Source organism: Melospiza melodia, chromosome 2 (genome assembly GCF_035770615.1).
Source record: "Melospiza melodia melodia isolate bMelMel2 chromosome 2, bMelMel2.pri, whole genome shotgun sequence".
NCBI classification, from domain to species: Eukaryota; Metazoa; Chordata; class Aves; order Passeriformes; family Passerellidae; genus Melospiza; species Melospiza melodia.
In genome coordinates, this window is record NC_086195.1 from 111,823,582 (window position 1) to 111,895,670 (window position 72,089).

The 72,089-nt window shown below is 42.6% G+C and overlaps 1 protein-coding gene across 1 annotated transcript; it reads left to right on the forward strand.

The window, feature by feature from the left end:
- Positions 1-306: 306 nt before the first annotated feature.
- On the forward strand, positions 307-31,145 carry RAP2A (RAP2A, member of RAS oncogene family). Its single transcript, XM_063149566.1, has 2 exons — positions 307-640; positions 27,134-31,145. The coding sequence occupies exons 1-2, from the start codon at positions 327-329 to the stop codon at positions 27,369-27,371; spliced, it is 552 nt and encodes a 183-aa protein (XP_063005636.1). The 5' UTR covers positions 307-326; the 3' UTR covers positions 27,372-31,145.
- Positions 31,146-72,089: the final 40,944 nt, after the last annotated feature.

Genomic DNA, 72,089 nt, shown 5'->3' on the forward strand with positions numbered 1-72,089 from the left:
CCCTCCTCCTCCTCTTCTTCTTCTTCCTCCTCCTCCTCCCCGCTCTTTCTTCCCCCGTCCCGCCCCGTTGGCTGTTGCCGTGGCGACACGGGAAGGAGGAGGCGGGGCCGCCGCCCCACCCCGGCCGCGCCGCAGCCCGTGAGCGCGGCCCCGCCGCCGGCAGCGCCGCCCAGGAGCCGCCGCGGCGGCCCGGAGCATCCGCCGGGCGGGGAGCGGAGCGGAGGCGGCTGCGGCGGCGGGCACAGGGCGGGGCGGCCGATGGCGGGGGGGTGAGGAGGGGCCGTCGGCAGGTGCGGGTCGGGCGGGCGGTCCGCGCTGGCGGGAGGATGCGCGAGTACAAGGTGGTGGTGCTGGGCTCGGGCGGGGTGGGGAAGTCGGCGCTCACGGTGCAGTTCGTGACCGGCACCTTCATCGAGAAGTACGACCCCACCATCGAGGACTTCTACCGCAAGGAGATCGAGGTGGACGCCTCCCCCTCCGTCCTGGAGATCCTGGACACGGCGGGCACTGAGCAGTTCGCCTCCATGCGGGACCTCTACATCAAGAACGGGCAGGGCTTCATCCTCGTCTACAGCCTGGTCAACCAGCAGAGCTTCCAGGACATCCGACCCATGCGCGACCAGATCATCCGCGTCAAGAGGTGACTTGCCCGGCGGCCGCTCCTCCGGCGGCCGCGCCCGACGCCCACCTGCGGCCCGGCCCGCCCCGCCGGGGCCTGCGGGCCTCCCGCCCCCCCCCTCCGTGCCCTCCTCCCCCGCCCCGATGCCCGGATCTCCGGCCCGGGGGCTGCCCACGCCCGCTCAGGTGCCTGCCCCGCGGCTCCCTTCCCTCGCCCGCCTCCCTCCGCCCTCCCCCGGGCTGCGGGGCATTGCCCCCGGCCCGCCGCCCCCTCCGCAGCCGCGCCCGCAGCCCCGGGCTCCCCGTGGGCGGGCGCCGGCCGGGGGTGGTGGAGCGGGGGCAGGGGCCGGGGGCTCCCGTGGTTTCCGCCGCTCGCCCTCCTCCCAGCTGCGTGTGCGGGGAGTTTGGGGTGCTCCCGTATGGAATACGGTGGAGAATCTGGCCAGAGGCTGGCAGCGTGGGGGCGGAAAAGCAGTTCCCCAGCGGTGTGTCGGGTCAGCCAGCCCTCGAGTGCACTTTCTTGGTGGACGTGCTGTGGCCGATGTGCAGGGGAAGCACCTGGATGCTTTCGTGCGGCAGGCGAGAGGTCTGCCTGCTGAGATACCTGCATAGGTATTTCCATGAACTTCCCACTCTTAAAAGTGCAGGGCGCCAGCCTCCTTCCCGGTGGCAGTGGCAGTGTGAGTGTTAGGCCTCATGCTGGTGTTGCTCTTAAATTTCCCACGGTCTCGTTGCCAGCCGCTCTGTTAGGAGCGAGCCCACGGTGGAGAAACACCGGTGCCTACTGCCAGTTTGTTTCTATAATCGCTGCGTTGTTTAGATGTGCATCAATCAGTCAGATGTCGGCAGCTGAAATGCAGCCAGTCGCGCTAAAATAAGGGTAGATGCACCATTTGAAATCATAGCAACCGTTTGAACCGGAGCGGAGATGAGAAAATGCCGCTGGCCACATCGCCGCAGACAGAGGTCTGTTAGTGCCCGTGGAGAGAGGCTGTAATTATATCGCAGAACTGGTTGTAGCTTTGGCTTGGACATCTGAAAGGGAAACCCTTGTAAATAACTTAGTTGGACCACATCTGTTGGATTTGCATCTTAGTGTAGAGTATAAAAGGTGAGAGTAATAATGGCTAATCGTATGGTCGGGTATGGTCTGTTCACAGAAACTGCCATTCCAGACCAAGGCCTGGGGAAGATGTATTTTGAAATTGGGGAGGAGGGTGAGTAGGGGAAAGGGGAGGGAGGAGGCAAGCGCTGCTATTTTTAAAGACTTGCAACTTCTTCATAGTGGGTGTTTCTTAATGTGTGTCCTGACTCTTTCGGTGGAGATTTCTAAAGACCTATGTAATGGGGTTATTTTGAATTTATTATGGAAAGTGCATTTTCAGTATCCTTCCGTTCTTATCATTCACACATACCTTAGAGAGGAAGGTTTTGTCTTTAAGTAGTTCAGGTAGACTTTATTCATTAATAAATGCTTTTGGTTTTCTTGTATTTAATCATCACTATAAATTCATTTAGCTTCTGAATTTATATTTGTGGCTTTTGCAGCTTGCTTTGTACCTTGTGCTGGAGCATCTGCATTCAGACCCCAGCTGACCAGCTGTAGATAGGTGAAGCAGAATAGAAAGCAACTTGTACTTCCATAGTTACATTGACTCAGCACTGCTGAGAGTGGGTCTGAATGCTGCTCTCATTTTTCATCTGCCAGCTCTTTTACTGCAAGACTCCAGCGTTTGGTTAGATATTTTGTGAGACATATGAGCAACATTGTAATCCTAAATTTCATTTATGCAAAGTAATCTAAATGCAGCTGAAATCCTGAAAATTTTAGCAAGCCCAGATAATTTTAATTGAGTTGTAGTTGAAAGGAATATGATGCATTAAAAGGATGTAGCTTCAGCAAGGGTACCAGATTTTTACTTGTTAACTTGCCTGATTTGCATATGTGGGTTGTGGTGGGGGTGTTATGTTTTGGAACTTAGGTTCGCAGGCAGTGTAAGACCTAATGTGCTGCAGACTTAAGCTTGCATCCTTCTTACCAGTTGAACCTGAAAAATGCATATTTACAGATCCAATATGCATCTGTACAAGGACTTCTAAATTATAATTTAGTCACAGAAAGGCATTTAATCCATGCTGAGGAACAAGTAATCGTACGATTTTCTTGGGGGTTTTGGATGACAACTTTGTGCTTATATTGATACAAAACCTGGGTGTTCTGAAAAGTCTCTGAGCTTTAGTTGTACTGAAAACCAATTGGCCAGGTCCCTAAGTGGTGCATTTTACATATTGTCCTTGCTATTTTGTTTTATTTTCGGATTAAAGAATCCCTGTGTTATAACATAATTAGAGAGTAATTTTAATTACACTCTCTAAAGTAGAAAAGCCAGTTGACATTCCCTCTTTGGGTTAAGAGATGTACACTTGAGTCTTCTGCTTCCCTGGTCTAACCAGCCCATACCAGGCCAGCCAAGCTCAGCGAGTCCTTTGCCCCACCTGATGAATCTGAGTGATCCTAGAGGAATGAATGACGTGTTCATGAATGAAAGAGAGGAAACAAGTGGACCTTCACTGAACTCTGAAGCTCAGTGGTTAGAAGAGATTGAGATCATTCTTCCCACTCTAGTTTCTGTTCTCTTTAAATGGCTATTTAATATTAGCACATAAATAGGCTTAGTCTGAAATCCAGCTCTGCCAGCTTGCAGAGAACTCCCCTAATGGCAAAACTGTGAAGTTGAGCTTCCTTGTGTAGTGTCTGTAGGCCTTGCATCCCTTTCAGTCATGGTGCACAGCTTTATCCAGAGTGGAGGATGTCTCCATGCCTTTTGAACAGGTATTTAAAAGTCTTTTTCAGAAAATGTTTTAAATGTAAACAGTATTCCTCTTCTCAAATTAAAAAAATGAGTTTTGTTTAGACCTTTCTAAGAGAGAGTCCAGGTGCTTTACCTTGAGAAGGGAGCCCTGCCAGTTCTGGGTGGACAGGGCACCCCCAGCAGCTCTGCCTAGACAGAGGATGAGGAGGAGGAGGATGTTTCTAAGGTGCTCACTGTACTCTGGGCCAGAGTTTCCTGCAGCACAGAGCGCTGCCAGCGCTGGATGAAGGATCATGGTGGTACAAAATCACAGCTGCCATTCTTCCTCCAGATGCTTCATCTAAAACACCCTGATCCAATCCCAGTTTGGGCACCTGGAACTGGTTTCTGAACCCTGCTTTTGCCAAATAGGTCCTTTAAGCTTCGTTTCTCGATTCTTGCATAGGCTGAAGGTTTGTACTGCTAGGAGGGTGGAGTGTGCATAAGGTAGCTTTGAACACTACTTATTTTCTGTGTTCAAGAAGGATAAAGAGAATCAGCTGCTGCTTTACTGCCTCCTGGTGAGGTAATACACAAGGTATGCCACCTGTGCATTGGTGGGTGCTGCAGCTCTGGGACCTTTTTCCTTAGATTTAGGCTTGGCAGCAAAGAGTTGTTTATGCTGCAGACTGAACTCACTGTAGTTTCAGAATGAGCTGTTTTCTGGAGGAACCTTCTATTTGTGAGAGCAGGGCAAAATTGGATGAGTGGGCCCATGCCAACAAAGGTCTGCAGTGAAGGAAGAACAGAAGCTGTCAGAAGAACAGATTGGAAGTGATACACCCCAGTTAGATGTCGAGATTTAGAAGTAATTAGTGAGTCTGAAGATTAGGTAGTGCAAATTTTAATTTTATTTTTGTGGGAAAAGGAGTTGGGTATCTTCTAACACTTTTGTGTTTGTTGTGTGATTAGGAAACTCTCTAAAGAGAATCTGCTGGTATTTGCCAAATACTGAATTTTTATTTTTAATATGACAGCCAATGTTTTTCCATTATGGAGGTATGTTTAAAACTCACTGGGTATCAATTCTAGGTGCTTGCTTAGCCTTCAATAGTGCAGTTTCTCAATCTGTCCTACAGGCATTTTTATAGTGTTTTTTTCAGTTGAACCCCAAGAAAGAGGAAAGTATTATTTCTATTCAAGCAGAAACCTAGTGCCTAGAAGTAAAAGCAAACTCATAGTTCTGAGTTCTTCACTTGTAGTAATTTCTCTAGCTGTCTGACCTGTGCTTTAGGTACAGGACTGTTGCATTCACATTTTAGAGACTAACAGAGCCTACTTAAGTATTAATACTTAAGTATTTCTCAAAAGGACTATTTTACTCCAAGTAGTGAAAAGAACCCTCCTTTTCATTAATCTAATGCTTCTTCTCTGGTAGAAAAAGACCAGAAAATTTATTTTATTTAGATTGGATGGAAACGTAGACTAAATTATTTAAGTATATTGCTATGAAATATCACAGAAATGTGTCTTTGCGTTGACAATGTTCTTTGTAGCTGTGGTTTATGATCAGGATGAAAATCTGCCTCTCAGTCTAGGGATTCTGTGTAATATTAAAACATACAAGAGATGTAATTATTAAAATTTATTAATTGTGAAATCAGCATCTTCAGTCAATGATAGTTGATGTATTTAGCGACTTAATGGTGATTAAGTCTGGAGAACTATATTTGAAATTACAAATTGCTCAAAAGTTTAGTTGAAAATATTGCTTTCCAAATACTTTGAAATTGAAGTTTGGTTTTTATTCAGAGAACATAAGACCTCTTTAAACAAGGTCAAATTTTTCAGTTTTTGAAGTTCTGTGTGTGTTGCAGCCTTATTTTCAGAAAGCATTTTTTCTACTTTTAAGAAGTAGTTAGAGGATTCTTTGTAAACACTGGTATAACACCTTCAATCCCAAACATGGCTTCAACCTTTCAGGAAGAAACGCTGAAGTGTTTGGTAGAAGTGAAATATGGAAAATCCTGTTTCTTCTGAAGTGTACTTGACAAATGTCTGGGGATTTTCATGCATTCTAGCTGTGTAGAGATGGCAGAAATAAGCACACACTGAAATCCTTAAGTCTTTTTTAGGAAGAGTTCTTTTTCTTGCAGTCATCTTAATGTGATGGATTGTTTTGAGTACTCATCTTCGGGTAAAAATGGCAATTTTGGTAAAAAGTGTGGCCCCCATTCTGCCCTTGGCCAAGCTGCCAGCCACTCTTGTGCACCCAGGAGATGAAATTTAGGAGTTCATTGGAAGAACAGATTAATAGATTCTAAATCTCAGCAAACATTTGCACATATTCAAGTACAATAGAAGAACTCTACTGGTCTCCCTTTTCCTTCTTTCTTAGTTAAGGGACACCTATGGATAGCTGCTTCTCAGGTGGGAACCTCACTGTTTTATAAGAACAAAATATAAACTCTTCAGGCATCTGTAGAGATATAGAGGAGGGGTAGGCAGAAGTAGTCAGTCGTACCTAATTGACTCTGTGTATAATATCAGAACTTTCAGCTGTCTGGCCATCCCTTGTGTTTTATTGGGGAACTGATACACAGACTGTCCTCTAGAAAGTGTCTGTGATAGAAAAAGCATAACTCAGATTTGTACTCTCAGGGTTTTTAAACTTCAGAGATAAAAGAAGCATTGTATAAAGCTTAGATTAATTTTGTGTGTATGTGAATCTACCTTTTTTAATTTGAAATTAATGAACTAATTCTGTCAGATAAAATTATAGGTTCCTACAAGTCTTATACAGACAATCCTCTAAAAATGTCTGGCAATGTGCAATTTTAAGCTATAGAAGACTATTTTAAAGTTGTTTGGCTTAGTCTTAAAATCAGATATTTCAAGGTGCTCGTGCATCTTCAGAACATGTAACCTTTAATATTTTCCTGTAGTAACTTTTGAATTTAATTACATATTTGCAGAGTTCTCTTGACTCTTCCCCCTCACACTTTCCCACTCTCACGGTCTTGATAATCTGAAATATACGTATTACTTTGAATTTCTTTCAGTGGAAAATGTGAAAATTGAAGACAATGCTTGTAACCAAAGTGTTCTAATGTGTTGGGGTTTTTTTTGGCTGTTTCCGTGCTCCCTACCATGCCCACAGCCTAGTCCGGATAACTTTATAGGTATTCCTTCCCAAGTTTTATTTCTTTTTCTCTGTAAGGTAAAATGACATGATAGTTTTCGTATCCGAACACTGAATATGAATATTTTTTATCCCCTCCTGCTTTTTAGGTGTTCTTTGGACTTTTATTGAAAAAGCCAGGTAGGCAAGCTCCTTTTGTATGCGTGTTTAGTTTAGATTGTGCTAGTTTAGAGTATAGTGCTTTTTTTTTTTTTTCAAATGATGCCTGTGTTCCTTAGCATCATCTTCTGGGTTTGGGTCTTAATTGCTGCTGTAGCTTATGTTGTTGTAGACATGTGTGGATAATTTTTGGATAGCTACAGTTATCAAATAGTAGAACAGTATGTGGCAAGACTTTTTAAATTTGTTTTTGGTTGTGCAATATTGCTTGATTGTGTCTGTGTTGTAAAAATGTCATTTAATGTGTTAAAGACCAAATATTTTCATGACTTTAATTTCTTTCCTAACTTAGTTCAGTAATATAGCATTAATGCTTGGGGTTGTATGTTTTCCATCTTGCTCTTCATTAGGCTGTTTTGACAAAGATTTTTGAATATTTGGAGAATTTTCTTGTAAAAAAATTATTGCTCATTAGAATTTCTAGTTTTGTCTTTGAATTTCTTATTTTGCTGGGAGGACAGTAATTCTTTAAATACTGTTTTTTTATAGCCAACATAGTTGTCAGTAAGTTTAATATTTTCTCTCAAAATATTTCTTCAGTTAGGTAGTGTGTGGATAGAAATAAGTTTCATTCTTTGGTCAAACGTGAAGCAATATGGGTGACATTATGTTTAGTTCAAGCTCCTATGTTATCAGGCATACTTTGTAGACCAGAATTTCAAAAATAGACATTCTTTGGTTGTTGGAAGTTTTTTAATTAAAATGTGAAATGTCTGAGTGGGTGGATCTCCCAAAAAAAGTCATCAAATCCTTCCATTAAATTTTATTTCTAGTTTTCTTTTTAATAATTGAATATCAGATTTATATTTCTTGTACCTAAAAAAACCCTGAGGTTACTGGTTATTTAATTTCTGGAGCATTACAAGTGTTGCTCAAACAATTTTTTTTCCTCCATGTAAATGGTGTAGGTGGTGTGTGATGATAACGTTTTGAGAGAGAATAGGGAAGCAATCAGAACTGCAGTGCTAAATTATCCTGGCACGTAGTGACTTGTATAAAGATTTCCCTTGAAAAATTTTTAAGGTAACAAGAACTGTAGCTATCTGCTTCTATGGGCTCTCTTATTCATTAGCTTGCTTCTGCTCTTTTTGGGGGGTTTGGGTTTGTTTTGTTCTGTTCTGGGTTTGTTTTCCAGAAGTTTCCAATCCAGGACTGGTATTCAGTTTTTGCTGCACTAAGGCAAACACTACAGTCTAGGTGCAGTTTACAATGATGAGTGCAACTTGAGCACTTTCTGTATCAAGGGGTTGGGTGCATTTTGGCAGCTGTGTTGTCTTAAATCCTAGTCTAGACAAGAGAATTAAAGGTGTGTTGTGGGCATGTTATCCTTTATCAACATTAATGTCATAGGGCTCGCTCAGTACATTTGGGTGCTGTACTCTTTAAAAATGCAATGGTGACAATATTTTAGTTATTGTCTTGGTTAGCCCTAGACTGGGTGAAAGATCAGGTGAAGGACAAACAGAAGGAATGTTTTTAGGTTTGATTGGTTTGTTTTGAAATATCACTTGTGTCTTGTAGATGGAGCTGTAACAATTTTTAAAATATTGTCTTCTGCAAAAGTCATGGTAATGAGGAAGACATTAAAGCATTTTTAAACTATTAGGATCTAATAGGGTAGTGGTCCGTGGTAAAATAAAATACAGTTCTCACTTTAAAGAATGGTTTGGGGACTTCCATTATTGTTCTTGTTAACAGGTAGCCACCTTAACTAAAAGATTAATAGTGTTTGAGATTCCCATGCGAGTTTCAACTCAACTACAATTTAATTTGAACTGGAAATGAATTGGATAAGGCACTGAACTTAAGTGCTCTGAATGTTGTGAAGAAGAGCTTTGATCCTGGATTTCTGATTAATTGCAAGAAAGGATGCTTTCAAGAAACAGCCAAATAGGTCACCACAAGCCTATAAGCATGTCTGCTGAATTATGAGCAAGTTTTCAGAGGAGAATGTTTGAATTGTTTGCCCTCTTACCCCTAATATATTTTACAGTAAAGAGTGTAAGCCAGGACTGATCAACCTACTTTACCTCGTTAGATCTGGTTGCAGTTTCCAGGACTGCTGTAGCATCTTTCAAACTGCTGTACAAAATCTTACTTGAAACATTTTATAAAATAATTGGAATGCTTCTGTCTTTTCAAAAAGCTATGAACTTTATAAGACCAATATATAAATGCATAAATTCTCTCCTCAAGAATTTTTTCTTTTGAAATGTCCTTACTATGTTTTTAATTTAATGTATAAATTTTAGAAACTCCTTGGTTTTGTTAGAACTAAACAATGAATATAAAATGTTGGGGACTTATACCATTTTCCCCCAGAATTCATAAATGAGTGGGAAAAAAAATCTGGTGTTGTTTTTTTTTTCACCCACCTCTGTATTTAATGATGCAAAATGCTGAACAAGTGTATTTTTTTGAACTATGACATCAGTCCTAATTTGTATACTGCTGTTTGTAAATGCATGTTTTTAGGAAGGTATGTTTTCAGTCTGTGGATTACTTTCCAGTGCCAAAAGAACTTGATGTATTAATAGGTTTTCCTAGTATCACCAGGTTCAGAATTTGTCCCTCTTCTGCTGAAATAATTCTGCTGAAGGCCTGTCACACAGTGGTATTTTGTGGTTTATTTGTGGGATTTTTTTTAGCTTCAGGAATTCAGGTTGGGGTTTTTTTAATAATTTGGAGGGCAGAAGATGGTCATGTTGAACTATTTCTTCTGGAGGACTTTATCAGATGCTTTCTATACCCCTCTAACCCCACAAAGCAAAAAAAACTAAACTGGTCTGAGTGTTTTTTAGTCTCCAGTTAAATCCAGGCTCTCCATCTCAGTGCTTAAAGAAGGCATCTGCTCTGTTATAACAGTCTCAAATGCAGTTAGATTCTTGGTAGCTGACATGCATGTCACTCCCTACAATGCCTGGAAGAGAGAAGAATGAGTCACCTTCTGCTGGGTTGAGGCTGCTGCAGTCCACTGTCAAAGTCCAAGTGAAAATGTGGAGTGAGTTCTCCCATTGCTTTCCTTTGGGTGTGGTTTTAGGTTTGGAGGGAGGGGAGTGGTGGTTGTCAGTGTGGTACCACTTAAATCTGTTCAATCTGCTTGGATTCTTTAGCAGATGAGCTCCTCAGGATGCATGGAAGCTTTGAAAGTAGGAGAGGTTGGTTTTGTTATTGCACCAAATGTGCAGGATGCAAGCAGGCACTCCTGGCATCAGTCTTGTGAACATGCAGTGCTCTGGAACAGATGCCTTTTTAAAAATATTTTTCCCTGATGCCAACCTTCTCTTTTTATGCCTTTCATTTAGAAATAAATGAGACCTGGCCCTTACAGGAAAAAAACACTAAGCTATTTTGGGTCATTTCCTTAGGAATCTGCTTTGTTCTAAGGTGTATAATACTGTTGCAGCAAACCACTCAAACTACCAAGTCATATATGCAGAATCTTTTCTCTTGAGAAACAGGCTTGGCCACGGGTCAAAACACTTAAAAAGAATGGGAGAGAAATGGAAGTCAGTATGTCATTATGAAGCAGCAGCTGACCTTTCCTGAAATATTATGGTCACCCTGACTAGGGGAGTCTTCTGATGATCATTAACTATATGGGATATCAATTTTGCATTTTTGCAGTGACTTCCCTGAAGAGAATAAGCAGTCCTGAGAAATCACTGGGTACCAGTCCTGCTACCTTTCTTTATCTTGTATATCCGATCTTTTTCTGTTGTTCCCTTGGGATTTGTGAATTTGCCTTCTTTTGTTTGTACTTACCTTCATAGTGGTATGTCTTCAACAAAAACATTGAAGAATATTTTCTGGACCTCTTGCAATTGAGTGGTTAGAACAGTCTTCTGGGAAAAGCAGATGTGAAACTCCTGTGTCTAAAGGAGGTGTGTAGTGCAGGTCTGTCACCTCATTGATCAGGGTTGTAATCGCTGTACTATGTTAAATGTGAGAAACACCATTGACACCACTTGCTTTTATTCCCAAGGTTTTCTGTGGAAGTGATAGCTGTTGTGGATTTGTTGCATATCTTACTTCTGTTGTGTTAGTAGCCTTAGTAAGCAATGTTTAGTGAATTAGGCCTCTTGAGGGACTTGGCTGCTTGCATGAATCTGCAGAGACCTTAGGTGTGTGACCCCGTTTTGGTTCCAGTATGTGGCTCAGCTGAGCTCAGCTCTAGGCCTTCAGACAGATACCTTGTTTTGACAGAAACTTTGGATGGGTGCAGCTTTTCAAGAAATTTATTGGGGAGCAGTCTCCTGGTCATGGGCCTCTAAACTCTTCTGGAGTCCCAGTATATTTATCTACATCAGTTTTGCTTTCAGACCCAGAAATATTTGCCATCAGAATGAGTAAATCTCTCTACCTCCTTTTCCACATCAGTTTCATTCTGTATGCATTGAGCAGTGAGTTTCTGAATGCCTTTGTATGACTTTAGTATAGAATATGGAGTAGGCCAGAGGCTCAATGATCAAATCATCCACAGCATAGGATAAACAAGTCTTGTGCTTCAGATGCTTCCCTTCTCTAGAAGGAGTTCTATGCACAGCTTATATTATATTGCTGATTATAAAATTTTATTTTGAGTAGAATCTTCTTAGGTGTCTATCCTTATACAAATTATTGTCTGAGGGGTGATAGACTCTTTTCTAGAAAGAAACTGGAGAAGATGATGATATCAGGATAGCCTGTCAAGAGTCCATAGAGTTTTAATGTTAAGTATCAAACAGGAAGAAACTTGATTATTTTGCCTTCACTAGGTATCTCTTCTGTCTGTCTCTTAGTTTGGGTGTCTGCAGCCTCACTTAACATCAGAAGCTGCAGATGCTCAGCAGTCTCCTTTCATGCCATCTGTTTCTCCAGTAGTTGGTTAGTTAGCCATGTGAGGGAATCAATAGCCTTGTGTTCCTTGGTCCTTGATGTTCTAGAAAATTTAAGCATGATGATGCATTCTAGAGTTTCACTCAATCCAAATTTCCCAGAATTCATTAAAACTGGGGAGAAGCCAGGCTGCCTGCTTTGTGTGGCTATGTTTTGATGGGAGTGGGATTCAAGAGTCCTCTGCTGCCTTTAAAGATAACAAAATGGATCAACTGATAATTTTGCCTGGACTGAATGAATGGGTATTTATCTAATGGTCTCACCTTTAGTCTGGTACCGTACACGATGTATTTGTCCCATCTGGGATTTTGTAAGCTCTGTTACTTAACAAAGTATCACTGTCTTCTTATATTGTTGTTGCAGATTTCTGAGTCTGTTTTACTATCTAGCAGTTTGTAGACAAACTTCTTGTAACTCTTTTATTTCTCATGCTCTCTTCTAACCAGATCTCTTAGCAACCAAAATCAGATACTTGCTACCTGTCAGATGAGTCTGTTAACAACGGTTGGCAAGGAATGCTGTTCCTATTACCACTCTGTAAAGTTCCAGTTCTTACATTGTGGAATGGTCCTGCTGCCACCAGGCCTTTTGCCCCAGATTCTGCACTGACCATGTAATCAGAAGGCTTGCTCCTCACCTGCGTGAAGGTGGTTTTCAGGAGCCACAATGAGCAAATGCAGTCCTTGGACTGTCTCCTGATGGACTGGAGCTACTGTTCGTTTCATCTTTTTGATTTGTAACACTGTTTGTTACACTTGTAATTGCCAATAGCTCAACTACTGGGCTGCAGTGATGGTTTGTAGACATCACATGTGAACATTTAATGGGAAGCAGGGCCCTTTCTCAAGGGAAGGACGTGACAGACACTTGCAGATGATGTGAACCTTCCATCACAAGACTAAACTGTAGGAGGTGTGCTCAAAGGGCCTGTATCTCTAAAAATTAAATCACAAGAAGCTGAAGATAAACATAATGGTAACTTGATGGTGGAAAGGTGGTTTATCCAGACTGCTTCATCTTAGGTACTTTAGTAACTCTTTGAACAAATCCATGCAATTCAGGTTTTACCTACCTTTCCCTTGTGGAAAGGAAAACAACATATACTGAAAGCTACCATTGGAGTACTTGAACTTAAAATGACCAAATTGCTCTGGAACTTAAGGAAGAGAGAAGGCAGGTGCTATGAATTGCAAGACTTGCTAATATGACAGGGACACATTGGAGAAAAAAAAACAACCCTGTGTTTACAAAGTTTTCACCTCTGGAAAGATTTGCTGCATTGTAGGCTCTGCAGAGGGAAGAAGTATGATTTTTGAAAAAAGAAAATATTTTATTTCCATGGCTTCTCAAGAATTTAGTCACTCAATATAACTGCTACAATTTATTGCAGGATATTGCCTTTTCTATTTTTTTTTCTCACAAACTATATTTGGTAAAAAAATAAAGAGAAAAGCATCATTTTTTAAATTAGTCTATTCAAAAAAGAAAACAAATAACCTAAAGGTGTGAAATCACATAACTGGGGGAATGTTGAATTCTCCTCCAGATGGTTTTTTAGTCAGAAATAGTGACTGCCATCATGGTAGCTTCATCTGCCAGAGAGGGACAATGGTGAGCTCAGCCTTGGATGAAAGCTGAGAAGGCACACCTTGAAAGTCCATCATTACTCTAAAATTAAGCAATTGTATTCCCTTCCTAGCTGGGATAATTGGTCTGGTAATTGAAGTTTACATTCTCCTCCAAGAAATGATCAAAACACTTGCTTTGAAAGACTTTGTCTGTCAGCAAGAAATGTGGTTAGATTAAAAGGACTGGGAACAGTCTAGGCTTCACACCTCTGCACACACCTTCAGATTAATTGGAATGGCCTTTCTGAATAGGACAACTTAATGTGGAAAAAATAATTAATGAACTATTTTCAGGAAATTCTAGTTACCAATTAGTGATTCAGTGAAGAAGGGGTAATGGACACGGGGGTGTGTGTACAGTACCTTTAAACATAATCTCTTTCTTAAAAGAAAACTTTCTTTTTCAAATATTTCAATGTTTTTCTAATATTTTCTTACTGTTACTTTAGAGGGTTAAGTATACAAATTACCATCCTTTCTGTACCTAAAATATGTCAAATAGACATGTAAATATTGGAGTAATATTTTGTTTCTTGGAGTAAAATGAAGTACATGGGCTTTTTTAAAATTACGTTTGCTCAGAAAGAGACAGTTAAAATGTATGTAAAACATACACACAAATATATGCATATATGTACACAAGAGGTTTTCAGTCTTTTAGCCATCTGGGGTCAGGACTCAGGATAAAAGGAAAAAACTAATGAATGGATTCTATCAGGTTCTGCAGTCATCTTCTGTTTAAAAAAATTAAAATAGGCTTTGTCTACATGTGAAAATTATTTCACCAAATTGCTTCTGAACAAATTTGTTTAAACCAGTGTAAAGCCACGCTGTTTGTCTCATACCTAATTTGAGCAATATGAAAATTGGTATCCATGCGGGAATTCGCAGCATTTTAAAGAAATTTCTTGGGTTTGCCTGGCTTGTTTGTGTTTCCCTCTGAAAAAAAAAAATTGTGTCAGTAAGAAACATATGCACTGATTTTGTTCTGTTTCCCTGTGTCACACACTTGTGCATGGGTTACCCTTTGTGCCCTCCCCGTCTCTGGGTGACAGCGGATGGCCGGCACACGGCCACGGCAGAGTGCCAGCGCGGAGCTGCTGCCCAAGGGATGCTGGCAGCCAGAGCCCTGGGCTGTGACCCCAGCACTGCTGACACAGCCTGGGCACGGCCGGGGTGCCCACGTCCCCAGAGGTGCCAGCGTGGTGGTGGTGCAGCCCCAGGGGCCAGCCTTGCTGGTAGGGTTAACAGGTACGAGATAAAACAGTCTGCAGGCCTGACTGGCTGCCACAGAGTGTCTTCATGGACAATGAAATGGCTGTCAGACAGGTTAGTAAAACTCTTCTGGGAAAGAGGAGCTTTTTATAACCTAGAGTAGACCCAAGGAAATTAACGTTTATACAGTAGTTAAAATATAAATAGCTTGACATCTGAGATGATGACTATATCTGAGTTCCTCATTCTAGATGGCTTCATTTTGATAGTTAATCAAATATTAGATTTGAGATATTCATGCACACATCTGTGTATGTGAGAAAAAGTAAAATGTTTAGATTTCACTGTTTTACCAGGTACCCTATATTTCATGTCATCTTACAAACAAGTTCTTACTAAGAAGTGTCTGGATATTCAAATGGATTATATTCACAACACTGATTCAGAATGAAGTAGTCTGTTGTTTTTCTTTAATTGGTACCCATCCTATTGTAGAAAGAATGAAAAAATCTCCTAAGAAAATTATTTCTGAAGCTTATGCTCAAGCCAATAGGGAAGTTATCAAGAAATTGTTCTCTATATTTATCTTTATTCCATTTAAAGGTAGTATGTTGGGAGGCAGTATCTTGTATTTGAAGATGAACCAGGATTTTATTTTAATAAGAACAAACAAGTAACAATCAAAAAATCCTGGCATTTCTGAAGCTCTTATTTTGGTCTGTTCATCTTTAGATATGGAAACAGTTTCATTTAACAAGATTGTATACATTTTTTGGATACAATTTCTGGAGATAGAAAGTTGAGGTGTTGAAGATGGAGCTACCTTCTTAAACCTGTGGAGAATAAAACCTTCTTGGTGCTCTGTTTAGTCTAACATTCCAATTATTTATAGTAGGCATATGGTAATTAGATAAGTTGTTCTGTAAGGTAAGGGCCACCAACTTTCTGAAGTCATGGCAGAATGGTTTTGCTTACCAAGTAGAAAATAAAATGTTCTAGTAGAAACTTGGCAGTAGTGAAGAGGCTTTCAGAGCATCTGCCCATCATACTCATCAAGGCCTTGGATTTTTACTTGGTAGAGGAGGGTTTGACTTTGGTCAAAAAGAACTGAAATAAGAATAGTATTTCTGCAGTAAAAGAAAAAATGCATTTTATACTGTTTTGTCCTGAATTTTTTTCACTCTATCAGTGTGGTCACTTGCTTAGAGTTTCTGTAAAGTAGTCCATCTTCTGAAAAGTATCCAGAGTTCCACCCTAATTGTACCATTGTGAGGAAGATCTGTCTCAACAGAGCATTTTTTGCTAAGTTTTTTTTATGTGCATTGTAGGATATTTTTATTAGCCTGAAGGACATTAAGCTGTATTCATCTTTAGTTTCTAGGGCAACAAAAGTCTCTGCTTTGAACTAGACACACAAATTCTTTTCAGGCTATGCAGTATCATAAAAACTCTAGTATCTACCTGCCTTAGCTTCTACTTAGGGACTGATGAAAGAGCAGAAGTTCAGGCCAGGTTGTTTGCCAATTAGCCCTGTTATTTTTGTTTTGCTTTCTGAGTTTTAGTGACCTGCAGCTAGGTTCATTGCAAACAGTCAAATTCTTTAAAAAGCAAATAAATAAAAGCCTCTGTGGAACTGCAGTTTGTATCAGTATGTAATGCTTGGTTCTGCAGACTAGACTGTGGCAGTCAAATTATCAGAGGTCAGTTTTGTGCGCAAGGTTTGCATTTCAGGGGCCAGATCTGGGTAATGCCAAAAGTCAGGAGCACAGTAAAAGTTTTTTTCGGAGTAAAAGGTTCTTACCTTTTTTGGAGTAAAAGGTTCTTAACTCGAAATGGAAGAGAAACTGTTTCTTTGCCTGTGGTTCTGACTGGACAGGACAACATGATTGTTGCTAAACTCTAATCCTTTGGAAGTGGGTGATGCTACTAAGAAGGTTTTGAATTAATTGTTACGTCTGTTCTTGAAGACTGTAAAAGTGTAATTTTAATGAGCTAGAGAAAATCTCATTAGAATAGTTTAAACAAGTTTTGCAGTGAAATTTTTATCAGTGATTATAAATTGGTTTAAGTAATATAAGAGTATGTTGGCTTTGAAGAGTGAACTAATACTTTAGAGCACTATAGTCTTCTGGCCCTTTTAAAATGCATATGAATTTCACTACTTTTTGCTATTTTTACTTTATGTGTCCACTAAAAAGTTTCAATTTTATAGTTTAAATAAACAAGGGTAAAGAGTTTGAAGATGTCATTAACTTATGCTTGAGCTTTAGTTAATTCTGCAAAATCTGGTTAGTTCATTTAGCTTTCAAAATTCTAAGATGTACGTCTATCTCGAGGCCTGTAAGTATGATTATCACTTCCTCTACATAAATGAATAGCTATAAATATTTATGTAACTTTGGCATTTGTTTCTGAGCCCATTTTCTATGTAAACAAGCATTATGCAACTCAGTTGTCCGCTTGTCTCATCTTCCTCCATTACCTGCCAGTAAGTTTTGAATTCTGCGGCACAGTTAAACTAAATTAAACATTAGGACAAATTCCCAGAGAGATCATGGAAAGCCTGTCCTTGGAAGTTTTCAGGACTGAGCTGTGCATGGCCCTGAAGAAGCTGGTTGAGATTTCCTGGCTGACCTTGCTCTGAGCAGGGGGTTGGACTGGAACCTTCCCAAGGTCCCTTCCTGCCCAGATCAACATCTGGAATAAATTAGAAATCTAAATAATGGTTAAGTTCTGTCAGAATTGTTGGTGGGAAAGACACACTGTCGCTGTTATATGGAAGAAACTGGCACATGCTTAATGCTATTTATGGACTGGAGAATGGTGAGGGGAAAAGTTGTAGGCAGAAGGAGAAACTAGAGCTTTAGATAGCAACATTGATAGACTCTGTAAGAAACTAGACCTACCATTGTGTTCATAAATTGCTTTACCCACTCTGCACTTTATACAAAGCCTGGATGCTGTTTCAGCTTTTTCAGGAGGATTGTTAACAGTATTTTGTTGCAAAGATTTCATGTTTTTTTTAGCTGAGCTCCTGGTATAAACTTTGATATATCTGAATTGGTACAAATCTCTTTGGTGCTTTTCTTTCTCCTCCCTCACCTTTGTCAGTGTTTGCTTGTACAGGAAGTTTACAGTATATTTTAAAATATTACAGTAGTTTATCTAAACATTTGCACATCAAGATATGCTTCTGAGAGAAATTTCTTGTGACAAAGTATGTATTGATAGATAAATAGTAATGCATTTTAGGATCACTGTTGTTTGAACACAGCAGTGTAATAACTAAACTGTAGAGCAATTGGAATCCATAGATTTGTATGATGTGCAAAAGGCTCACATTGCTTTTAAGAAATATCTGCATTTTTCACTGCCTTTGTAAAGGCCCCTATTCAGTCCCACATCACCAGAACAGGCAGGTTTTGTGACCTGGTAGAGTTTTGTACAGAGGAGCAAGGAGGAGGAGAAATCCCTCAATGTCAGCGTATGTTTAAAGGTATTGTGAGCCTTTGCAGTTTCTGCTCAAGTTGGTGGTGTTGAAGTGGGATAATAACCTTGACTTTGACCCCAAAGCTGGTGTTCCTGCTTCAAGGCACACCTAATCCACCAGCTTTATCCTTGCTGCTGACAGGTTTGATGTTGGCACAGTCTGTCCTAACGTTCCTAATACTTGTAAAGAAATCTTGAAATTTTGTGGTGTTCCATAGCTCACTGCTGAGAATAGCTGGGATGCAGGGTGCTTTTTCAGTTGAAGAGCAAGCAAAATTGCTGCTGCATGCTTCAAGATGTTCAGATTGCCTCCATCACTAAGGATGGAAGACCTCAGAAGTGTTTATGTGCCATAGGCAACAGAGGTTAAAGCTGACAACTCTTTTCTTCAGATGGAGAGCAGAGGTACAGAGTTCAAGGGTCTTGCTAGAAATTGCACAGGTGGTCTGTAACAGGGTGTGAAACTGAACCCACATCTCTTAAATCACATGTCAGCATTCCTCTTGCTTGATACTTAATGCTTTTGCTCTACGACATTGAGGATAAAGTTTAATTATAAGTGGTTATGTCTGAAAAAAGTTGTCATTTAAAAGAAATGTAATTTTGAGACTTCAGTGTACAAATAAAAGATAGATGGTAGTTTCTTTAATTTTAGAATCTTCTATATGTTGCACATTTGGTAAATACTTGACTTATCCAGTCATGCTCATTGTGTTGGAATAAACATTAGTATATTAGCATGGATATGGCTTAAAATATTCACAGTAAGAAAACTAATATTATTATTAGAATAATTTTCAATTATGGATGCAAAGCTTAAATATTGAAATGTGAGGCCTAATTTTCAGGATGTTGGGCTATTCCTACAGCTAATAGCAGTAATTTTAAAAAAAATTAGGTGCTCAGCTTTAATGTCTGGAAATTTTTTGAGCAATAACTTTTTTGTATTTAAGCAACTATAACATGACTCATAATATGTTAATAGTTTTCTTGACGATTAGACTTCTTTCAGTATGAACTGAGTAGGGAAACAGGAGCTACATGAAATTGGTGCAGCTGTGAGAATCTCAGATTTGTAGGACATTCTGATTTTCTTGTTGCTTTTAGAAACAAGGGCATTAGTCACATTGGAAACAGCCAGGTACAACATTTGATTTGTATTTACTTGTGGTTATTGCTTCTTAAGCTAAACCAAGGAACAGAAAATTCCCATTTGAAAATTCCAGTGTTTCTGAGTTGCTAAATATGCCATGCATTTCAGGATTTCAGCAAGATGATGTTGATGCTCAGTTGTGAAGATGAGGATTTTGATTGGCATAGAGAGGGAACTCGAGGATTAAAATCTTGTTTGGATATGCTCCCAGCAAACCTGCTGCTAAGAAGGTAGATTTTATATATCCCTTAGAGTCTTTTCAGTCTTGATAATAGACTTCAGTGTTAGCTATGAATTTTAATGATAGATACTAGGGAGAAGTGTCCTTTTTAAGGTGAAAATAACCTCTTGTTTGTGAAGACTTTAGAGCATCTGAAATGGCAGTAGATGAGAACTGAAGCTACTTGTGTCATTGGCTCCTTGTCATCCCCAGCACTCAGAAAGCTGATTTTCTTCACCTGTGCCACAGCCTTACTTTGAGGGGAGCAAACAGTGTCGTGGGACATAGTTTAAACATTCATGGAGTACTGCAAACTTAATGAGAAAATGTCTCCCTAACATCTTAATGATCACGGATATTTTTTGGGACTTACTTTAGTGACTAGTGAAGCCTTAGACATGTTGATAGACCTTTGAAATTTCAGATGCTCTTGACATTTTATCTTAAAAAACAGGAGGGACAGCTAAAAGTAGGCTCTATCTATAGTGACTTGTAGAAGCAGGGTGAAAACATGGAAGGAGTTTATTGTTATTCTAGTTTTCCTACGGGATCTTAGTTGCAGAAAATCCTCTGTAGATAGGAATTTTTCTCTGAAGTGAATGGAAATGACCTGTAAAGATCTTTGGTGTCCTTCATACAGAGGTGATGTGCATCATCCTGTTACATCTGTTGCAGCAGGGAATGCAGGTTTATTGCATGGCCTTTGAGTGTGTGTGTTGGGTTGTGCAATCCATGGTTCCAGTCCCTTGGAAGGTCTCAGCTGTAAGCTGCCTAGCAATAATGTGTGCAAGTGCTTTCGTTGAAAAGTGCTTATTGTGAGAGTTGGGAAGCAGATATTTATAGTGCTTCTGCATGCTGTGGTTGGTTGTTGTTTCTTGGGCTTTTGCTTGGAACTATTTCCTCTTAATTTCTTACAAGCACAGCACCAATGGTGAGCCAAATTGGCAAGTGAAGCCAGCTCTAACACCCACAGAACTGAATTGGCTTTAAAGTATTTTATTTAAACTGAGGGCATTATTTCCAGAAAGTTTCGTGTACAAGAACAAAGTTTCTGAAGCTTTTTCAAAAGTGATATGGTGTGGTGTTATTTATTATTCTAATATTATCCTCCCAAGTCGTTTTGCAATTATTATTTAATTTGCTGTCCTATGAGTAAGTACAATTATCATGACTTTATATACCTCAATCTGTCCATCTGAAGAGGTTTTTTTTCCCCAAAGGCTATGTAAGGAGTTCATGTCAAAGCCTAGAAGAAAATGTTAGATCCCAGTCCTGCAATTAGGCCATGCACTGTTCTTTATAGCAAACTGATTCATGACTCAGCCACCTAATTGCAGTGGGACTTCCAATAAACTCTTTAACATCTACTCATTTATAAAAATTATTTTAAGACTATTTTTTTAGTTGGGAGTTATTGCTTAAGAAATGAAATCACTACACAATGTAGCTTACAAAACTGAATGTTAAATGCAATTAATTAGTAAACTGGAATGACTTGTTTGCAGCAGAATCGTGGGAGTTTTACAGCTGTTCTGTGTGGTTTTGCCTGAGAAGCTGTAATAATTTCCATTAGAGGGAAAAGTGCTCCAACTTTGCAGAAACCTACCTTTGTTTAGATTTAAGTATCTCTCTGACACATTTATGCATGTATACAGGTATTGGCATGTCTTTATTGGTGTCTATTTGCAGGAGTCTATGGAAACATAATTCTGCACAGTGACCCCCTAATAGCTGAAGTTTTTAAAGCTACCACAATACAAAGAATAGGGGTTTGGTAAAAGTGAGATGTCTCCTCTGAGTGTCTTAAGCTAGTAATAGCTTCAGAAGTATGTGTGTATATATATAAAATTTTTTTTTCCTGCTGCTTTAGTTCAAGAATTGGTAACTTCAGGAAAGGTTTAAGATGATTTTGTCCTTGAAAATTCTGTGGTATTGCTTCTTCTCATCCTGGTGTTTGAGAGGTTCAGAATCAGGCTGGGAAGCGCTCGGTGCCTTTTCTTATCCTCCATAGCTGATGTGAGTTTTAACTATCTAGGATTCTGCATTAAATATCCAAGTATATACGTGAAAGGGATTAGAACAATTCTTGATAGTTACACTTGGAATATGTTCTTCCTCTAGATGAGGAAACTGCTTGTTCAAGTTATGACTGATTATACTGAAGGCAATCAAAGTTTGCAAGTTACATTAAAAAAGGATATTGAGTTATATTTAGGGTGAGTTTGTAAATAACCTAATAGATTTAACTGTCATTTCTGGTACTTTATTTCATATTACCCATAATTATTTTGCTGTGTATTTTGGCAGGATTTATACCACAAATTTTTTGTAAATCTAAATTGAAGAACAGTTATTTTTTATTGATTTTTGATATTATTTGCATCATTTTCAACACTACTATCTTTATCCCTTAAATTAATTTCCTTTTTTAAATACTATCAAAACTGACAGAAATGCATTAAAAAAAAAAAAAAAAAGAGATGCCCTGTGTGTAGAAGGCAATAAAGGAGAGTTAGTACTGGAGGTAGAAGGTAATAAAGGAGATTTAGTACCGGAGACTCCTTTTGATTATTAGTAATCGTTATCCTGAAATACCTTTTGTATTTCAGTGGTCCTTGGTTTTATCATATAAAGCTGTAATCGTGCATCTTTCCAAAAACTTCAACAGGACTTAAACTTGTTATAAAAAAAGTCTTTCAGAGTACATGGTATTATCTTGGTTTGTTTTTATTACACAGAATGATTTGGTTGAAAATATTTGGGTCTGATATGAAACTCAGGAAAAAAATCATAGAAAAGAGACACCACTTCCAGAATGTGCAATTGGAAAACAGGAACCTGTTTGTACTTTTTTCTCTACTGACTACTACAACTCACACATGCACAGAGAGTAGGGGAACTGGGCAATCTCTACCACTGTTTAAAGGAATCAGATCAGTTTATTAGCCTTGGCATGTTTGGGGATTTTGTTTTTAAATTCTTGCTGTTTCAATCTTCATTTTTATTATATTTTCACTGCACATCATCTTTGTTTTTCTCTTTATCCAATGACAGTTCTAACCAGAAATCTGAGAAGTACCTTGTAAAAGAAGTTAGGTACTGCCCATGTTTTTTTGGGTGGGATTGAAGGTGGAAAAGCTGTGAGGAAAAAGTCTGTGAAGATCATTCTCATACCAATCACCTTGACACTTTCTAAATGTTCTAAGCTTTTATTCAAAGTGTACGTAGTAATCTAAACAGAAATGTGGATGATGTGTATGCTGTTTGAGGTAAGATAAAATATAGAAATATTTATTGCTGTGTGACATATAAAGCTGTGTGGTCAGTAGTGTATAACTGTGCCACATAAAACATCTGATGTTTGTGTATTTATTGATTTCATGTGGCTGTGGTGTCCATCCTCAGGAAAACTGAAGGATTTACTGTGGGCTATTGGTGCCAGATGTTCATTAAAGATGGGTAACGGGGTGAGTTTTAGCACTGAATTTATCTAGAACTGGCAAGCACATTCTGATTGTCTTTATGGGGCAATGACTACCTTGCCAGTAGTGGAAACCCTAGATATGATGGCATTTGACTCTGTACTGGTGCCTTTCATAGGGCTGTAAATGACTGCAGTCCTGCTACCTCTTCAAGAGTCACTGCTGCTCAGTATCTGTCATATTGGAGCTAAAGATAATGAGATCATTTAAACAGGGTGAAGTGCCTTGTTCTTTAATCGTGTTCTGCAAACACGTGTAATTGGTCTTGCAAAAATTTGTTCCTGAGGTCTTAAAAAGTCAAGCCCTCCCCTGCTACATTTTTGAGAGTGTTTCTTACAGGCTCTGCTATATTTGCTCCAGAATACATACTGTGCTCTTTGATACTGACAAAAGTAGCAGCAGTTCTTATTTTCAGGTGGCCCTCATGCTTTTCATTAGGAAAGATCAGTGCTGCTCAAAGGTTTTGAGACATACTGAGAAAATTGGATTTTCCTGCTCCAGAAATGAGCAGAACTGTGCCACTTTTTCATTGCTAAGGGAACAGGCAGGGGCAGGTGGGCTGCAGCAAAAGGCAAAACTTCTGCCCAGCTCCCACTGTGAGCTGAGCTGCTCTCTCGCAGATCCTGTGATGGGAGCAGCAGCCTGGATTCAGGACTTCAGTATGGGTGGTGGGGTTTCAGCCTCTTTTGCTCTGCTACAGGTATTTGTGAGTAAGTTAGATCCTACTAAGGATTTGTAAATTCCCGTGTTTAGGAAGGATTTGTAAATTCCCGTGTTTAATTTTTGTGGTTGTATGGAAGGTTCTGCATTGCTACTTGGACATTGCAAGGTGGCTCTCTTTTTTTGTTTATTTGTTTTTTCCTTTCTCTTGGGCCACTGAAATTCAACAGGGTGAAGAAGAGATTATCTTCTTCCCTTCAGATTTCATTAGAATCATATAATTCCCCCACATCTGAGAAACTGTCCTTCTCTTGGTGGGCCTGGTGTGCTGCACAGCCAGAGGGTGTCCAACATCTGGCTGCTCAAAGCTCTGAGTATCAGGTGGAGTCTCCAGATGCAGGCAGAAATTGCCTCCAGTGAGATCAGCAGCTGCAGTAAGGAAAGTATTGAGCCATGGATCTCCCCTGTTCTTTTCATCAGAAAAGAAATTGCCCAGGATACTGAGGCCGGAAATTCTGGCAGTGTTGAGAGGTAAAGGGTGCAGAGCTAGCTTCAACTTCAGAGCTTGGAGAGTTTGATTTAGGCAAGAGCTAGATTTTCCCTAAAGTGTTGCCAGAACTCAAGACTGGAAAGTGTGAAGGCCCTTAGGACTCTGAATGAAGACGCACAGTTCATCATCGTCTTGGTACTTGGGGAATCTGGTACATAGAAGTCTGGTCTGAATCCCTCTACTCAGCTTGGGTCTGGCAGGACCGATCCTGAGCTGGAGCACTTAGGTCCAGCTCATACTAGAGCCGGTTTTCTGCTCAGTATCCATGGACTGTTTTTCCATTATTTGCTGTATTCTAGGTAGTAGACACTGACTCTTCTATGTAAAAAGATAAATTGCATTTATAATATACAAGCATAAGTATATATAAAAATCTAAAGTATGTGTCACACAGATTACGTATATATATAAAATGTTTTTTTTCTGTAAAATTAACCACTCAAAATCTAGGTAGTACAGGGATATATTCTGCAAGGGCAACTTTATTTTTGCTAAGGAAACATAATGAGAGCTTTGCAGAAACACTTTCTAACGCATTTCAGTCTTGTAAAGTTATTGGTTATTGGATGAATCTGAATTATAAGGTGAATAAGGCTATTGACTGTAGGATCTCATTTTACATGGTGAGGGTTGGTAGTGAATTGAGTAAATGCAACAGGAAAAGCAATGCAGAAAATTGCTTCTATCAGTTCCACCTAATAGTTCCTAGATGGTCCTCTGCAAATAAATTAAATTAGGCTTTTCACATCTTTTCTGTCAGCTCATCAGTTCTTTCTATTCTTCAGTACAAAACATCAGGGTTTCCACTGCTCCATTTCCCAGATGCTGAGTACTCATAGCATACAGACACTCAGATATTTAGTTGCCCAGCTTTTCTAGCATTCCTAAACCTTTTAAGCACTTGAATTTTTCAGGGGAACTGACTATAAGTCTGCAACAAGTGTGTTTGTGTTTCCTTATATGTTTCCCAACAATTGATGTCACAAAACTCAGAGAAGTGATTATGTGTTTTAATTCTGGCTCATCTGTTTCTTCACTGGGCATTTCTCAAGCACCTGCTTTGAATTTCTCAGTTTTACCAGAGGGCAAGCCAGTGGAGAGTGAGAGGAAGTTCAGGGCCTTCAGAAATCAAGTAATGCAGTGAAGGGGGTACCTGATTCCATTTCCACTGAAGGATTTTTTTAATGCTGTATAGCAAATACAATAGGACACATGCATCTGAACAATAAAGATAAGACAGCGATTCAGTGTTTCTTTTTATCTGTTGAATGCCATCCATCTTATGTAATTAAAGACTGTGCTATCTTGTGTTTAAATGCAGGAGGACAGATTTCAAGATGCTTGTGTGTATTTTGGTACTTTATTAATGGCAGCTTAGCTCTTGCAACTGTTCCAAAGATATCATTGTGCTAAACACTTATCCACGGAGTGAGAAATGGATTGTGTCTCTTCAGATGGTAAATGAAGGCAGGATAAATGGTAAAAGTGAGGGGAATTCTCTGTAATTATTGATGACAGCCCTGGACTATGGATTAAATTACATTTTCTTAGTAAGCAAAGAGGCATAACAAAGTTTGGAATTTCAGCTACATCTTATGACATAGTTAGACAAATTTTTGATACTAGTCTGATGATGTAAGAGTTGCTGGTGTGATTTGAGACATTATTGTCCTTTTTTCCTTTTGGACTCTGGAGAAGCCCACTGTCCCTGCAGCAGGAGCACACAGGGTACCTGTTCCAGTGCACAGTGGGGACAGACGGGGAAAACAGGCTGTTCCCCTCAAGCAGATGAGGCAGATGCACCAGCACTGCTCTGCTGCCTTGCCTGGCAGGCAGGGAGGATGGGTGTGAGGGATGAAGAAGGTGGCTTAAGGAGGGTGTCATCTTCAGCAGCTGCAGGTGTCAGCTGCGTCTTTTGTCTGTCCACAGTTCAGTCTTACTCCAGCAATTTGACTCAAAGCAATACTACTAAGAAAATATGAAGGAGAAATTCGGGTTTAAGTTTAGAAGGTGCCATCTTGCTTCTCTTAGGTCTGGTTTGAGTGCTGAAAAGTCATGAGTAGTTTACTCTCAGTCCTAGTTGTTTTTGTGAGAAAACCTGTGTAAGAGGATTTTGGAAATAGGCCCAGTGTTTTCTTCTCTCTTTTCTTTTCTGTGGCAAATATGTAAATTTGAAACCTGATGGAACTCTTAGTTTCATGTCTGAAGAAAGGTTTATGAATGTGAGGTGGAAAAAAAAGAATGGCAGGCATTTCAATTTTGTAAAAAGATTTGGCAAGGATCCTTTCATGAGGAGGTGCAAAGTAAAGAATTCCTTCATAGCAACATGATCTGTTGTGCTGTCCAAGTTGATTATGAAGCAGAACTGTGATAGTATTGCCTGGAACTTAATTGTGATTTTTTTTGTCTCTTCAACTTCTTTAACTGGCATAATGATGTGAGTGCTGCAAGGGAGAGATACACATTCTGTATTATCTAATACATATTTTTATGTAACAGTACTTATGTGTGTATGCGGTACTTGAAGTGGACTTCATTTCCTGAAATTTGGAATTAATTTACTGGCACTTTGGTTGTGTCTCATTTATTGCTATTGAGAGAGTTCTGTGTGTATTGACCAAAGGTAAATGTACTCTTGAAAGGGAGAGTGTTGCATCGTTATCCCAAGCAGGAGATACAAAATACCTCTTCAGGGAGAAGGAGGGTGTAATGTTGAAGGGAGGATTTGATGTCCATCCTGTTCTTACACATGGAGATTGCAAACAGAGAAAATAGTATTATATTCCTCATTTTTGTAGTGCGGAAGTATTCCTGGCATGTTTCTTGGAAGGAAGGAAAATTCAGGGGAGGATAATTTTTGCGGAACTCTGAAAGCTCTGAGGGGAGCAAGATATGCAACAAATTGCTAGAATGTGAAATACACATTTTTTCAAATGTAAAATTTTAAGGTCATTCAAGTGTCTCTTTCCATTTGGGCCTGTATTGTTTGCAAATAATTTTTTTTCTTCTTTTTTTCTTTACTTGAAGAATGTTGCCATTTTTAAAAATTTAATTATTGTTGTTGTTGTTTTTGTTTTTAAACTGTAGGTATGAGAAGGTGCCAGTAATTCTGGTTGGTAATAAAGTGGACCTGGAAAGTGAGAGAGAAGTATCATTGAGTGAAGGCAGAGCCTTAGCTGAAGAATGGGGCTGCCCATTTATGGAGACCTCTGCTAAGAGTAAAACAATGGTGGATGAGCTCTTTGCGGAAATTGTTAGACAAATGAACTATGCAGCACAGCCAGACAAAGATGATCCATGCTGTTCTGCATGTAATATACAATAGCATTAAAAATGACCTAACCTGGACTTAATTTGCAGAAATTTTGTAAGGTGGTAAAACTGTCTACTTCACTTCCTGGTTTGTGGGTCACTTGAAATACATCTGTAGTGAAGTAGCTACATTAACTCAGAGCTGAGCATTGAAAGTCAATCACTGACTCTGAATATAATTGGGTTAAATGACCACATCTCACCCATTGTTCCCTTTGAGCACCTGCAATTTTATGGCACAGTCAGTTGATCTACAGGGTCGTTCCAGTCGAACGTACGTGTGTTGTCATGTCAGACAGCAACAACAGCAACTATTTCCGAAGAGGACAGAATCCTTTTGGAAACGGAGAGGAAAGCAGTGGAGAGGATGTCTCTGAAGACCTTTCATGACAAGGATAAGCATGAAAAGGAGAACCAAGTCTTTTGGTGTCTGATTACCACGCTTCAGAATGGACACTATCACATGTGGCTGAGTTTGTTCAGTCAGTTATGTTGATTTCACCAGAACTTCTGACAGTGTTGGAGGAAAAGGCTACCAGAGACCCATGTAGTTTGGATTCTTTTCAAAATCAATGCTATTATTTCTACACTTTATCCCACATCTTGAAATAGAAAACATTGTATCAGTGTGTGAAATGAGAGGCAACATCTGGAAACAAGTGACGGGTGAAGAAACAGTCTGGCATTGGAATGTTTTAAATCTTTCATTTTGCTGCTCAAAAATGGAGGATCGCTTCAGGTTTTGGTCTACAAAAAGCCAAACAAACCCTCTGTTTACAAAGCAGGAAGCATCTTTATTTTCACTTTACTGAACCAGGAGGAAGCAACTGTGATGAAAAAAAAATTGCTGAGCCTTACTAACAAGGAACACTTTAATAGATTAACTAGTACCATCTTGTAAGGAAAATTAAGCCATGTTTCATCCATATGTTCCCTTCTGCAGAAACCTCGTGGGACAGTATGAACATCCTGCATTTTTAAGTTTGTTAAAGACAACAGTTTTTCTTGCCTTTAAGGGCTACATTCTCTGGTGTGATCCCAAACTAACATTTGAAAATCCAGTTTGCTATTTGATAGCTTTAATGTTGAAAACTTAAATTGAATAACCACGTGAAATCATTTGGTTCAGAGGTGAAATAGTTACGGTTGTAATTCCTTAGGTGAGTGTGAAAATGGCTCTTTAAATGCCTGACACACTATTCAAAGGTTGCCCCAATTATTGAAGTGTTTAATGGTGGGAGCAAATATTTTATTTGGAAAGGATGCTCGAGCTCTGACTTGCTAGTTTCATAGCAGTGAAGTATTTATCATTTGCATGACTAATGGCACAGAAATACCTATTTCAAAGTCTTACAATCAAAGTATAGAAAAGTTTTCAATCGCAATGTTTAGATTTTAAATGCTGGAGAGATTGTCTTGAGCTGGATCTTTTATAGGTAAAATTGGCCATAAAATACAGTCACTGAGCCTGTGGTCTGAATAACACCATGCGTTTATTAGTTTTTAAATCTTGTGCAGTAACAGTGTAGTTCCTTGTGTTTAAATGAGTGAAAATAGGGGTGCTGGGCTGTGTGTGTGTGTTGAGTGTGTATGTGTGTGTGTATATGGCCCTTAGAAATGCTGTAATTGGAGTTAGGTTCGAGAGTTTTGCCTCCATCTGCAGAACTTCCTAAAAGCGCTCTCATCTGCCACAAAGGACACTGGAGTAGAAAACACTTTGCAGATTTCCATACATAAATATCCTTAACATTTGAATTATAGTTCACTGGATGATAACTAAAGAAAATCATTTTCACGGAAGAGAACTGGCCAACTCTGCCCTTAATCTTTCAAGACCTTTCCACAACCGATGTGACAAAGGGCATTAGATGTCACAGAGCATTAAGCCTTACAACGTAAATGTAGCCCATTTCCCACCTACTTTGCAGAGCTTTTGTTACTGTACTTTGTTCTCTTAGGGAGATAGGCACACCGTTTATTTCTGGCATCTGAATGCCCATTTTGGGTGCTCTGAATCGCCCTCCTAGAGGCACCTACCTCTTTCCATTGACTGTATAGCAAACTTAGGCTTTTAACTTTAGTCCTCCAAGTCACAGAACTCACATGCCTAAACTAGATGGTATGAATGTTCTCTTACCACTCCCTGCCTGCCCATTGTGTCAGCTGCCATGCTTAAACAAAATGTGAGATGTTGGATCAATGATATTTCAGGGTTTCAGATATCTAGATTTCAGATATCTTGGGAAATGGTTAATCAAGCAGCACAATCCATCCATAAAACAGCTTGTCAGTGTGAGATCCACTGCATAAGCACTCGAAAAAGAAAAACCACAAAAAACCAAACCGAGTTGGAAGTGCATGTTATGCGAGGTTATTTACAGAGATGTTAAAAATCTTACCTGACAGATTGTTCATCAACCGAGAAAATGGCACAAAGTCGAGGATGAACAGCCTATCGTGAAGTTCATGATATAAAGCAGATGGGCTTTAAATATAGGGAAAATTGCACAGTAAATTTGTAACAGAAATATTAAAGAAAATATCTCCCAGTTTTGTTGCTTCATTACACTCTTACATTTTCAAAAGCATAGGCCATATGTAAGCTACCATGCAACTTGGCTGGGGGAGCAAAGTGTAAGTGTTGTTTTTTATTGTATAGTTCTGAGGAAGTAGTTATGCACTATTTGTATTTCCACTAATGTGAAGATAGTGGAGCTTGAATCAATGACAGTTGCACTCGACAGATTTTTCAAGTTATAGGGGTAGCAGGAGGGGAGGTAGGTGAGCCACACAGAGGCTGCATGGCCACCCTGCAGGAATCACTGGTCTTGGGTCACTGTTTCATTTGTACCCTGATAGGATTACCAATTATAGTATTTGAAAGTTTCTTATAACATGCCTTAAAATATTATGATTTGTTCCAAAGACCCACTTTTCCTTTGGCTGTTCTTGTAGAGCTTTGTACTTTTCTACAAAGACAGCATTTTTTCCAGTTTTGTTGTTTTTTTTTTTAAAAAAAAGTTGCAACTTTTATTCTTTTAAGCTATGATAGAGCAACTGTTTCCTCTTTCCCTTAAAAATACACACAAAAATTATTCAAAGCAAACAAACCAGAATCAGATCAAGAGTATATAACTTGCATTGGATTTTGTTTGAGTTTTTTCTGTTGTGCCCATCCCCCTGCCCACCTCTTCAGAGCATCAAGAAAAGAAATTTGGTGACATTTTCTGTTCTGATTCTAGCCTCTCCCTAACCCCAGTGCTACAGTTGCCATTACTTTTCTGTGGGAAAACTACTGGTATTTGCTTTCCTGTATAGAATGTTACCTAAAGATGTCAGCCATTTGGTTGGGGGGGTTTGTGCATGTTTGTTTTTAATTTTTTAATTTTTTTTTACCAGTGTGCCATCAAAGCACTGGTTAGGCTTTAATTGTGAAACTCCGCAACAAAAGCAAATGTTTGACAACTGCAGGAGGCTTTTATCTGCATTGTTGTGCATCTGTTAATTCTTGATCAGGGTTTGAAGAAAGACTGAAGTGGGTTCTGGAGTCAGACTTAACGCTGTTGATTTGGAGTTTCCTTGGGTGAATTAATGTATTTCACAGTTAATTGTTGAGCTCTAATACAACTGGCAACTTAAAATGGGGCAACAGTTTGTTTTGTAACAATGTCAGTTGTTTAAACCTTGATGTTTCAAATAAAACAAGAATTGTACATAGAACTCAATGCAAACTCAGCAGTTGTATTTGGAGTTAAATTATTTTAACAAATAAATTTATTTAATGAAATCTTCCTTGCATTTTCTCTGTTGTCCATTTTGATTTGATTAAAAACTTCGTCCAAAGCTGATGAGGGGGCCCAGTAATTGGAAACAACATTGTCAACTATATTCAGATCAGGAAAGTATTTCCTGCTAAAATGGTCTTCTGGTACAAATTAAGTAGCAATAAGTAAAAATCAAATTACATTTATTTTGGATGGATGGATGGATGTTTTGATCTAAGTTATGAACTTGACAAAAAATAGCAATGGAGGGCAGTTTTCACTTTTCTTAGTGGGATACACACTGACAACAGTCAGTAATACTCAGTACTTGATAGGATACAACTCTTGCTATGGCAATATCTATAAATATATATATTTACATATATATATGTAAATATATAATAAAATGTTCCATATATAAAAAATGACCATGTAAAAACTTGTTCAATATATTATATAGTTAATATGCAGAACTACTTTTATAGCACTGAGACTGCAAAGGGTTAAAGGAGGATTGTTTGTTATATCAGCTGTTCGATTGATGAGTGTTTTGAAGGCTTTCATCACCACACAAAAGGAGTTAGTGTTAAAAGAACTTCAAATACAATTAGTGTTGCAGAGATGTATAAATGAACAGTTGAGCTAATGCTAACAGGATTATTCTAGCTAATTGGCACTGATCAGCAGTTACATTTTAGTCATGCCAGTATCACTAAAAAACCCTATTTTCAGTAATGATGGGTGCTTGGTATTCTCTTGTTCTCATGTCATGCATGCCTTAAGGAGCAAGAAGCCTGAGGCTGGCACATCTTAAATGCTTTTAGTTCTATGGATCATATAGAAGGCTGACACATGCTGCTAATTGCATGTTTTTGATTTGCCCATTCATTCTGTAAATCAGTTCCAGGGGAACTTTTGCTGATGAGTTCTTCCAGTCCCATTAGCTTAGTAATATCCTTTTGCTTTGCCCAAGAAGATACCTATAGAGAGACAACATGAATTTATTGGGCTGTTCTGAACAGTTAAAAAAATGCCAGTGTGTGACATGCTCTTTTCAAATAACTGAACAGCTAGAAAACTTTGAACTTTTCACTCCTAGCAAATGTTTTCTCTGTCTCTCTGCACCCTTCTCCCCTTTTTCTTTTTTTTTTTGTTTCTTTTCTAGCTACTGCAGGAAGATTTTTACTCTGTAAAATATTTTGGTTGGACATAATATCTTGTTATCAGTCTTCCACAGGTATCAGTCTAACTGGTTCACCAACCTTTGGTCAATATTTTTGTTGCTTGACCACAGAATCACTGGACTCCCTCTCCTATCAAAGTTACCTCCAGTAGTATTGTGTTCTTGCTGGTTACCTTGTGCTTTGTTCTCCATCAAATGACATCTATTTTTCTGAGTGCAGGAAGAATTATTTTGAAATTGATGGAAACTGTGCTTGTTGCGCTGTCTTGCCCATAGCAGTGTAGTCATCTCTTCCTTTGGCAGGCACCATCTTGGTCATTCTCATTTAAGAAAGAAATTTCCAGCTTCCAATGACTGTTTGAATGCACTAGTGTCCTACTTAGTTGTCTTAAACATAATTCCTGTTTTGTCATAAAACCTGTACAAAGAACTTTTCTTGTGGTATTTTTTGCTAATTGCAGTCAGACATTCAGAACTGCAGATTTCTTCATAGGGAGGCCAATTAATATGTCTGGATTTTGACTCCAGTTGTTTAGGGTTTCAGTTGTCTGATGGCCAACACATTTTTCTTCTCACATTGGAAATAAAAAGTACTGAGTTAAGAGTCATAGGCTCATAGAATGATTCAGATAGAAAGGGATGTTTAAAGTTCATCTAGCTCCAATCCCTGTGCCGTGGGCAGGGATGCCTTCCACTAGACCAGATTGCTCAAAGCCTGGCCTTGAACACTTCCAGAGATAGGACATTCTGTGCAGCCTGTTCCAGTGCCTCACCACTCTCACAGTGAAAAAATTCCTTCCTTGCAATCTAAACCTGCCCTCTTTCAGTTTGAAGCCATTCCCCCTTGTCCTGTCACTACAGGCTCTTGTCAAAGGTCCCTCTCCAGCTCTCTTGCAAGCCCCTTTTAGGTACTGGAAGACAGCCAGATGGCTCCCTGGAGCCTTCTCTTCTCCAGGCTGTGGGTTGCATTTACAGGCTGGCTTGCAAGTGGGTGGAAGAAACGCCATGTTGATGTGAGCCAGGCACTGTGCGATACTGGAACTGCTAACGGCACATCTTCATTCCACTCTGCTGGAACAGTTTTTCTGTGTACTTTCAAGCACATGCTTTGTGGTCTGACTGGAATATGAAATAGTCTGTGGGGCACTGAGAATTTATTTCAAATTTTTCACGGTGCAGTGACCACGTAGGTAGATGACCAGACAGCCACGTAGGAGTCTCTCACTGAAGAATGGAACAGTGAGCTCGTTAGCTGGCAGAAGTGGAGGAGCATGGGGGTAGATCTGGGTTAAAGAGGTAAGTTTATAAACCTGAAAGACTGCTGAAGAAAAATAAGTAGGTAGACTGAGTGTTATGTTGAGTGGTAGAAATAAGAGTATTAAGATTAAGGACATTCTTGCGCAGAAGTGCTTATTAGGTAATCAGAGAACTGGATCTGAAATGTAGTCTTCTTCAGGACATTTCACTGAAATAAGTATAAAGCTGCTTCTTGAGATGTTCTATGGAAAGATTCTGAATTTTTCTTGCTTTACAATCCTTGTACAATTTAATAACCGGAAGACATTAACTTCAAACATCATCCCCAAATACTTGAGACATGGCACCTTAGCTTTCTAGTTGTACAACAGAGCTTAGAAAAACAAAACATGCTTTCATCCTACAGCCAAGAATATACTCTAGATCACAGCTCTTTTGGTTATTACATAGGCTTCTTTTTGCTACTCACCCTTTGTTCTTGCAGATGGAATAATCAAACTGAATAGAGGTTGCCTGGCACTTTCCAGTGTGACACAAGGCGATCTTTTTTTTTTTTTTTTTTCTGCTTTCCAAACTAATTAGGAGAGCTCCAGTTTTTTCAGGATGATCTCTCTGTCCCAGATTTGGGGGTGGTTGTTTGTTCTCTATTTTTTTAATGGTTCAGCTGTTTCTAAGGATAAAACAATGGAAGATGCACCATTCTGAATGTGCTAAATTCTTGAAAATATTCTCTCAAAACCTGGCACCATTTTGGTTTGAATGACTGGGAAATAGCCCAAAACACCACAATATTGGTACATGGGTCTAAACTTAGCCAAATTATAAGCCTCTGAAAAAATGGTTTGCCTAATATAAAGAGGGATAAATGTCTGCATCCAGACTCTTCAGCTGGATTGGGTATGCTTTTTGTTCTTTGTATTTCATATATAGTAACTGCTGGGTGCAAGGCACAGCCCTTGTCTGTACACACTGGCTTAGAGCTGAGAAATAGAGTGGGAAAGAGTAGGATGAGACTTCAGCAGGGAGGATTTCCAACTGTAGATCTTAATGTTTCTTGTTTAAGGAATAGATATCAGCTTTGCTGGCAGTGAAGTCATCTAGGAGCAGATTCAGGGGCAGACTTGATTAACACCAGTAGTGGAGGGCTAGTCTGAGCACAGGAACCTCATATACCCTGCCTGGTGGCATGTCACCAACACAGAGACACAGGAAAAACTTTCCAAAAGTGCTAGTGGGATTTTGCCTAGAAGTCCTTGCCTAAGTAAGGCAAGAATAAGTTAACCTTTATAATATTTGCTGTTTGGAATTTTAAATACAGGAACACAAATAATTGATTAAAGTGAAGAAGATAAGATTCCACACACCAAAATTAATGATACATAAGTGTCCTATTGATAGAGAGTAAATAGATGAGAACACTCAATGCTATGTGAATTAAGGTGCTTCTCAAATTCTCCATGAAGCCTCAAAACTTGTAACAGATGCTGCTCAAACTGGGCTGGATTCCTTCTAGGCCTTTGTGTTTCTCTAACTGGTTTTTAGGTAAAGTTTATTTTTTCCTGTGTGGTTCTACTGAAAAAAAAAATTGGGGGGGAAGACAACATTTAAGTGCAGTATTGATATAACATTTATCTTTGTGTTTTAAGATGGAAGGAGAACACCAAAGACTCTTCTGGTTCTGCCTGATTTTTCAGGAAAAGATGCACTGTGAAGATTCAAGGATTCATAAGAGTTGGCACCTCTTTATTAGGGGAACTCAATCAACCTTGATGAAGGTGCTATTTGTGGTTATTTCTAGGAACATGCTTATTCAAGCATGAAGAGTGGGTGGGCACTTACAGCATGTTGTCTACTTGTTCCCCTTTGCAACCAGGGAATGCTGTGCTTGACATGCATGATAGTTTACTGAGATAATTCCTAATCTCTGCATTTAAAGTTAACCCCCTCAGGTGGATATCCTTCATCCAGCAAGACAACATCCACCTGCAAATAAGCTCTCTATGATGCCTGTGGGGAGGGGACTCTCATCTCTGCATCAGATCTAAAGCAAAATGCTAATTTTCCTTGGCATTTTTAACGGCTGGAGGAAATCTGAAGAGCCATAAACATTGCTTTCTTCCCATTAGGTGAGGTATCCCCAGTTTCACAACTCTGATTCGTCCAAAAGCATACACTGGTAAAAAACTTCCTATTTGTCAGTATGGAGGAAGGATAGTGACAGGGAAGATACACTGCTCATAAAGGCTCTTCACTCCAGGGAAGTCACCTCTGCCATTGGGTGAACACCATGTTGTCATGTTCATGTTTTTTTCTATGTGGAAAACAATTTGCTTCATGTAAGACAAGAGAGATTCTTCTTCGTTTATTCCCTTTTTTGTCTGTTTTGGGTTTTTTTCTTCTTATCTTGTATAGGTTTTGCACAAAGCAACCACTGTGTGCCCTTGAATCAATAGTTCATGGCAGAAGCTGCATCTCTCCTGCTCTCTGGAGACATTCTGACTCAGAAATGTACACAGCCTGTGCATCACTGAAGCTATAAACCCAGTTTGCTTGTTTATAAGTGCTAGAGTTTTCCGATAAATTATGAAAACCACACTTTCAAAAAGTTCACAATGCTGCTCCTTGTTAAACTTTTTTCATTTGTTCCAGATTTTGGCATGTTTGTCAAAAGTTTTAAAACACACCAATGAACAAAAAACACCAAATAGTAAAAACAAAGCAAACAAGATAACCAAACAGTACAAACCAAATTCAGGTTTCCTCATCTTGCTATCTCCAATGCAAATTAAAAGGAGGGAAAAGGGAAGACTTGGGGAGGGGAAGAACTCTTACAGCTCACTGAGCCAAAATAATCCATGAAGTTCCCTGATCAAGTATAAAAAGGAGATGGTGGCAGCAGGTGCTCACTTGGGACTCAATAGCAGCGATGCTAAGAAAAGTTCTAGAAAAAAGAGAGTTCCCTGTTCTCTGCCCATACCAGTGTGCCTGTAAGGCAGTGCTTGAATGAACAGTGTATGCCACACCATGTGGGCACTGGGTGATGAGCAGCCTGCTCCTGCACTGTGCTGTGAGTGCTGAGAAAGCTGGATTAGCACTGCAGCAGCTGCTACATTCACCTTCTTTAGCAAAGCTTCCCTGCAGACCACAGCTGGCACTTAGTGTTTTTAGAGACATGCAGCTTCTTTAACTGGTCCTGTAATTGCTCCTGAACCTGCATTTTCCTTGAAAAACCACCTTCAGGTGCTGTCCAGCACAGAGGAAAGATGTCCATCACATCTTTCTCTCCCATGTGTTTGTTAGTCAGGAACTGCAGGACCAGATCATGCTGAGCACTTGTTCTGCCTTGCAGAGCCACCACGGAGGGTGTTTCCAGTTAAGCTGGGCTAATCAGGCCAGCAGGATTTCAGAGGCTGCTGCTCTGCCACCCTGTGAGAGGGGCATGGCCTGTGCTTCCCCCTGACCAGCTGTGTGTCAGTATGGCCCCAGCTACCTCTGCTACTGGATTTCTGCATCAACAGTCTTAACCAGTTTTCTGCCACATCACCCAATATGGGCAGTAATTGACTGACCCAAAGATCATTTGGTAGCCCTTTCTGCTCTGTGTGAGAAATAATCTTTGAGATCAGCCCTCTTAGACTAATTAAGCAGAGATCCCCTCTAATCCCCTTAGAGCAGGCCTCCCATTGCCTTGGCTTTGTGTGGACAGACTCCAGGAAAGCTCTGGCTGCTGCCTGCTTGCTGAGGCAAAACCTGGGCTGTCTGAGACAAACATTCTGCCAAAGGTGTATTGGTGGGGGGGCCATTCAGCATCCTTGCTGGCAGCAGGTTTGGATGCATGAACTTCTCTGAGTGGCACCAAGAGCAAAGCAGCTCAATGCCCCAGGTGCTTGTGAGGGTTTCCAGCACTGTGAAATGCCCACTGTGCTGCACTGTGGGTGCATTGATACCCCCGTTCCTCCAGGATGTGCTTCCTGCACATCCCCCAACAGCATCTTTAACAAACCCCATGTGCTGCTGCAGACACACCACGCTGAGGGTGGCTGGCCCTGGTCCTTGGTGGGCCTGCCCTGCCTCTGAGCCACAGCTGAAGTTCTTGGGGCTGCAAACATTATGTCACAGCCCCAGGGGACCCCACCCAGAGGGACTCCTCACCAAGTGGGATGCAGAACTCAGTTCTCTACTTTTCAGGGTGCGCAGAGAGGATCTGGAGTCACTGAAGGTGCAGGAGGTGAGAGGAGTCCTTGTGTCAGGGCACGAGGATGTTTTCCCTTTCACTACCAACACACCTGAGGTTTTTCAAAGGATGGGGTATTTCTTACCTGTCCATTTACCTGTCCAATTCTCAGTTAACACAACCTACTGTCACTGGCAAAACACTCAATAATGGCTCTTCATACTAATACTGACCTGACAGCACAGGAGCTTTTCCTATAGTTGACTAAATAGTCATGGAAACTGAAAAGTTGGAGGCTCCTACAGAAAAGCTGAATTAAAATCAAATTAAACTTAGCAAGGCTTCTCATCTAGGGATTAGAGTACAAGAGCATTTGAAATGTTCTGCCAGAACTAGTCCAACAGTGATGGTAAAGCTGATTTTTGAAGGCCTATCTTATAAGTCAGTGAAAACTAAAATACCCTGGAATATCTGTTGAATGCTTTGGAGGAGATAATCATTGATATTGAACTAAAGGAAAGTTTCCAGCTAAGACTTATTTTTCCAGCTTCTGTTTTCTGCACAACTATTTAAAAATACTTTGGAAAAGGTGAGCAGTTGCATTTTCCTCAGCTGAGTGGCTCAAGGATGAGTTAGTCTAGGAACCTAGAGTCAGAGGATCTCAAATGACCTGTCCTTCCCAGCTTTTTCCTATTGAAGCAAGGAGACACCTTTGCACATGTGCCATGTTAAAGTCTGGGAATAAGGAATCCTTTCCTCTGCTTGTACTTAACAGACCCTTTACCAGTAATTTATCCAAATGTGCACATAAGCTTTATCAGCAGTCTTTTGTTTTAATCGCCTAACAATCTCTTGCAGTGGAATAACAGATTTTTAGCCTTCTCTTTGGGGAGTTCATTGTCTATATTTATATCATGCTCTCAGGCAATGAGCTTTAAGCTCTTGAGTGGAATGTGTGCATTATATCCTCATTTCATTTCATGCTTGTGGAAAGTTGTAGAAACAGATATTCATCCAAAGGAATGTTCCATGGCTCAACAGATACTCCCCTCATTGAGAGTTATTCTGCTAGTAAAAATAACTGACAAAAAAAATTAAACCCTGAAACTAAATAAACTTGAAAGACCATTGGTTCTGAAACCACCCTGCTTCTAAGGGCATCAGCATATACTGAATGTAAAGCAACAAGGGAGGAAATGAAGCTGGCACTGTTTCTATTTGTTAAAAAAACTTGGAGCTTCAATCTTTCTTCTTCCTGTGTTTAAAAATCCTGATGCAGTCAGAAGTGGCTCTGTAGATCTTGATGTACTTATAAAAGTAGTCTGGGTAAACACAAACTCTACTCTAGTGCTTTCAGTGCCAGAGAGTGTGTGGCCAGAGAGACAAAAAGCATTTCAAGTGCTCGAATGGGGAATCTCCTGGAAAGGGACAGCCTGAATAGAGCCGGCCTTTGTGGTGTCGGGGAAACATGAGGTCAGGCTTAGTAAATTGCCAGGAATTATTTAAAAGGGCTGTTACAAATGTAGAAGGGTACATTTTTGTGCATTAGCATGTTTCTGCTCACAATTTAAATGGTCAGAGGGAATAAAAGGTGCTTTTTAGGGGTTCTCTGTGCATTCTGGCTGGGTGGATGGAAAAGAGGGAAGCGAGGATGGAACTACTCTGTTGCACACATCTTGGTTGTAGATGCTGAATTCTGTTCCTGATCTTTAAGTTTTGGGGGAGAAGGAAAAACCAGAGCAATGCTCTATGAACCTGGTGTCACAGACTGCCTGAGTAGAAGCAAGCTCACCAGCCTGTTTGGCAGTGTGTGGTGAATAATGAGCCTTCTGGGAACTCTCCAGCCCCTACCAAGGGAGGCAGATCTTCCCACAGCCACTATTTAGGCAACCACTGTGGTGCACTCCAGCTCATGAGTGCATGGGATACCCTGAATGGACTGAGGAAAGAGTGACTGCACAGACAGACTCCTGTTGTCGTGCAAATCCCAGGAGAAATCAGGAGAGAAGTTTGTACTAACAGTAACTGCTTTTACTGATAGAGAAATTTGCAGAGGGAGAGGGAGCAATATAAAAACAGCTACAGGAGACAAGTCAGTATGTGGAAGTCCCTCACATAAACAATGCCAATCCAATGACATCCACAAAAAAAGAAAGCTAAGTAGCTATTCTTTTCTAAAGAGGAAAACAGAAGTGATAGCAGAAATGCCTGTTCTCACTATCAAAACTGCCTGTGTCTGAGAGCTGCTCTGAAGGGCCCTTGTGAGGTGATTTGAACTGGCAGTCTCTGCTGGCATGTACCTACTGGGAAATGCTTTCTTAGAGCTGCTAAAAACAGTTTTAAAACCTTCTCCATATTTTCAGGCCAGCTGATATCCCCCAGAAAATTAATTTACCTAAAATGGCCTCCAAGGGAGGAAAACGAAAGGAAATTCAATCTTGTTTCAGACTCACGCACCTTAGAGTTGGGCAAACAGGAGGAATGCAGACACCAAAGTGTCTTTCCACATGAACCTGTCAGGGAGTTCAGCTCTGCCGAGTTAGGGCTGGTGTTGATGCCTCAGGTTTTAGCTTTTATATTTTTCAGATTCTCTGCTGCTTTAGTGTGTGAGTCTGGGCTTTGTATTAGGGGATAGTAAGCTCTCTTCACAGAGTAGGGAGACAAAACAGTTCCTCTCTAGCTGGGGACCAAGGACAGCCAATCCAGATCTCAGGCCAGAGAGCATAAACAACAGTGGACTGAGTAGAGAAAACCAAGAAGGATGGGACTTCATAAGCTAAAGCTGTAATTAGACAATAACTCCATTATGCTAATGGACCAAAACTTATAAAAGTGTGAGACCCCATGACTGGTCATCCATTTTGTGACCATTTTTGGGTTCATCTTGGGTGTAGCCCTGGCTGGCTCTTGTGCTGCCCAAGGTGGATCTATTGAGGCCTCCTAATAAATGCCTACTTTATTCTTCAGCTCTGTCTAGTCTCTGTTCCAGGTCAGCCTTCACAAGGCATCAGTGTGAGGTGGCTGACACTCCTGAGGAAGGGTTTGGCCCTGGCCTGAGTGGACAAGATGGAGAGACAAAGCAAAGGAAGCACCCAAAGGATTGCCAGGTCCCAGCTGGGGGTTTGGGCCAGCACCACAGTGCCCCTGTGGGGCTGCTGGCCACCTCTGCTGGCATCAGATCCCCCATGGACCAGAGCCCTGGGCTCAGGCCTCCTCCCCAGCACTGGCTGTTTGCTGAGCTGCAGCCACAGGCTCTTGTCCCTGCTAATGGAAAAACACTGACAACCAGTCCTGTGCCCTGCCGTGCACACCAGCTCGGCTCCTTGTGGAGCACACGCTGAGGAGAAAAACACTTCCTTGGGATGAGAGCCTTGGCTGCCAAGGGTACTTCTGTTTGTACCCTCACAAATGAGGGCTGTGGTCAGGGAGGGTCTGGTATCTGCATCACAAGCCGCATGCTCATTTTGCAAAGCGTGCCTGTGTGTCCTTGCCTTCTTCATCTTCATCACTGAAGAGAGATCTTTGCTCTTGGTGGGAGAAGATGGGTACAAGCTCCTCTGAGGCCCCATGCAAAACCTACGCTCGCCGCCTGTCATGCAGACAATAATTATTATTAACTGCAAACATCAAAGCATGGCCCCCCTGCCTGACCTCCCTCAAACGCAATCAGTGAGGGCAGCCTTACGTGGGTGACAGTAGCTGGGCTTTATACTCTGCTGCGCTCTTCTTCTCTTCATATTTTTGGGACAAAAGCAGTTTTAGTCAAAGCCCTCACAGCCTCTGTCACTATCCCTTTAGTAGACAGGTGATAAGTTTTAGTGACAATGTGGTCTCCTTTCTCCACCCAGTAAGTTTTGAATGAGCTCTAGCAGCCCAGGAGATGGGTGTTTCATGTTTGCTGTGAGCATTGCCGGTGCTAATTGAGATTCTTGGCACCGAGGCCGTGCTGATGGGATGCAAGGTCACAGGGTGTATCTATTCCCTGATTGAGTGTGGCTTTTGGAAGAAACTTCCTCTTGCTAGTGCTTGACATGAATTTGAAATTCACTTCCAGTGCCTGTTCTGCAGGCATTTGAAATTCACTGTTTTGCAAACTCTCCTGCAAAGGTTGGTTTCTGGGTAGCAAATGTGATTAAAGCCTTTGCAGGGTGTTCTCCTTTCTGAGAGCCTCTTCTATGGCCATGGGAAGGATAGTTATCAAGCCTCTGCCTCCTGGAGCTACCCTGGACATTCTTGAACTCAGATCAAGTGATTGCTACATCTTCAAGGCTGGCTGTTGACTGTTTGCCCAGCCACAATCATAGGAAATAGTGCTGCTGGAGACAAAAGGGGGGTATACTCAAGTGCTTCCACAAAATTTCACCCTACTCACACCACAGGAACCTGCTAAGTTTATCTTCCCACAACTCCCTTCTCTGCTCAGAGCCAGGTGCTGTGTCCTGTCAGGGTCCTCTTCAGTCTGAGCCATTCTGTGACTTGGTCAGCAAAAATCATGAGGCAGAAGAGCTCGCTGGCACTGTCAAACCTGTCATTCCTACTCACTGAGTAAAGGCCCTGAAATGGCAAGAGTGGGCAAAAGATGCTTCTGAATATTAACTGAAACAGGCAGGAGACAAAGGAGGAAGGAGAAAGTATTCATATTAATGCAACAAGAGGTGAGGAATTGGGTATGCTCTCCTTCCAAACTGGCAGAAATGATTAATGGAGCTGTTAATGACCTGGAACAGCAGAGCGGGTGCAGAACTGGCTGGTAGCAAAATATACAGCTACTTTCATAAATGCCAGGGAAGACTGGGAGGTTATGGTCCTAACTGGGAAAGCTAGATGCATAGCAGAGCAGTGAGTGGAAATCCTTTCCAAGCTGCTTGTGGAAAGGGATGATTTGAAAGTTTTCATTACATACAGACCGTATGTCCTAGAGAAATTGCAGTCACCTTGATCCAGGCACTATTACACTTCATCGTGTTCAATAACCTGGACTCAAAATAGGCACCAAATCTGAAAACTGACAAAAATGTGGAGCTTCTTTATAAAATTATTGTACTCCCACTTGAAAGATTGTAGAGCATTATTAACCTGCCATTTCACATCATACGTCAGCAGCAGCAAAGTGAGCCAGAGACAAGAATGAAAAGGATTAGTGATACACAAAACTTCTGCAGTCAGCAGTGGGAAAAAGAGAACTGCTCAAGACAGACATGAGTCTAATATGATGAGACTGAGAGGTGAAGATGGGACAACTGGTGAGCAGCACAGTGCATGTAGATCCAGGAGAGTCCATGCACCAGTTGTCTCATACAACTCCACAAGGGAAAACATCTGAAGACTGCACAAATGCAAGGCAGTGGAGTTTGTTGCATGAGATAACCACAGTCAAGGAATTGATAGTGCTGAAACTGATACAACACTTAAATGCATAGTGATGGGAGGGAATAAAAGCACAGCAGCAGCCTTAATGCTCCAGAGCTACCCAAACCAATGTCTTGAATTTTCAGTAGCCGCTGCTGGACACAAAGGAAAACACAAAGTGCCTCAAATGTGCTGCAATCCCTTGGGAGGGATGGTCCAGTAGAGTCAGTGAAATGTTCTTTATATCTTTGTGTCAGGAGTAGCATCTGCTCTTTCTGGTGACCTCCTCCCTCAGTGGCACTGACAGTGCAGGTTTGGTACAAACCTGATGAACACAGCCTGAAGGAGAGCAAAGGCCTTTCCAGGAGCACCATCCATGCTGGACCTGGATCCTGTTAGAAAAAGCAAAAGGCAGTAAAGCTGAAAGCCCTGGCTCATTCTGGGAACGCTGTCGATACTTTGCATTTAATCCTGCCATTATTAATGACTGAAATACTCTGGCAGCTGGCGGGTATCTGGCAACCTGCGTGTCTGAGTCAGATCTCCATGGAGCACCTGCTCCAAGCCAGCTCCAGCGCCGAAGCACTCTCCTTGTTGGAAACCTCCATGGAAGAGCCAGCCAGAGGACAGACTGCAGGTCTGCTGGCTAAGAGGGAATTTTCTTGCAAGCAAGTTGGCACAGTGCTGGCCATGTGTGCTGTGCCTGTCCTCACACAGCCCCCACCGCCCAGCTGCACCCTCAGCAATGCCCAGGTGGGCATCCACAGGCAGTGGCAGCTGAGACAGAGGGTAGAGGTTTCCTGGGGCCCTGACACAAATGCCTCAGTCATGTGGAAGTCCTGTATGATGGTGCATTGTGGAGTGCCTGGGATGCTTATGCTGAGATCCAGCAGCTTCCTCACTATCTGAGTGTCTCTCCTGCCATTTTTCCCTGGCTTCAGAGTCAGAGAATGGGGCAGCAAAGCACCCACCTATGAAAAATAAGGCACAGAAAGACAATGTCATACCCTTCAATTACAGAGATCTTCTGAGTCTGAGGATCTGTGGGTCTGGCTTGTTCAACAAAAGGCATATATGTTACATTATAAGAAACCACCCTCATAACCACCAGCTTCATAACATTAACTTCTTAAGGGTAGAAGGGAGGGAGGGAGAATGGGATGTTCAGCATCACGAAAATCAGGATTTTTTGGTGTGCATACCCTGCATCTTGTCCTGTTAAAGCTGATGGAATGTTGGTGACCATCTCCTGTGTGCAGCAACAAGTCTTAGAGCAATAAAAATTATAATAACATATTCTTCAAACTCATCGAGAAGTATTCAAGTATTTGCACATATGAACCTTCAAATCTCCCTGCCAGCCAATTCTGTAAGCTGATCTCTGACAAGAGCAACAAAATACATCTAATTTTGAAATGCAGCTTCTTGGTTCAGAGATGCTGTGTGGGGCTGGGACTTATCTTAATACACGCCATACGCAAAGGCAACGCTGACCTTGCGTGCCAAAAGAGGCTCATTTGAGCCTCGCATTACAGTGCTGTGCTTACAGGCAAACAAAGATAATTTCTCTGGGTTGTTACTATTTGCTTTACCAGCTGTCTCTCAAAGCACTGGAGCAGATAATCTGAATGGCCTGGCAGCCACTCTGCTGCACAATCATTGCTGCCCATTTGGCAGCGATTAGCAGCGAGCAAAGATCAGCCCTGCTGGAGGAAGGTGAGCTGACCACCGTCTCAAACAGCCCCCAGCACGGCTGTCTGTGGCTGCACAAGGGAGAAGGGCCTTCTGCTGATGCAAGGAGCACGTGTCTCCCTCCAGGGAAAGGCCTTGGCAGCACCCTTTCCCAGTGGTCCCACCAGTGCCCAATGGTGGGCAAACACAGGCACAAACAAACTCTGCAGGCTGGGGGCTCTGTGGTGAATTCCTGAGATGAGTAATTTAGGCACTACTACCCCAAGCAGTGCTGCAGGAGGACCCTGGCTGGGATGGCAGCTGATGCCAGCTGTCTGCTCAGGGCAAGAATGCCCCAGAGAGGCCCTTCAGCCCAAATGGTGACCCAGAGGCTGACGCTGTCTCGGTTTTCTCTGTGTGGCTGAGTCCTTCAGGGTGTTGTGCTGGCAGAGGATGAGCAGGTGGCCAAGGAAGGCACCCTGACCCAGCTTCAGCACAGCCCTGAGAGAGCTGTGAATGTGTTGCCTGTGAGCTGTGCTTCCCTGCAGCACTCAGTGGCATTTGGAGCTCTGGGGAGAGGACTGGGCATACCCAGCACCATATGGCCTCAGAGCACACAGAACTGAGGGCAGCCTGGTGGTGCCTTCGTGAAGCAGCAGCACTTTAACTTGAGATCCCACCATGTTCCACTCAGGGCTGTATGAGCTGGTGCATTAAAAATAGCACCTGGTACAGAACCAGGCAGAACAGCAGGGTTAGCCACACGCACTGCTCGTGCTGCTGTGAGAACAGCACTGTCATGTTCAATGCACTGGTAGAAAAGGTGGGTCTGGCACAGCCCCCCAGACCTCCTCCCTTTGGACCTATTCTGTCTCCTTCCATTCCCATCCCCAAAATATTTTAAAAAGATGCTACGTACATTTTCAAGAAGAGACAATTAATACTGAAAGAAAAAAAGCACACTATTGCTTCTGCTGTTCAGGCACAACAGGGTGACCCAACTACTGTTCCAGAAACTTGTGTAGCTAAAGCAAAACCTAATTATTTCCCTCTAACTCTAGCTCCAACTTCATATCTTAGAGTCAGCATAGGCAAAATGAGCTGTTTGTCAGAAGAGGACTTTGTACCACTGGAGAATATACCTGGCAGTCTCCCCAAAATCCTCATAATTTTTAATACAGCTTTCATGTTTGTTTTCACTTTCCCCTTTGTTAAACATTTTAGGCAACTCAAATGAAGCCCTTGCCATCAAACCAGCCTTTTAGCAGTAATGACATAAATTACATTGTTCTCCTGAGCTTGCAGCACCCAGCTATTAAATCTAACCACGGGAGTTTGGCAAATCTTTTCATGCATGAGGCAGCTGTTTCCTTTCTCCCCTGCTTCCACCCTCCACCCCCTTTTTTTGCCTTGCATGAGCACGATCTGCACTCTGAGGGACACACTGTACCCAAAGCCCTTTGCCTGAGGTGCTCTGCACAGAGCCACAGGGCTCCCTGAAATGCCCCCAAAACAGAGGGACGCAGACCTGCTCTTGGTCACAACCCATCGCAGTTCTCCAGGAGCAATCCCAGGTGCCCAGAGTGGTTTCATGGTGCAGAGCTGACAGAAGCACCATGACTTAGAAAGTCACCTGCATCACCCAGGGGCAAATCCTGGCTCCTGCTGTTGGAACACTCCAACTCAGTGCAGCATGACTTGGGGATTTATCATACAGGGCTTGGAATGAGCAGCCAAGAGTCTGTGCTCAGTTAAACACTCCTGACAGTTTCTTTGTTTACCTTGGGGTTCTTCTGGAAGCATTTTGACTTGTGTTTTCTCAGTGTAGTTATCTGCCCAGGCTGAGCCACCATGGAAGAACCATCACCTTGCAGAAGCTGTAACTGTGCAGATCCTGCTTCAAGGGGAACTTACTTAAATCTTCAAATTGCCCTGCCATCAATGGGAGTTTTCACGCTGTGCAGAGTTCAATGACAATTCAATGTATATTCAATGACAATGCTCTAATGCAGGCTAAAGGATGGTTAATTTGCAATCAGTGCTGTTTAACATACACATCAAATTGTAGCATGCCAGTCATGTACTGCCCCTTGGGATAGTTGCCTCTCATGGGAGTGCATGACATGTAACCCTGGTTGGCCCCAGTGCAGCAGGATGAGCTGGCTGCTGCCCAGGCCACTCCTGATTATCCTTGTCCCCATGTGGTCTCGGGACAACTTGCTGGATGGATCAGTGCACCAGGGGACACTAACCTGGTCCCCATTGCCATCCTTTCCCAGTTCTGCCGCTGCATCACTGCCAGGTGGCCAAGAAATGGATGGGAAGCCCTGTGCTCCCAAGACAGCATCTCCCAGAGAGCATCAGCTGCAGACTCACTGAAGGAATTGAGGAGCTCTGTGATTGGTTTGGGCCTCTCTGCAAGGGAAAAAATGAAACTCAAACCCAAGCCTATTTTTCTTCAAGCTCTGGCATGAGCAGAGAGGCTTTTCTCCTGATGAACTTTCTTTTTCTGTGCAACAGTGACCAAAACGAAAAGAGCAACACTTAAATGGGGTTTGTTAGGAGACAAACAAGGTTAAACAGGTTAAGCAGTGGAAATAAAAGTCTCAGTGTTCCTATCTTGGAGCAAATAGATGCCTGAATGTTCCTGTGAGACATATTTGCTGCTACTGCAGTGCAGTAAGGCACTGCAAGCCTTTGCCTCAACAAGCAAAACATATCTGTGCTGAGAAGGGAGGGAAATGCTTTTCCTCCTGAGTTTCAGAAAGCTGGTTTTGGAACAGAGATTAGAGGAGTCAGAAATGGCAAAGAAAATGCACCTCCCTTGCAGTTCCACTGGACAAAAGAAGGAACAGCACGGAGCCATTCTGCCCTGGCTGGCAGAGGGGGACATGGGGCCACACACTGGCATGGATGCCGCCCCCAACCCCACACATGCTCCACCCCAGACACTGAGCAGCAGGAGCAATAGAAAGCAAGGAGTGAGTGTTTCCCCAGCCCTGTGTCTGCCGCCCAGCAGCTGTGCTCACCCCCCCCACCTGTGGCACAGCATGTGGGGCAGCCCAGGGGCAGTGGCTGCTCTCCCTCCAGCTCCAGTGCAAGAGCCATGAGGTGGGGACTGGAGTAGTTTCTCGAGCCCAAGGATGGAAGGAGAAAGTGTGTGATGGGGAGATAACCAGCTTTGGCTGGCTCTGTGACTGACCTTGCAGAAAAGCCTCCAACTTGTTTACTAAGTGCCTGGGTTTAGGGCTGTAGGGATTTAGGAAACCTTTGGAGAAGATGAAGGTTTTATCAGTCATCAAAGAGAGGATTTAGGTTCATTTGGTGGACTCCTAAATTTATTCCTCTTACCTTCCAGTGTAGGCCTAAATCTGAGTGTCTGAGTCACTCTTGGGGCTCCATGAACTACAGTGAGGTGTAGGTATCTGCTTTGCCTTCAGTTTTAGATGTGCACACTTGGGTGAAATCCCACCCAGGTGATCATTATTTGCCCTTGATGGGCAGCCACGCAGGCAGCCCTGTAAGGGATTGTGTGAGTGCTCCAGCTCCCTTTCAGTGCCAGCTCCCCAGGGATTTTGGCAGGATGAAAGGCTGCCACAGTGGCATGGAGAGCCTTCTTACAGCTCTGCTGGGGCCCTGCTCTCATGGTGACAGCCCCAGACAGTCGGGGGCACAGTCAGCTACCAGGGGACATGATGGCCATTCAGACGGCTCAGCCTATGTCTGCAAAAGCCTTTTGGCCTGAAGGCGTGTTTTCACATCATCACAGCAATGCATTTGCTACTGCTCTCCTTGGATCAATTCTTTCCTGCCAGGTTATGTCTGGCTGACCTAGGAGGTGCAACCCTCCATGTGATCCCAACAAGAGCCAGTGCTCTGCTATCTCAACACTTCCAGCCACAGCCAGGGGCCAGGGCAGATGAGTCAAGATGCTTTTTCTTGTACATCTACGTCTGCCTTGATAACCTTAACAGATAAAAGCTACAGGCACTTACAGAGGCAGGTAGACATAAAGGTTTGTTCACAAGATGAAGTAAGCAATCTCCAAGTTCAGCAAATAACTGCTGAAGAAATAAACTCCAGTAAAAGCTAAATGGAAGTGAATTAATGCAGTTAATCTACTTTTCAGCTTGATTAACTTCCACCAAATAATCAGCAAATTCTTATACGTTTTTGATAATAATGTTGCAAAGTACTCGTGGGTGCAGGACAAAGAAAACTGATGTGACATCCCTCACGGCAGCACAGCATGAGTACAACATTCATCACATTCTTGCTGCAATAATAGGCATTTCCAGGAATGGGACTTCTTTTGGCAAAGGGACTTCACCTGCATACCTAATCTACCAGTCTGGTGGGATAAATGTTGACAAGCTTAGAAATAGAAAAGTTTAAAAAAAATTTAGAGGAGGAGGTTATCTGAGACTCAGTAAAGCCATTTGCTTGATTTTATTACAGAGACAGAGAAAAGCAATTTAAAAGTAGAGATATCCATGGACAAAGGAATGAGAAGAGGAAGGACAGAGGGAAAACCCAACTGTTGAAAAAAGCTTTCATATAGCCTAAGTGCAGAGGGGGAGGAACTGGGCCTGATACAGGTAACCACGTGCACCAGATCAGAAACACACAACTGCAGTGTTTGCACACTTGTTAGGGAGCTGGTCAGGGTGAGTGAAGGGAAGAAAATGTGGATGTTGTATAGACAATGGTGGAGCAAAAGCAATGATCATGACCGATAGATAGAAGGTAATAGATGGATAGATGGACAGACAGATAGGCAGAAGGAACAGCGACCAATCTCTGAGCTGTTAAGGAAACAGAGAACCAATGCAAACAGAAACAAGGGATGTTATCAGCTAATTTTGGAAGACATGATTGGGGAACTAGGGACTGTGAAACAGACTCTGCCACACACTCTGAGCAGCAACTTTTGAGGTGGGAGAATGCTTTGCAGCTTCAGCAGAAACAGACACTCTTGAGAATTGTATCATTGAAAAGACCTGAAGTTCAGAGCTGCTATCTGGAAAATAGTTCTGCTAATAGTCACAAGCTCCAGGTATTCTTGGATGCAGCAATTCCCTTGTCATTGAACCAAGCAAGGGTGATATTACCTCAACCTAATTTGTCATCCATTGGACTGGTTATAGAAAATCTCATTGCAGAAGATGACCTTGGACCAAAAGGGCATGAGCAGATTTGGTTGAAGTTAACAGATAAAAATAAATTATAATGATATGCTAATGAGAAAAATTTCTCAAAGATGAACAAAATGTTGTGTGCTTGGGACAGGAGGCATTGCAGCTGGCTGCTGGCAGGGTAGGGGGGCCACAGTGACAGGAGCCCCAGCCCTGTGGGAAGCCCTGCCTGGTCCTGGCTGCTCCAGCACCATCCATATGGGCTTGGGACAGGCAGCTGGGAACCCATGAGAGCATTTTGTTCTGGTCTTTGCACCTCTTTGCAAGCAAACCAACAAAACTTCTTCAGAGCCACTCAATTCCTCCTGTTGATTTACCTTCCCAAATGAAATTATCTGTGAGATCCTGACATTCAGCTTCCCGCTCAGGTTAAAAGGAGTAACAATTTATTCAGGTCTCAAAACATAAGAGACTAGCTTGGTGCTGCAATTCAATAAGAATAATTATCTAGACTGCAGGGTCAGAGCCAGGATGACTAATGGAAATGTTCAGAGAAATGGAAATTACCCTGCTACAGATGGAAGCTAAACTCTGAGTTTAATATATTCCAGCTAAAAAGACCAGATAATCTCCATCCCCAGAGCTGAGGGAACTGGCCCATGAAATTGGCAGTCTGATAGTAAGGATTTCTGATCTATCAAATCAGAGACAGATAACATAACGCAGGATTCCTGTTAGTGTGAGAAATGGGAAGGAGGGTATGATCCAAGCTGTTTACACACTCATTAATCCAACCTCATTGGTTTACAACCCCATAAAACAAATTTTGAGCGAACAAATAATTGAAGACATGGCAGAAGGTGCAGCTAAAATGTAGCATAGGCCAACCAAAGGTCAGTGGGATGGCAAGCTCACTGGCTCAGGATGCACAGACCTGAGGGATAGCTGCAGCTTGCTTGTTGGAAATCCAGGAGAGATCCTGTTGCTCATTCTTGGGCTCCTGAGCCTGGGTGGCAGGGCAGGAGGGTGGTGGCAGCACAAACCCTGCTGCAGGGAGGCTGCAGGCTGCAGGAAGGCAGCCTGGCATGTCCGGACACTGGGAACTGAGTAACTGAGGCTGCTTTGGTCACCTTTACTGTGTTGCAGGTCACATTGTCAAAACAAGCAGTGCTCTTACACCAGTAACTCTGGAAAAAGCAGTACCAAAAACACCCCAAAAAACCAGCAAAACCAAAAACACAAAGCAATTTCATCAGAAAGCCCATAGGTATCTTGAGCTAGTGGGTGAATGCCCAGTCATTGCTTCAAACTCTGTAAAAACACCCATCTAAAAGGTAATTTCTGTTTCCAAAGAGCAAATGCACTTGGAACCTGGACCTGCATTTGCAGCAAGCAGGCGACTGTAGAGTCTCAAGCTCTCAGAGGAAGGGCTGGGCCCTGCTCTACAGTCGGGGACCTTTCTTTATTTGTGGTGCTCAGCAACTCAATTTCTAACAGCTTTGTTGATATACCCAGTCCTCATGTTTGCCAGCATGAAAATTCGATGGATTTTGTATGCAAGCCCAGCATAAATTTTAGCAACTCTTTCTTTCTTTTCACTTTAAAGAGTGATTTCTCCTTTTTCTTTTAGAGGCTGCTGGCAGACAGCCTATAAGACAGTTTTTAGCATGGAAATTTTGCTTAACTTAGATTTGTAGCTGTGGTGGGTTGACCTTGGCTGGATGCCAGGTCCCCACCAAGCTGCTCTATCACTCCTTTTCCCAGCTGGACAGGGGAAAGAAAGTAAGATGGAAAATGACTCACAGGTTGCCTTTACTTTACTAAAGCAAAAGAGAAAGTTTGCATGCACACAAGAAAAGAAAAAAACCATGGCTTTGCTCTCTAGTTGCCATCAGTGAGCAGTGCCCAGCCACTTCCTGGGAAGCAGGGCTGTAGCACCCTCAGCATTGGCTCTGGAAAGCAAACATTGCAAATAATGAATGCCTCCCTTTCTCCTCCTCTCCTGAGCTTTTATGTCTTGACATTACATGGTGTGGTGTCGGAACCCAGGACATTCCTCTGACTGCCCTGGAGGACTCGAGACCCTGGCAAGGGGGCTCAGAGACCTTGGCATGGAGTCAAAACCACCTGTGCCTTCGATTTTAGCCCATGGAAACAATTACCAACTTTGTGTGAAGAGTTACAAGCCACAAGAGTTTGAGTAGATGTTAGTGAATTTATCACAGGGTGAAAAAGTAGAATTTTGGGGTTTTAGAATGGGGGTTCAAGAGGCAAGATGGAGGAATCTGGGTGTGTCCTGTCCTTCCTCCTGATTCTTCTTGTCCTCCATCTTCTGCTGTGATGGTGACACCTTTGGATTGGTTTAGAGTAGAGACAAACTGTCTAACATAGGTGATAGATATTGGAAAATTATTGTAAATAATGTACACGTAGTTTTTACTATAAAAAGGTAACACCACCCCAAGGGCAGGGGCTGTGCCTCAACCCAACCTGCTGGACAGACCTCTGCCGGTCAGAGAAAGAATGGAACAGATAAGAGAAAATTGAAAAGCAGAACTGACGAATCTTGACTTCTTCGGTCTTGGGGCTGGGATAAAAGGGACTTTCTGACACCTCAGGGCCGTCCCAACACCAGAGACCTCAACAGTGTGGAATAACCCTTTGGTTAATTTGGGTCAGTTGTGTCCCCTCCAAGGATCCACCCCCAGCCTACTGATGGCATTAGCACCGTCACTGGTGGGCTCGGCCTCAGCCAGCACTGGGTCCATCCTGGAGCTGGGCACTGGCTCTGCTGGTCATGGGGGAAGCTTCTGGCAGCCTCTCACAGGAGACACCTCTGTAGCCCCCTGCTACCCAGACCTAGCTGTGCAAACTCAATACAGGAGTTTTATAGATGCTTTTCCCATGGGACCAGTCGCTGCAAGGCCGTACAGATGTGGATGCTGGGACATGGCAGACAGCAGGGACGGGATGGAGACAGGAGGTGAAACACTGACAAACTGCGCTGTCCCTGCAACGTGTCCACTGCCCAGCCTCTCAGACCCCACATCCCACCAACGCCTCACAGAGTGACAGGAGGCATTTTCAGGTATTTTCTTGCCATTGCCCAAGGGAGTCCCAATCTGAACAAAAGATTTACCAAGTCTTTTAACTATTCACAAGAAAGCCTTGGCTGCAAATGGCATTTACAGACTGACGTAGTTGTACAGAGAATATAGGTATGTGCCAGCACTGCTGCGGGGCTGATCTGCCCAAGTGTCCCACATCAAATGGCACATTAGTGCTGGAACTTTGGCCCCTGTTCAACAAAGTGCAGATCAAAATGAGCTGTATCATCTTCTGCTGCTATGTTTGTCAATTATCTCTGAGCTCCATGACTCAGTCCTGGCCCTGCCATAATGCCCCCATGGATAGCAGTACTGTGGCCAGTTGGTATGCCGAGGATTAAGGGTTTAATCCTGCATTAATTCTACTAATCAAGACAAGTCAGAATAAGATCAAGGAAAAAGAAGTAGGAAAAAGCTAGAAAATATTGCTGTGTTTGTTTTACTTATCCCCCTTTGTTCTGCACTGACCCACAAACTCAGAACTCAGGAAAAAACCAACACAATGCAGACATTTGCAGGTCCATAAACAGAAGATCTGGACAGCACTACTCAGAAGGAGGGTCTCAGAGGAATTGCTCTCCTGTATCTCCTCACTTCCTTCCCTTGCTCTAGACACAGCTTTTCTCAGACTTGCTGCCCTAATTCTTCAATGCTTTTTTGTGGTTTTGCTACTTTAATTTAACAGCAGGGCCCCTGTCACACTGAAACCCAAGGAGCTTGAAGGAGTGCACAGGAGCTTTCCTGAATTGCTTGTCAAAGCTGATTGCCAAGGTGCCTGTGTTCTATAAGAACAGTTCTATTAACTTCTGACCTGTAAAAATTGACTCCCAGCTCCATGCCTGGGTAGCTCCAGCATCCCAGAGAGCAGCAAGGCCAGCATTTACTTCCCTTGCAGCTACAAGAGCAGCTGTGGCTTGAGCTGGGGCTGGGATGCTCCACAGCTGCCTGCTGTGCCTGGAGCTGCAGGAGCAGGCAGCTCTGGCTGCCAAGGAATGACCAGGGTGTCCCATGGGAGAAAGGAGCAAGCTCCTAGGGAGGACTCAAGGAACCAAAACCAAGTGCAGGTCATTCTGGTTGGGCATCTTATACCCAGAAGCATTTTGATAAATCCATAATATCCTCTCAAACCATAAGAGGGGAGAGTTGTTTGGGTTGTTTGTTTGTTTGTTTGTTTGCTTTTAAATGTGGGAAGAAAAGAAAAACATAAACATTTGGAGCAGGTTGGGATCTTTCCTCCTAACATATTTTCTTTTACTATAGGGATCTGTATACAAACAGGAATTTCCTGATATGTGGTTCTAAATAAATGTTCCAAAACATTTTTCTGATGAAAAATATCTCAGTTCTAAATTAAAATTAATTTTTTTCTGACCCAGAAGTGATTCTTTTTTCCACTATGAACATGGTCCATAGGGAAACTTAAATCTGGAACACAAACGATTTAAAAAATCTTGAATCTGTTGCAATCTGGAAGTTTGGAAACCCACCAGAGGAGTTTGGAGACCTATTCCTTGTTAACAGGCTGGGAAAGGAGGGCTATTCTGCCTCACAGCAGATTCCCACAGTGAATGAGGTGGAAAACCAGACCCCAGAATAGGTTTTGGTGTCTGATTATAGAAACACCTCCCTGTTGTGTTGGGGATGCGTGCCCACCACCACCTCCTCATCAGGAGCCAGGGCATCGTATTTCCTCTGGCATAATAATCACAAATTAGCCATAGCTAAGGGCATTCCCTAACATGCTGGATGCCCTCACTAAGATTTCTGAATTGATTGAGGAGTGAGTGTGGCTGAGACAGGTGCTCCCAGTACTGGGCCTCCTGTGCAAGCTCATTAGAGCATCCTCCATGATGCATTTTTTACTTGTACTTTCACACAGGGAAATCACTAATTTTCCCAGTTCAGGAGATTTGTGCACACTGAAAAAGACCTAACCAACAGTTAACCTACTCACAGCACCAGCAGACAGTGACTGTACATTTGAAGGTGAGTTATTATCCATTTGGCTGTAGTGCTATCAAAATCTAACTACATATGTATTTCTTTTAGCTTCATATGTATTTTTCATATAAATACAGTTTTAAAGACTTTTTATATGAGTGTATACACACACACATGCAACATATATTTATCTGTACATGGGTAGAAGATATGGTACCTGTAGTTTTAAGCAAAGTCACACCCTTAGAAAGGGCTCTACCAGGAATGGTCAGGGTGAGTCACAGACATCTAAGCATGTGAATACACTGGTGTTCTACCTGACCTCATTAGATACCTATTCTGGATATGATTTTATAAAGCACGGTGATGAGTTAAAGACAGCATCTCCCTTGCAGTGTTAAACAGAAATGCAGGCAGAATGAAACCAGGGTGAGGAGAAGAGCATGGAAAACCAGATGAAACTCAATGGGTGCTACAGGCCACTGGAAAATAGCCCAAAATTTGGCATTTCACATAGGTATGGTGTCTGACTTCCCTAGAGTGATCACCAGCCCCCTCCAAATAGTGTCCTCAACACTCAGCTAACCAAGGGGACAATCATCCCTTGAATGTGCAGTCCTGATGGAAACCACATCTGAACCACCTTCACCTTCCCCTTGCTGGCTAACACTCCTCCCTCAGGCCATGGTTTGGCAGCAGTGCCACACAGTGAGCCAGCTGATTCCCGCAGCCAGGTGCCCAAAGGCACAGCTGGGCAGATGTTTGTTGTGCCCAGGAGTGGGCCCAGCTCTCAGCCTCTATGGGAATGTTAAAATACTTGTCTGTCATCTGAAAGTGCCTCTCCTGCTGTGACGGGGCAGCAGCACATGCTGTGCGTTCCAAAACCAGCACACAGATTTTGGGCACTTTTCTTCCATTCCTGGATGACATCTGAGCAGCAGGAAAACAATTTAGTGAGTAGGCAAGAGGCTCACAGGAGGGGGAGGTCATTAAAACCCTGTGATTTTTTAAAGCCCTTATGAGTCTGATGCAAGATTCTCCCACAGATTTGCCACCTCTCTGACCTTAAAGCAGTGTGTTTATCATGTCCTTACTGCTGGAAGCACCGAGAGTGCACCAGTGTATGGCATCTTTTTGTACAGTGCAGCGTTTCCTGAAGAAGCCTCCAGGATGGGTTTTTCAGATAAATTCAAAGAAAAATATTTCTTGGCTTTTAACCCCTTATTGTCTTTGCATTTGCTGAACAGCTCAGGGAGCTCTTTTGGCCATAAGCATGCCATGTTTTGAGGCACCCTTGCTGTTTTAGGTCCACCAGACAGATGACAGCCAAAAATGCCAAGCAGTCTGGAGTGAGGCAGCATGGGGCTATTTTAGGTTGCATGATCCTGTTTCAGACCAGTAGCAGTTTGTTTCACCCTCCACAGGGATTCCATTAGTGGGGTGGAAGTCTAGATCCATAAATTATCATAAGTTTTCAGATATTGTCATTTTTTTTTTGCTCTCGAGCCTGCAAACACATACAATCACATTTAGCTGAGTGCAGAGAAATCCCTCTGGCTTCAGTGAAATAATGACAATGCCAGATAGTTGACAGTCATGTTAGGCAGTGCATCAGAGTGGGTTTAGCCTCTCTTTGTGAGGAAAGGTGGAAAGAAACAATATAAATAAAACCCAAACAATGACAATGCTGATAATCAACAGAGGGATTTTTGTTCTCAGAAACTCAGGTTTGGGTCTCTATGAAGAGAAATGATCTCATCTGTTAAAAGCAGAGCTGGAAAACAGTTGGTTTCCAAGATGATGAACTAGTAATAAAATAATTTCAGGAGGGCAGGGTCTTCTGTAGCTCGTTGGAGACACACATTCCAGAAGAAAATATGGATATAATGAGCAAAGAGAGGAGAAGAGTAAAACACAGGGAAGATGCTCTGGGAAAACCATTAGATACTGCAAAAGGGATTTTAAAGCCCTTTAAAATTGTCAGCTGACCTCATGCAGCAGAAAGGAAAAAATGTGAGCTCTACAGGAAAATAGAAATTCAAATGGAGAGACAGAGTAGTGTTTCTCTTTGTTGTAAGCCCAACAAAGGCAACTTTGCTGAGTTTGGGCAGAAAATGGATCTGCTTTTCAAGCAATTTCAAGATTGAGCAGCCCCTTCTAGAAATTTCTGTGCACATGGGCTGTTACACATTATCCTCAGGAGCCAGGCCCTGGGGGAAAAGGCAGCCGAAGCCCCACAGGCACTCTGCTGTGACCTGGGACCTGCAGACAGACCCACCATCCTCTCACTTTTCCCACAGCCCAGAGGAGAAAGAGAACAAGCAAAAGGCCATATTCCTCCAAGGACTGAAGGCATTGGCATGGGTCTGGCACAAGAAGCCCAGTCAGGCTCCAAAAGTCTTTGCTGCAGCTTCCCCATCATCCTCACTCAGCTGGTGAGTCCCTCCACTGTGAGCTCAGCAGTCTGGCTCATGTGGAATTTGTTCTTCTTGGAAAAACCATGTTCAAAAAGCTCATCAGCAGTGTTAATGAGATTGGTTTCTTTACTGTGATGTTTCACTACTGAGAAGAGGAGCTGGGATGAGCCTTGTCTGTTCTTCAAAGCTTGAGGGCCAGGGAAGGAAGACACATCAAGTGTGGTTTTGGGGAGCCTCTCCAGGCCTGCAGGTTCTCAGGTCACACCTGGGGATACTGGCCCAGCCACAGTGTCTTGTGCCTGAGACCTTAATCCATCCACCTACAAAGCACAGCTTTGTTCTCTTGCCTAAATAGAAGGTCCAGACCTAAAGGCCCTGTTTTGTGAAGAAAAGTAGGAGAGGAATGCCTGGCTTGTGTGGATATAGGTACAAATTTGAGATAGGATCTCAGGCCACCTCTATTCAGGTAGTGTTTTACTCTTCTCCCGGGTGAGGGTGGTTTTTTTTACTAAAATGCTGGCATTAGCAACAGGTAAAACAAGGAGTTCAGCTGGTGACCCTGCTGGGTTGGTCAGCCTTTGTGCTAGCATTCACACCATTGCTGAGCCCCAGGGCATCTCCTGGACTGAAAGAGCTACCAATTACAGAAACTCCCATGTTCCATCTGGTTTTTGTTGGAGGGGCACTGGGCATTGCAAGCACATTGAAAGCAAATCCCTCTGCTGCAGGCTGGGAAACACTCACTGGGCTCCCCAACCTTGGCACACAGGTCTTGGAGGACAGAACTTTCCTTGCCACAAAGTTTAACCATGGAGCCATCAATATCACCCTGCTGGCTGTCTCTGCAGCAGCTGAGGAAGCAGGTTCTCAAGGAAGCACTCTCAAAGCCACCAACCTTTCTGCTCTTGGCAGTTACCAGAGGACAGCAACATTACAGGTGTATTTGATACACATATATTTGTGCATATTGTTCTCAGCAGGGTGCTGATGACATCAAGGATTGGGAGTTTTGCTGCATGGACAGAAGCCAGGCAGTTCTTGGGGACAGGAGTTGCTCCTCTCCTTCCTTTATCTACTGTGTTTAGAGACAGAGAAGGATCAGTCTCACAGGCTAAAAGAGGAGCATGAGGACCAGCAGGTGTAAGGACCTGGCAAATATGGATGGTTTGGGAAAGAGCTGGTCATCTTCCACAAAACCACAGAGGGGACCCTTTTCTTGGCTTCAGTCTTTTTTCTCTAATTGAACTTCAGAAGCACTCAGGTTACCACTTTGCCCCTTGTTCACCGTGGCTGGCCAGCAGCTGTTTTGGTAGCGAGGAGCAGAACAAGCTGCGTGTTCTCCTCCACACCCTTGTTCAGGCGTGCTGGGATCTGCGTGGCTGAGGCATTTCCTTCCAGGGCTCAGGGGGAGCTTACCCAGCATTTGGGCTGAGAGGCACGAGGGCAGGGCAGGACAGACCTGGCCAGACTTGCCCTCTTCCTTTTGCTCTGTGCTCACAGAGGACTGTAAGAGAAAGGAAGAGGTTTTTGTAATCAAAACTGAAAGAAAGCAGCTCCCTGAACCTACCAATATTATTTTTTTATGATCTCCAGTGTTGCTGTAGCCTTCTGCGCCTCTAAATTAACACTTGCAAATCATGTGGAGATGTTCACAGGTGACTTGTTTGATTTTTGGTTTCCAGTAATTTAATTTTATTGTCAAATATGTGGCATACCACTTCACTTTCAACCAAAACATATAGCTGCAAAGGAGAGAATTTTTCACCAGAAGGGATGAAGTGCCTTGTACCAGGCTGCAGTAGCACTTCACCCATCCCCTACCACCCTGCCAAGGTCACAGGTGGGTGAGCAGGCATGGGGTCAGGGCTGCCTCCACACTAGGGAAGCAGCACCTCATGCCCCAACTTTGTCTTCCATCAGCCTCTTTGGCAAGGAGGGGATTTTTCCTTTGCTTGCATTCATGCCAAAGAAAGAAAAGATTTCTCCCAACAGAGCCCAGGAGCTACAGAGGCTTTGAGGACAGGCAGTTCTGCCTCACTGAGGACCAGCAGTCTCTGTTACAGCACTTGATTTTATGCTGTTTTTAAAATGTTTCCAACTTTTACACATTCGTCTGTCTTTCCTTAACCAGAATAAAGAAGTGTGTAAATAGGGAAGGAGAGGCAGAGAGAGTCCATCAAAGACCTTGTAGAACTGATGCCAAAGGAGCAGCTCTGTGGGGTAATGTGAATTGGTGTGTGGGGAGGTGCTTTTCTTTCAGCATGGTTTGGTTTTTTGTTGGTTTTGGGTTTTAGGTGGTTTTTTGGAGGGGGGTTTTGTTGGTTTTGTTTTGGTTTTATTTTTGGTGGTTTTTTTGGGGTTTTTTTTGGTTTTTTTTTTTTTTTGTTTTTTTTTTTTTTTTTTTTTTTTTATGGCTAATACATTTGTTGCTGAAGGTTTATTTTTAGCTAGAAGAGAAATCATTGTTATGCCATGGCAACCAGAACTGGGAGGTAAGCTAGAGCAAAGTGGTCTGACTAAAATATATCTGAAAGCCTCCAAGTTGATTAAATATCCTAAAAATAAAGATGATAGCTGTTAAGATAACACAATGCTGATGTTTGTGATTTAGAAACACAAACAATTTCTGTTCTGGCGTAGTTTTTTTTCTCCTAGGTACTGGCTGCGAAGGGAGGCCTGGAAAATCATTACTTATAGTCATAAATGACTAATACTGCCAAAGGATTTGCAAAACGGGTGGGATGTTCTGCTGGAGATGTGAGGAAATAAGTCTTTCTCTTTTTGAGATGCAATAAAACTCTCCTGCAAGCCCTGCTTGAGGATCCAGCTGCAGCACTGAGCTGATCAGCTGGTGGGAGGCAAAGGACCTGGTGGGTGGGGTTTTCCCCTTCCTCACAGGGGCTTGTTTAGTGTGTGCTGAGCCAAATCCTGGCTGCAGAGGTCCTGGTGCTTATGGGGATGTTGGGGTTCATCCCCCACATGTTGCAGGTGAGTATGGTGGGTATGATGCCCATCATGCCTCGTGGCTTTCCAGCAGTGTCAAAGAGAAGAGCAGCTGCACAGAGCCTAACCAGAGCCCCACACAGCCCCATCCCTGGCAGCCACCTTGGGATGCTGAGAAGATGGGAGCAGGCAGTGGTCCCCAAATATCCTCCTGGTGATTGGCTATTTTAGCCAGTCCTCTGGACCATGGATGTGCCATTCATTGAGTTCACAGGCCAGCATGTGAAGACATTGTCTTTTTGAGCTGAGAAAGATGGAGGGCCTTGAAGGCCTGGGCATCACAGGTGATCCCCAGCTGGTGTATGCTGTGTGGGCCCCTCCATGCCAATAGATCTTAGGCGGGACCCCAGCAGTGCAGGTTCTGGACCATGAAAACAAACCAAGGCAAAATGGAGCAAAGTCAGAAGCAGAATGAGGGGCCCTGAGCCCAGGGCCTGAGTTCTCCATCCAAGGGAGGTGGCTTCTGAGAGCCCTGTCAGCTTCTCCTCTGCTTTTGTCTCTCTCTTGGAGGCTTTTCCCCATCAGTAGTGGGAGGAAAATAGTTTCCATGAGCATCCCTTTAGGTAATGAGTCTGACCTAAATGGGTAAGACAGGGGAAGAGGAGCAATGGAGCACACAGGTCCTACAGATGGTTAGTTCATGCTCCTGTTGCCATGCACAGATCCTGCCTTGGTGAGGGATGAAGTTCCTTTGCCCTGAGCTCTGGATTGTTCTGAGGCAGTCAGAGGCACTGTCAGGTGTTTGGGACTGGAGGATTTGCTGTGAAGCCACTTCACCTTAGCCTGTGGTTAACCCATTCACTCTGAAGTGCCAAGTCACACAGGAAGGGACATCAGATCTCAGATCCAACTTATGGCTCAGAACTAGGTAAGCACTGGCTTCAGACCATGTTTGTCCTATTGGATGCTGGAAGCCTCCATTTACAGACACTGCACAACTTGTCAGGGCAACCTGTCCCATTGTTCAATCATTCTTGCATTTTGTTTTTGTTTCCTACACCTAGTCAGTGCCAGCTCCAGGTTCTTTCATCCAAAACATTCTCCAATGGCAAATGCATTTAAACTCTTTCTCCTCATACCTTCTTTCAATCTGTTAATTGAGCTCCAAAAATCCTCCTTTCTCACTGGCCATTATCCTAAAAGAGGAATTCAATCCAAATTACAGTAGAGGCCCTGGAATTGAGACTTCTTTCCCAGCACCTCATAATTTAGTACTGCATAATTTTTGCCATTCAGATGCTGTTTGGTTAAAGCAAAAACACTTGGGGAAAATTTACATGGTCCAGAAAACACTGTAGACCATACTGGTTTTTCTACTTGTGGTGAACTGTCAAGTATGAAATTTTGACAAACAATGTCAATATTTGTGAATAATTTACTATTTTAAAAGAGCATCTGATGTGCTTTAGTATGTTTTATATTATATGCACAAGAGAATTATAATATTAAGATTTGTGAAAATAACTTATTCTTGGTTCTTGTTAACACAGAATCAGTAAGGTCTGTGAGTTTTTTAATTTTGAAATATATACCCAAAATTACATATTAATCTTTTTCAAAAGATGCTCCATAATTAGACTCCTAGTGACCTGTTTCTACAGATTATTTTTTTTTCACCTTTTATGCACAGTGGTTGAATTGACCCTCTGTTCTGGTATCTATTTAGAGTTGTTTGACACCATGGGAAATACTCTTAATGAATACCTTAGTAATTATGCACACACTTGAAAAATCAAGCCTGAGCATAAAGGTGAACACCAAGTCTGAGCCAAAAAGTTTTCATATAAATGTTTCAGAGGGCTGGAATTATTTCCTCCTTTTGCAAAGGCTGCAAGAACACGAAGTGTTTTAGAAAAAGAGACCATCTTTGGTCTGCAAGAGGCTACAAAGAAAGGCCTTGATCTTGCAAGTGGCTTTGAGCAGATTTCTGAACCAGTGTGCATCCGATCATGGCAGCATGAACAAAGGGCCCAATCTCAGCTCTGTACCTCTAAATTTTCCCTTTCTGAGGGCTGCAAATCTAGATGTGAATCTCCACATATGTTCCAGGGGCGTCATGCTCTTCCTTGTTCCAGGTGGGTGTCCTTTCCCCTCTGATCCCCCTGGACACTCTGGCATCCATACGTTGCTCATTATAGCCCATTAAATACTGGCAGCCACTGCAAGAGACACTGGTCATTCTCCCTGGCCCAGGCTTAGTCATGTCCCTGTTCCATTCCCCAGCCAGCAGAAAGGGAGTTTTCTGCCAGTTTAGCTGGGTACAGCGCATTAGTGGGAGGTGGAGGGACGAGTGGGAATGGCTTTTTTTGGGTGGTACTCATTAGCTGGGAGTTGATGTGTGTTACCCCACACTCTGTCACACCCAGGATAGGAACCATACCAGGCACTGGACCCAGGATGTCTGTGTGCTGAGTGCACAGGTGTGACCTCAAAAGAGAAGTATGGACTCAGATAAAAATGGCCTGAGGTTATGATGAGCCATTATCTTCAGGGTTTTGCTGCCTGAAGTCTCTAAGGTGTTTTCCCCAGGGCTGTGAAAAACCACAGTGTTTTTTCAGAGTGGCAGAACCAGGAAGGGAAGCATCTGTGGGGTCTCCTTCCTCCAGAGCTCTTGCCAGACGGGGCCAGGTCAGCACTCACAACAGGGCAGACATCAAAACCCAAGGACTTCAGCATCCCCATCCTACCAAGGTGTCCACCTTGTATTTCCTTCTGCTTTGCATCCCCTCCTTTCCTTGGGACAAGGGTCTAGTATGGTCATGGAGGCACAACCCCTCCCTCACCCAGAGCCTGTTGATGTGGCTGGTTTTGCTCCCTGTTTGGAAAGCTTTCTCCAACACCTGGACTCTCAGGCATCGTGATAATGAAAATAAGATGAAATAGCACTTAGTTCATTTGGTGAAACTAAAATTAATTTTTAATTTTTAATAGGTTGACTCACCACTCGTGGGCATTGCAGACAGTAGTTAAAAACTACTTTGCACTGGAGTCAGAAAGTCAGAACTAATTAAAGAATATGTCCAGAAAAGCACAGCTAATAGACTGAAGGGAAGACCTTAATTAGAAATTTGGGAGGTAGTAACCCTCGTGTTAATAATGCTTAAATGACATTCGGGAGCCATGCAAAATAAGTAAACAGCTTCTCCCTGCATTACTGCAGCTGAAGACAGGAGACCAGAAGAACAATGTAAATAGGGTCTGGATGCTGCCACTCCAGAGCTGCAACAACCTCCTCCTCAAAGCAGTCTTCAGGCTCATTCTCTTCCTAGTAACAAACAGCACTGCAGCGCTTAAAAAAGTCTGTAGAGTACGGCAGCAAGGTGACTCCAAGGACTGCAAGGCATGAGCAATAGTTTGCAGAAGCTAGAACACCTCAGCCTACACACTCTGACTTACCTCAGCTCCCACAGCAGAGCTCCAGGCACACCCTCAGTTATCTGGCAGGCACAGCCAGCCAGGGCTCGGGAGAAATGGAACTGAAGCAAGATAAGTATTTCAGGCATGTCAGCGGTGATGCAGTGATTTGGTAATGGCCCATGCTGAAAAAATAACCAGGCTAGGAGAATAAAATGTTTTACAACATTTCATTTCTATTCAGAAGAAAAATGAAATAAGAATCTGATTGTAACGTGCCCCTCAACACAAGCCTGAAGCTCTCTATATTAGCAAACCTGGACAGTACTGTAAATCACAAGGCATGCTGTCATTTAACCTGCTGGGACAGACCCCAGTGTAATCTGCTCTGGCCAACCATCCTAAACTCCATCTCTCCCCCTATTCCAGCCAGCTCCTGCAGCAGCAGCAGCAGCACTGTGGCTGGCACAGCTGGGGGAGCCACAGGGATCCACGGGTGTCCTGGCTGCCACAGCACCCTCAGCTCCATCAGCACCTCCTCCCCTGCACCTGGAGCCAGGCTAGGCAGCGTGGGTGCTGAGCATGCTGCAGGAATTGTCTTTCGACGAGAGCTGTCTCAGAGCTGAGATATTAAAAATAACAATCGACGTGTTCAGGCACGACAGCCCTCATACAAAAGAAGTTCCGTGAATTTCACCATACCTTCTGTGTTGTGGCTGCCAGTGCAGAAATCTACTTAAATTATCACATTGTTTGGGGGAAAAAAATCACACTGATTTAAAGTGTGATAAAATAATGCAAATGAAAGGTTTCCACTCATTTTTAGCACATTACTGGAGGACCAAGAGCTATCCCATTTCTCTGCTAATCTATGAAACAGGAGTAGTCTGAAGTTTGAGGTGTTTCATGATCTCTGGATGTTGTGAGCTACATAAGCCAAAAATATCAAAATGTTGAGTTATCTGTTTGTTGATGCCTGGCAGTGTCATAGCACCCTTTCCTAGGCACTCCTTGCAAAAAAAGCATAAATATACTGTACCAGAAATATTTAAAAACTGAAAATTTTATCAAGGTCACAGTTCTCGCATGTTTCGGATTTTCATTAGCGAGCCAATTTTATTTAAATTTTGGGGAACTTTCAACTAGTCATTTAAAAAATACTAAATATGGGTGATTACATGGAGAACACACTAACAGCAGGCTTATCAGAAGTCTCAGCCAGGAGCATCCTTCAGTGCTCTGCATGTTCAGCAACTATTTCTTCCACCCCCACAAAGCAGCCACTATTGCAGGGGAAAGATGAGAGCCTAGTTACAGTCTGGAAGCTGCATCTGAAGCATTTAGGGGTGTTCAACCTCTCACTTCCACTCCTTATTTGTGGAGTCTTGTCTTGGAGGCTGACAGGAGACTGGGTTGTGTTCAAGTCATTTTTCTCATGAATCCCTTTGTTACACAATTTGATATCCCTATCTTTAAAGTTAAAAAAAGAGTAACTATTAGCACAAGCTATTACTGGCCTTGAACAGCCATCAAAAGTCTGAAAAAAAAAAATAAAAAGAATCAACTTTTTATCATCTTTCACCTTCTTTTTGTAGTGGAGGGCCTGTTGTCATCTTACATCTTCCTACAGCTTTTAAAGAATGGGAAGCCTCACAGCAGAGCAGTACCTGCTCATCCCTGCTCTTGAAGAGTGAATGGTCAATATTTTGCCTAAATCATAGGTAGGAGAGACCATTTTGATCTGTTGCTTGATACAACTATTTTCAATCTGCTTTGCTGTAAAATAAAACGTTGTTAATTTCTGTTAAAACAAGGTTGTTGTGCCCAAACTTCCCGCAGCAAAAATGTGGCAGGCATCAACAGGAGAGCTGGCATCTCAGCACCAGGAAAAGCTGGGGATAATCAGCGTGTAGTGCCCTCCCTTTGCTTCACAAAGGCCTTCAGGAGAAGAAATGAAAGGCAACGTAGCAGGCTGGTATTAAGCAGCCTCAGCCATTCAGATACTTAGCTGAATTATCAACTTTGTCTGAAAAGAATTCAAACCAGACCATTGATGGTAATTATCAACTGCACTTTGTGGGCTTTCAGTCTAATGAATACACAAATGAAAAATCAATGGAGGAGGCTTCCAAAAATGAACATGGCAACAATCTTGATCTTAGAATTGGCTCAAAGACAGCTCCTCCCAAACCAGCTCTAAGGCTGTCTTCTTACTGTACATTTCTGTTATTTCAGTGCAGGAGGAACTCATTAGTCCTTTTATTCATAAAATAGATGCAAGTTTAATTTTCAAATTAAAAAAGCATTAAAATAATTACATCTCCAAATCCCCAGTTAAAAATGATAAGAGATCAAATCTGTCAAAGGCTGTAAATGATTCCCCATCTTCTGAGGGTCAGTTGAAAAATTTGTTCAGAATGAAGCAGCCACACTGAATAAAACTTTAAATAAAGAGGATTAAGCTCTGCAAACCACCAAACTCAGCTGAACTTGCAATCCAACATTATAAATTGCCAGCTTCATCTCTTTTTAGCTGGAGAAATACAATATACATTTGTCTTTGTTACAAAGAGGTTCTGCAGCTCAGAGATGAATACACCATGGGACTAACAATGGCTAATCGTGTCCAAAGGCTGGGGGAAGGCACGAATCCTGTCCCTCTGGGGGCATTTTGCAGGCTCTATTACCTCTGTATAGCACAGTCAGGCAGACTTCTGCTACATACCTGGTATCAGGTCTGAATTATGCCTTGCCTGGAAAAAGGCAATGGCAGGGAAAAAATTCTGTTTCAGCCAAACTTAATTATCTGTGAATTCTGAGGAATATTCGCTGCTTGAGAGGAAACTTGAGAAAATTTGTGCAACCACCACTCAGAAAACCACTCAGCATGGAGAGGCACTTCCAGCAGTCAGGACAAGATTCTGAGGTGTGACGTGACTTAGTTTTCCTTCTTTCATTTATCTTTTGCCCCAGGTCAGAACCTTGGTCTATCTGCATCCTCCTCCTGTTTACACCACACTGCTGAGAAGAACATTCCAACCCTTGCCCAGATGAAAAGAAAGCATTCAAAAAACAATTGGGGGTTGAATATAATATTTAAGTTGATTGAGGAAATCCTTTGTGTTTGTCCAGAATTCAGAAATAGTTTGATTTGGGATGGATCCAAAATGAAATGCTGTACTTGGTGTAATCACAAAATTATAAAAGCAGTGATTCCTTCTTCCTCCTGACAGCAATTGAAGCTGATCTCACATGGCACATTTTGTGCTGCTGCTGCCTCCATTGATTAAATTTTTCTTCAACCAAGTAGTTGCATCCATATGCAAGTAGGAGAAAAACTTGGAGTGATCTTTCAAGGAACTTTGGGTCAAGTCATAATTTGGCTGCCAATAGCTCAGAGGCAAACACATCTGCTATTATCCACCTAGCAGCAGTTTTTCTGTATCAGCTTTCCAGCCATAGGAAAAAAATTGGTAATTAGGAGGCCTTGGGACAGAGAGAAGTGGTTGGATAGAGACTCAGCCAAGCATTCCTAAAAATACTTGCTCTGAGTTCCCAGTATCTAATACCTGCTCTTCACCACACTCAAAAGTGAGTGAAGAGCAGAAGAAGCAAACTTATTGCAATGCCCCCACAGGTGCAGAGCAGCTCTGTTTGAACAATTACAGTTTCTTCCTCATAACTTTAAACCTGTCTCAAGATTTTGTGTAATATCTCCACAGGAACATCTTATATGCTTGGTTAATCACTGCAGCCAACAGAGGACTTCTTACACATTTCCTCGTGCTCTGTCACTTCTGATGCTCACTCGGTTTGTTTCTCAAATCGTGGTGTGATCAGCACTGAGACATGCTGAGGAAGCCAAGCTCACTATTTCCCTAGCTGCAGACCACTAGAGCTTGGGGATCCTTCACCCACACGGGGTATGATGTCCAGATGACTGTGGTAAGACCACAGGGACTCGTTTTCTGCCACTCTGCCCATCGGGTGATAACTGGCACTGCTGACTTTCATCTCTGAGGGCTGGACCACTTTTTCAAGAGGTCATTGAAAACTGAAAAATCTAGGCACAAGGAAAAGCAAAGGCAAAGGCAAAGCAATGTTTCTACAGTGCCTATTTCATTTTGACTTCAGTGCTCTGAGCAGTTGGTACGTTTGAAGAGGCAAGCCTGCTGAAAGAGATGCACCCTCTCCATGTGGGAAGTAGCTTGTTGGATGCTTGCATTAGTCTTGGCTATCACCTGGGAGCAGGTAGCTCAGACCAGCCAAATGAGAAGCACATGAAAGCTGGTGAGCCCACATTGGTGCCTCTCCAGCTGGGAAAGCTTCTCAATTCCCAGTTCTATGAAGTGGAGCAGTTAAGTATAGCTTATCCAGATAAAAGGACTTTCCTTCTGAGAGCATGAATTAAAAAGCAAGTTATAACTGGTGCCTGATGTTAAGCCTATGTCTCTAGCATATCATTAGCTGGGTTTCTCTTTCTTTTGGGTTTTTAAAGCCATGAAACCCACCACCCTGGTGAGAGCCATGTGCCAATCCCAGCTGGAAAGTGTTGTGCCCCCACAGCACCCACCTGCGTCCCAGCATTCAAGCCTCTTTTCAAGCAAAATGTAGAAATAAATCCCACAGAAATGCAACCCTCATCTGTGGGAAAAGATGGGCGGAGAGATATTACAAAAAAATATAAAAGTTCAACATTATAAAAAGCCCTTGCTCTCGGAGACACGTATAAAAGAAGTTTGTTTCATGGCTTCTTGCTCTGAGAAGTGGAGTTGCAGTAGTTGAACCTTGTTAGACTCGGGAAGTTTCAGAGCAGTTGAAGGATGAGATCATTGTTCCTTGAACAGCCATGTTTGGGCACGGTAAGGTAGGAAGGTGCAACTATTTCCAGCCTTTGTTCAGCTGCCCCAGAGCCCACTGACCCCTCCATGCTGGTGCATGCACTGGAGCCAGAGCAGCCTGGTTTTTCACTGTTGGCACTGAAGGAAATGTGTTTTTCTCTGTAACCAGCTGCATGTAAAGGGTAGTAAAAAGTCTTGGAGAGAAATTGTAGTTAAGATCATTTCAGACCTAATATTCCTCCAGCAGTTATGCAGCCCACTTTGAAACTGAGCTTGATCCTTGCATCTGTCACAAAGATGCAGAGTAGCTCCAGAGGTGCAGAACTCCACTGCACAAGCCTTTCTCTGCCTCCCATATATCACTGCCAAGAATGCACAGTGTAAAAGTAAAGAGAAAAAATCTCTGGATGAAAGAAAAATACCAGTCAGAGGGACCTCTTAGAGGGTCACCAGAGGAGAATTTGTCTTCTCATGGCAGGTCACCTGAGCAAGATGAGGTCATCACACTCTCAGGTGTCTCAGGAGGAGCCAACAGAACTAACTTTGAGAAGAAGACAACTAAGTCCAGAAGTAACATGAACAGGCAATGGGAGTGACATGGCAAAGTCCATTCTAAAGCCTGGAGCTGATCCTAGGTGTTCCCAGACTGCCTTTAGTGCAGGAATTATTGTGGAATCAATACAGATGAATGAGGTCTTAGATATGCTTTATTTGAAATGATATCTGAGTATCTTAAAGCAGAGTGGTGCACAGGTTTATTGCAGCAGCATTAGTATGTAATGACTTTGAATTGACCTATTCAACTGTATAGAAATTTCATTTGGAGGAATTCACTCCTTGGGAGATTGGTTTCTGACAAAATGTAGCTGTGGCATGGGTGTTTAGGGTTTCTGTCTACATCTCCAAAACTAAGCTGATAAATTAACATCTCGCCCTAAATTCTGTGTGGCTGAACGATGGCCTGGGAAGGTTGTGCTGAACACCAAGGTGGGCAGTGCTGAGTGTCCAGATCAGCCCCAGCCAAGCTGAGCAGCAGGAAGGGTTGCAGCCATCTGCCACACAGTTGGTTGACCCACCTGGGATTAATCTGCTCTCAAGAGGACATACAAGGAAAAGGTGTCAGTGTCCTCCAGCCTATCACCACTAATTAACTGGCATCGTTGCTGATGTTAATTGATACTCTTGATGCTGCAGGAGAGAAGCCAGAAACCAAGCAGGGATGTCTGTCTCCTCTTTCTAAATGTGAGCTTCTTGCAACATGGGCTGAGATGTGTAATCCCAAAGGTGAGAAGAAGCTGTGCCCAGCCACTGCCCAGATGGCAGCTGCTGTATGGCAGCATGGAGCTGCCAGTTCCACAGGGATGCCAGTCTCGTGGAGGACGTGAGTCACACACAGCAGGTTTGGAAAAGCCTTGCCCTCTGGCCACCTAAGCAAGGTAACCCTGCCACAGCAACACAGCAGGTGTAAAACAGATGCGTGGAAGAGTCAGAATGTTGGTACCTTTTGCAGACAGCTGCTTTTATTTCAAAGCCATGTAAAATTGAGACATTTGATCCACCTGACTTTACAGCCGCTGTTAAGCATCACTGCTGTAGCTCCCTGTCCATCCAAGTACCCCATTTTGTACAAAGCAGAGATTGGCTTTGGGACATGTTTACTCTGGTCCAACTTGACCAATTTTCAAGAACATCTGAGTAAAAAGAATAATTGCCTTATCACTTATTAACTCCAAAAGTGATGATGATACTAAAGGAAGCCTGGGACAAAAACCAGGACACTGCTCCTCTTGGGACACTGTGATGGCTGATGCAACACTCCCCAAAACAACCAAGAAACTTTCTATGTGAGAAGATTTTAGAGAATGGTGACATTGACCAGTGTTTGTCCTGCATATGTGAGCACCTCTTCTGCTCCTGCCTCTTCCTTGGCTTAGGTGAGCTGGGTTGGTGCAACCAGCTGGAGCCAGGCAAACACAGAGCTCTCCTGAAGTCCCTGAGGATGTGCTTGTGCCACCCTCTTTGCCAACAGGAGTGTGAGGGGGAGGTGGTCACTTCCCTTGGAGAGGTCATGGCATTTAGCTGGAGTTTTCCATCAACTGATCAGTTTGCAAAGCCAATGCCTGGCTGCAAGCAAGTCAAACAGACGGGGAAATGACAGACAGAGCTTGGTGGGGCGAGCCTTGCCTGTTGTGCTGCCTTCCTGGAGCCTGCCCTCCTGCAGATATTCTTTCCCCCAGCCTCCTCCTGTTCCCTGGCTCCGAGAGCCCGCAGAAGTCCAGCCTACATTCACCACATGCCATGGAAAAATGAGTCAGTCATTAAGGCTTTTAACAATGACGCAAGCACAACTTGACACACGTGTGTCTAGTGCGTGGGATAGGAGCAGCAGAGAAACCTTGTACGAGTGACTGATGTGCCAAATTTCATTTCACTTGCTGCAAAGAGAAATTGTGTCCATTATCAGTGAGCAGTAGGCAATTTTTAATAGCTTTTTTTTGTTAGCTGCAATTTTATAGTAATCTGTTCCACAAATGAACCAGTCTGCGTTCTTACAGGAGAAAAAAAATATTTTTTTAGAAAGACCAAGATAAATGAGGCATGTTTAGCTATTCTGGTTCATGGATTTGATTTCTCTGTCTTTCCTTAAAGATGGACATTTGATAGGAAACTTCTGTCATTTTTTCCCTCACATTTGTAGGGGATGAATTTGCCTCTCATGTAATTATTCCTATATGCCAAAGTTAGTGGCTGCTGGTCTTACATTATAGAATGAAGATACATGATATTAAGCGTGATTTGAGTGAGGAAGGAAAGGCCTGCTCATCTTTCAACCAACTAGATCTAGGTGCTGAATTTTGCGTGCTATGGGGTTTGCCTGTATTTTGTTTGCTTATTTTCAAAAAGTTTACAGTGACTCTGTATCCTTCATTGTCAGTGAAGATCTAGGGCTTTTCTGGTATGTTATCATCCATGGATTATTATGCTTCAAGGTATGAATTATTCTCATAAATGATAGCTACACAACCATAGCCTAAAAGAGACATCTTCTTCCACTCAGTTTGGAGTCACTCTGTTAAGTGCAGGAGCCACAGGCTGGATTTGCAGCCCTACCTGCTGTTTCCACCTGTTTATGTCGTCTCCCACCAGAAAAAAATTGCTCATTTTAGCAGATGAAGACCCAGACACAATATATATGGGCTGAAAAGTGTGAGAGGGATTTTTTTCATGCCACTTTCCCCTTGTCCCTGGCTGTGGCTGTGGCTAGCCCAGTGATGCATTGAAGGATCTCAACTGACGACACTAAAAGCAACCATTATAGGGCTGCTTTCTTACTGTGCTGAGAAAGGAAGACCTAGGGGTTACCCAAGCATCAATCACCTGCTGCCCTGGCCAGAGCCCTGCCCAGGAACTTCTTCCCTTAGTGCCGATTTTCATAGAAGAAGGGAGCACTGTGAGCTCCCCATGCGTTACCTCAGACCCAAGGGAGGCTTTGGGAGGAATGCAGCATATCATTCCCTGTAATAGCTCTCTGCCA

Coding starts and splice junctions, on each gene's coding strand:
- RAP2A (XM_063149566.1), top strand. CDS start 327: ATGCGCGAGTACAAGGTGGTGGTGCTGGGCTCGGGCGGGGTGGGGAAG. Junction 641..27,133: donor CAGATCATCCGCGTCAAGAG/GTGACTTGCCCG, acceptor TTTAAACTGTAG/GTATGAGAAGGTGCCAGTAA.